Below are 70217 nucleotides of genomic sequence, written 5' to 3' on the forward strand. Positions count from 1 at the left end.
CACTGAGTCTGAGTATAGGAAAAAAACTATTAATAACAAGAGGGAAGTAACTTGGCATTCATTTGGGAAAAGACCACAAACAGAGTTCATGCACACAACCCATGAGCAAAAGACCCACCTCCAAGTGGGTTGTGCCAGTGTCCTTTTCCCTCAGGTGCTTAAGTCCAGCAACCAAAAGTCCCTTTAGCCTGCCCGTCCCTTCTCTGCACCCCACTCACAGTTGCTGTCCTTGGTCGGTGCAGCCCCAGAGTTCAGAGGTGCATCTGCAGAGTTCACCGTCCACTCTGGGGCTGGGATAAAGAGGCATCTTTCTGGCTCAGCTGTCCAGGCACTGACTCATCGCTCCTCTCCACTGCCTGCCCTGCTGGATGCCACATCTTCAGGTCCCACCACTTAATGTGGGGAGTTGTCTCCAGGCTTCATTGAGTCTGTCTGGTAAAGTGCTGGCAGAGACGATCCATGACGCAAGTGGAAAACCCCCAAACCCATAGGCCTACAGGTGTTCAGTGATAAAAACAGCCAAGTGCTGAAAAAACAGCTCCTTGTAAGGTGACAAAGATCATGGCAGGGATAAATATAAACAGGACAGGGGATTTAGTAGGGTAATTAGAGGGCCATTACTGGGGCAAGGCCAAGACCAGGACTGCTCACCTAGGGCGGAGGAGGGCAGAAGATTTCAATAATGGAGAAATGCAATAGAACCATGGGGCACCCTCCCCGGGATGTGGGGGAGTGAATGAGTGTGGTACAGCTGTGCTTCTGCAGGGTGTAGTGGAGCTTCTGCTACAATAAATGCACAACTGTAACCAAAGACTCCAGTCTCCGTGTGTTCCTGTGTGACTCTTGCCCGTGTCGGAAGACATAGGATACCCGAATTGCGTGTCCGTCTGTTGTGTCCGAAGACATACCCCAACACTGGCCGTCACAAACAGGATCCAGAGATAGACCAGTGGCTGGTCGCTGCTGTTCACCATGGACCTTGGTAAGTTCAATGGACCATTTAGTAGTCAGGAGCTGATGGGGTTTCTGGAGAAACAGGTAGGGTAATGTGAGGGAGGGGGAGTCCCGTTTGCACTGTCTCTCCCCAGAGATAACTGTTCTTTTGGATAAAAGGACAGGGAAGAATAAGGGCCCATTCCTGGTACAGGGGTCAACCTCGGATGAGATTTTAGGGGACCTAGAGGGAGAGGGGCTGGCCAAGGAGCCCACCGTCTTTGATAAAAGGGGAGTGGAACAAAGGCCATGCCTGTGGGGACATGATATCTTAGGGAGGCAACAGACACTGCAGGAGCTTTGGGGCTGGCCTGCAGTTCCGCGCTGGGCAGATACGGTCCTGGGATCGAAGGCACCCTTGGATAAAGGAAGGGAGTGGTAGTTCAGGTAGTGGTTATGTAACTATATCCTCTTTCTCTTCCCTTCCACAGACCAATGGGGACTGTTTGGAGGCTCTTCATTCTTATGTTAATGCAGCCCCTACGGTGGACTTCCTCAATGAGCGGCAGCAGTCTGGAATCACCAGCTTCCACAAGGGTATCGCCACGTGCTTCTCCACTGACAGAGCAGCTCTCACTTGGCTGTCCCTGCTCCAGAAGGCTGGGACGAGCTCAGCACACAGTCCCGTGAATGTGGCTTTCCTCATCCAAAAGTTCTGCAGTCCCTGCTCGTCATCCCAGACCCGCGTAACGACGTGATCCCACCACTGAGTGGTTGTTTCATGAGCCCAAAAGTGATGGTCCACCGTGCTCAGTTGTTCCGTGAATGCCAGAAATAATCTGATGTTGTTTCTTTCCATGGCACACAGCAGGTCAGGAAACTCAGATTGAGAGCTGATGATACACTGAACGTTTTCATCCCCATCCCGGCAATATCACATCAGTGGTGCTGTCACACCAAGCCCACACTTGGAAGGGGCCAATCACAACCACAGTACGTTTGTCAGAGGGCCCACAAAAAGTTAATCCGACCCTAGCTCTGTCAGCACACGCAGCGTAGTGTGAACATGCACTACCGATGTTGGTATAATGCTTTTTGGTCGTTGATAATATTTTTATGACAAAACTCTAGTGTAGACAAGATCTGAGTTTGCAAGGTGAAGGCAAAGGAGCATCTTCTTCTTCGAGTGATTGCTCATATCCATTCCAGTTAGGTGTGCGCGCACACCACGTATATATTGTTTGGAATACTTTTTACCCTAGCAACACTCGGTGGGTCGGCTGGGCGCCCCCTGGAGTGGCGCCGCTATGGCATCGGATATATACCCCTGCCGACCCAACAGCCCCTCAGTTCCTTCTTACTGCCCGTGTCGGTGGTTGGAACAGTGGAGAGTGGCTTAGCTGACCTCCATTTCCCTAGCTACTTGTAGTTTCTCGTTCATTATCGTGTATATAGTTATATAGTTATAATTCTTTTATATATATATATATATAGTTATACTTTTTTTTCTTTACTAGCATAGTTAGCTTAGTAATAGTTAGCGGGGTTCAGGGAGTAGCCCCTTCCCCGCACCCGGTGCTGGAGCCCATGCCCGGTTCACCGGGTTTCAAACCATGCTCGGCCTGCCACAAGCCGATGCCGACAGGAGATCCGCACGACTCCTGTTTGAAGTGCCTTGGGGAATCGCACTTGACCGCTAAGTGCCCCATTTGCAAGTCTTTCAAGCCGAGAACAAAAAAGGAGCGGGACATCAGGCTCAAACAGCTCCTCATGGAGGCAGCCCTCACCCCTCTACTTTCGGCACCAAGCGCTGGTCAGCCGGTAAGCAGAAGCACCTCTGCGGCACCAGACCGCACCAGTACACTCAAGGACTCACGGCACCGGACGTCGCCGGCACCGAAGTCGGCTCAACGACGCTCCCTCTCCCCGAGGTCGAGGAAGGCCAAGACTCCTGCTGGGTGGGCACCGACCACACCGCAGCCAGAGAGTATGCCTAAGTCGGCTCGCCCGGCGCCGACACCTGCTGCGGCACCGACAAAATCGACTTATTCGATTCTGGTCCCACAAGCGCCATCAAGTCCGGTGCCTGTTAGCTCCCCAGCACATGCCATGGTAGAGCTCACCATGCTGTCCGCACCAGAGGTGTTCTCAGCTGCAAGAGACCTGATCGCCCTGACAGACTCGGCACTGCCTCTACCCTGGCACCGTGGGTGAGGGTAATCCAATCCGTAGGCAAGCCGACCTTGATTAGACCACCTTCTGTTGGTGCAGTGGACCGGCACCGCTCATGGTCGCGGTCCTGCAGACCCTTCAGGTCCAGACGGCACTCCCGCTCTCAACGCCACTCACAGTCCCGGCATCGTTCTACTACACGGCACTGGTCAGACTCGTGGACTGGTTGGAAGTCCACCGTAGCAGCTGAATTAACCGGCTCATTACCCGCAGCGCCACTCCAGTTCTCGGCACCGCTCCAGGCACCATGCCTCCCAAAGCCATTCATGACGCCGGGATTCGAGATCTCGGTCGACCTCCCGGCACTGATCTGGTCGCAGGTCCCGCTCTCGATCCCGGTACCGATATGCATCCCGGCACCGGTCCCCGATACCGAGGGGAGCTAGGTCCGTTAGAACATCTGCACAAGGCTTCTCCGCTCCTCCATGGCCATCCAGGCATATGTTGGTGTCCTCCCACACGGACAGCTACTATGGCCAAGACCGTGATTCCGATGTGCCCACCGGAGTGTTTCAAGAAGCCCGGGCTCAGGACCCAGGACCTCACCAGTGGTCCTTTTGGACACCTTGGGCGTACCACCAGGCCCAAGGTGCTCCGCTAGTTCCAGCCAGCTCAGCTTCATCAGAGCACTGAGCACCAGAGGCCACAGTTAGTTGTCCTCCTCCACCCGGGACGGAGGAACCACTAGTCCAGCCACCGGGTTCCCTGGTGCCACTGGAGCAGGAACCGGCGCATGAGCAAGAGGCCATACAGGATCCGCTTGTCCCTGGCGTTTGATCTTCTTCCTCTCCAGATGAGGCAGTGGCAGGGACTTCCTCTTCGGGGCTGCCTCCAATAGACCTAAGAGCCCATCAGGACCTCCTCAGGAGAGTAGCGCTCAACATGAACCTCCAGGTGGAGGAGGTCCCGGAGGTCGAGGACCCTGTAGTGAGCATCTTGTCGGCAGATGACCCAATTAGGGTGGCTTTGCCCTTCATCAGGACCATCCAGGCTAATGCAGACACCTTATGGCAGTCCCCAGCCTCCATCCCTCCTACAGCAAAGGGGGTCCAGTGCAAATACATGGTACCCTCTCGGGGGTACGAGTATCTATATGTCCTCCCTCCTCCCTCCTCACTGGTTGTCCAATCAGTCAACGAGAGGGAGCGCCATGGCCAACAGGAGCCAGCCCCAAAGTCAAAGGAGGCTAGGCGAATGGACCTACTCGGCCGCAAGGTGTATTCAGCAGGCGCCCTACAGCTCCGGGTGGCAAATCAGCAGGCTCTGCTGAGCCGTTATAGCTACAACACCTGGGCAGAGGTAGGTAGATATACAGAGCTACTCCTCTCGGACTCCCTAGAGGAGGGGAAAAAAGTGGCCAGAACCTCCCTCCAGTCTTCTCTAGATGCGACCATCTCGGCAGCCAGAACTCTGGCCTCCGGCGTCACCATGAGACGCATCTCTTGGCTACAGGTGTCCAACCTCCCGCCTGAATTACAATATACCATCCAGGACTTACCCTTCGACGGTAAGGGTCTGTTCTCGGAGAAGACTGACCCCAGGCTACAAAGCTTGAAAGACAACAGGGTCATCATGAGCTCTTTGGGCATGCATACACCTGTGACCCAATGCAGACCTTTCCGTCCCCAGACTCACCGCCCGTACTTTGTGCCCAGACACAGGCAAGGCTTTAGCAGACGGCGCGGGCGGGGTGGCTGTAGACGGCTGTCCAGACCCCAAGGGGGCCAAAACCACGGCCAAAACCACGGCTCCTCAAAACCACCACTGGAGCCTAAATCTGCCTTTTGAAGGTACACCCGAGGACAGCGTATCAGTTTCAGGACAGGATCCTTTTCCTCCCTTCTCCAACCGCCTCTCCTACTTCCTCCCGGCGTGGTCCCAATTGACCTCAGACCTATGGGTCCTACGCACGGTGAAACAAGGATACCACCTCCAATTTGTTTCACCCCCACCTTCCCACCCTCCAACCCAGTCTCTCTTCAGGGACCCCTCTCACGAGCTATTCCTCCTCCAAGAGGTGCAGACGCTCCTCGCCATAGGAGCAATAGAGGAGGTACCTCAAAACCAGAAGGGCAAAGGGTTTTATTCCCGGTACTTTCTGATCCCCAGTCTAAAGGAGGCCTCAGGCCCATCCTAGACCTGCGAGGCCTCAACAATTTCATGATAAAGTTGAAGTTCTGCATGGTCTCCCTGGGGACCATTATCCCGTCCTTGGATCCTGGAGACTGGTATGCTGCCCTCGATATGAAGGATGCGTACTTTCACATCGCCATTTTTCCTCCACACAGGAGGTACCTTCGTTTTGTAGCCAACCACCAGCACTTCCAGTTCACGGGTCCTCCCCTTTGGCCTCTTCACGGCCCCAAGGGTGTTTACAAAGTGCATGGCCATAGTCGCCGCACACCTCCGCCGACGGCGGATACACGTATTCCCGTATCTGGACGACTGGCTCATCAGAGGGACCTCCGAGACACAGGTCAGATAGCATATAGACATTGTCAGGGACCTATTCACACCCTTAGGCCTGATGCTCAATGTGGAGAAATCCACACTGGTCCCCACACAAAGGCTAGACTTCATAGGAGCTACCCTGGACTCCAATCTAGCCAAGGCCTACCTACCTCAGCCGTGATTCCAGGCAATGGCATCGATCATTCAAGGTTTGCAGAACTTCCCGATGACCTTGGCTCACACCTGTCTCGGTCTCCTAGGTCGCATGGCTGCCTGTACTTATGTGACCAAATATACCAGGCTTCGCCTCCGACCCCTCCAAACGTGGATCAATTCGGTCTACCATCAGGGCAGGCACCCGATAGACACAATAGTCACCATTCCCTCGAGCACTCTACGCTCCCTCGTCTGGTGGCTAACACCCTCCCCGGTATGTGCAGGGTTACCGTTCCATCCGCCACAGCCCTCACCGTCGGATGGGGGGCTCACTTCGGACACCTTTGCACGCAGGGCCTTTGGTCATCACAGGAGCTGATGCTTCACATAAATGTCCGAGAGCTGAGAGCAGTCCGTCTGGCTTGCCAGACATTCCAGCAGCATCTACACTGCCGTTGTGTCTCGGTGTTTACAGACAACACAACGGCCATGTATTATATCAACAAACAGGGAGGGACTCGATCTTCTCCCCTCTGTCAGGAGACCATCTGACTCTGGGACTTCTGCATAGCCCACTCAATAGACCTAGTAGCATCCTTTCTCCCAGAGGTTCGGAAGACTCTCGCAGATCAGCTAAGCACATCCTTCCTCTGTCACGAATGGTCGATAAGACCAGATGTTATTCTTTCGATCTTCCAGAAATGGGGCTTTCCCCACATAGACCTCTTCGACTCTCGCACGAACAGGAAATGCCAAGTGTTCTGCTCCTTCCAGGGTCTTTCACTGGGATCAATCTCGGACACATTCCTCATGTCGTGGGAGCACCGGCTGCTCTATGCCTTCCCTCCGTTCCCGCTGGTTCACAAGGTCCTGATAAAACTCCGCAGGGACAGAGCGCACCTAATCATGATCATGCCAGCGTGGCCCAGACAGCACTGGTCCACCACACTGCTCAACTTGTCCATAGCCAACCCAATTACCCTGCCTCTCCACCTGGACCTCATAACGCAGGACCACGGCAATCTTTGCCACCTGGACCTGCAGGCCCTCCACCTCACGGCGTGGCTCCTGCATGGGTAAATAGGTCGGAGTTACGCTGCTCTGCTCCAGTACAACATATACTCCTGAATAGCAGAAAGCTTTCCACTCGGTCAACATATCTGGCCAAGTGGAAACGTTTCTCCTGCTGGTGTGTACTGCAGAATACTACTCCCTCTCAGGTCTCGATCCCCACTATATTGGACTACCTCTGGTCCCTTAAGCAGCAGGGCCTGGCGACATCATCTCTGAGGGTGCACTTGGCAGCCATCTCCACATTCCATCCAGGGGAGAGTGGCCACTCTGTGTTTTCCCACCCTTTAGTTACTAGATTTCTCAAAGGCCTGGAGCACCTCTACCCCCAAGTACGCCGCCCTGCCCCTACCTGGCACCTCAATCTAGTCCTAAGCAGGCTTATGTTTCCACCATTAGAGCTGTTGGCAACTTGTTCGCTGCTATACCTGTCCTGGAAGACAGTTTTCCTAGTAGCCATTACATCGGCCAGACGTGTCTCCAAGCTTTGAGCGCTAATGGTGGACCCACCTTATATTGTCTTTCACAAGGACAAGGTACAGTTGCGACCGCATCCGGCGTTCCTCCCTAAGGTGGTGTCGACCTTCCATACCAATCAGGACATCTTCCTTCTGGTCTTCTTCCCGAAGCCTCATTCATCTCAACAGGAACAGCAGTTACATTCCTTAGATGTCCGTAGGGTGCTCACTTTTTATATGGATAGGATGAAGCCCTCCCGGAAATCGCCCCAACTCTTTGTTGCAGTGGCTGACCAAATGAAAGGCCTACCTGTCTCCTCCCAGAGGATCTCCTCTTGGGTGACGGCGTGCATCCGCACGTGCTATGACCTGGCTCATGTTCCCTTGGGCCATCTCACTGCACATTCTACCAGAGCTCAGGCATCATCAGCCACCTTCCTGGCCCATGTACCAATCCAGGAGATATGTCACGCAGCTACCTGGTCCTTAGTCCACACTTTGCTTCGCAGTATGCTCTAGTCCAATAGTCTAGAGATGATGCAGCCTTTGGCTCAACTGTTTTGCATTCTGCCATATCTCTCTCCGACCCCTCCGCCTATGTAAGGCTTGGGAATCACATAACTGGAATGGATATGAGCAAGCACTCGAAGAAGAAAAGACAGTTACTCACCTTTGTAACTGTTGTTCTTTGAGATGTGTTGCTCATATCCATTCCACACCCGCCCTCCTTCCCCATTGTCGGAGTAGCCGGCAAGAAGGAACTGAAGGGTGGCTGGGTAGGCTGGGGTATATATCCGGTGCCATAGCGGCGCCACTCCAGGTGGAGCGCCAGCCGACCCACCAAGTGTTGCTAGGGTAAAAAGTCTTCCAACGAACGTGCACGCGGTGCGCACACACCTAACTGGAATGGATTTGAGCAACACATCTCGAAGAACAACAGTTACAAAGGTGAGTAACTGTCTTTGTCATCCCTCAGACAGTCCCGTCTGATTTACAGGGAGCTTGTGACTGTCTCAGGAGCCAGTTTGGAGCCTGCATTTTCATCTGACTCTGATGGAAACCAAAAGCAACAGGCGGAGCTGCCCCTTTCCCAGAAATGGGAGATAGTCAGGAAGCAGGGCTGGCTCTCAGTCACCAAACAAACTCTGGCCGCCCTTAATTTGTGCATGGCAGCACAGCCATGGGACCAGCATTTGGAGTTGTTTAGCCTAGAGTGCATCCAACAGCCAAGCGAAAGCTTCTCTCCCTCCGCAACAGAAGATGGTTCCATACAAAGTGCAGCTATGCCGCGGGTCGCTGCTCTGCTGCCTTCCCTGTACACAGCCCAAGACAGAGCTCTTGGCGTCACCCCTTCCCCCCCCCTGCAACGTTCCTCTGTGGGGAGGAAGCAGGACCAACTGCAAGGGAGAAATCTAGGTGCCTCCCCACACCTCGCCTCTGGGTCGTATCCAGTTTGGGGGGCTGGGGCCGCCATGCTCTCCCCCAATCTCCACCCATGTTAATGGTGCATCCAGATCGATCCTTCCCCGCCTCGTCCTTCTCCCAACGCTCTCTAGCATTAAACCCCCTCCCAGCTGGGGAGCAGGGTTTCTGGGCCACAGAAAGTGTCCTTCCTTCCCCAGCCTAACTACCTGCTATTGGCGGGTTGTCCTCATTTCACCCGGCACCATTCCTGTCGTGTGGGGGTCACGTCAGGTACAGGAGCGAGGCTTAGACGTGTTGCTTGGCGGATCCCCAATGGTTGGTGCCAAATCAACTCCTCTTGGCACCCACGATTGATGAAAGGAGCATCAGAGAGCAATGCTGTCTCCCCCAACGGCCAAGCACTCTGAGAGGTGGCGTCTCCCAATGGTTGTGCATTCTATGGGGTGGCATATCCCACTGGCCATAGCACTGCCCATGAATGTAAATTGCTAACATCCTTAATTCGCTACAGACTCTTTTATGATGGCCAGCCTCGTGTTTAGAGATCCAGGAGATCTGGTTTCGAATCTGCCACCAACTCCAAATGTGACCTGGGACAAATCATTAGATTTTGAAGGAGAATCAACCCACCATAAGCCCCCAGTGCATTGGCTAAGAGAGGGACACAACTGTTGTGGGTAGGATTTACACGATTGGGGCTGTATCCTGGAAAGCAACGATTCGGGAAGGACCCAGAGATCCTGGTGGAACCCACTGGGCTGGAGCTTCCTGGACGAGAGGAGGAGTGCGGCACTGGGATGGAGATGCAGGGGATTAGAGAATAGGAGCTGGGGTCCCCTCTGGATACAGCATGGGGGAGACCATGACTGGAGACTGCACCCAGCTCTTGGGAGGAGCCAGGCATCAAACAGGACATTGGACAATTGGGGAGGGTTCTGAGAAGAGCTACAGAAATGATTTACCCCCAAGTGAGGGAGAAGGGAATCGACCCCCATGACATTACTCCAGATTTACCCCAGGGTGATTCCAGCCAGTATATGGAGCACCTGGGGCCAGGCTGCGGAATCCCAAAACTTCAAGCTGCGGGTCCAGCGCAGGGGAATGGTAGCGAATGTGGGTGAGGGGCTGGGCCGTGGCCCAGAGCCAACAAGCCGGGATGGACACATGGGCTTGGGTCCTGCTTGTGGCTCTCAGATCTCCTCCTCTCTCCTCCCCCCAACCATCAGGTGCTTGATGCCTCTTCACTGCCACCCAGTAGGGCAAGTGGGCCGGGCAGGGACTAGAAGATGGGCCCACAAATATGTAATGACCCTGGCAGAACTGCCAAAAACCCTCTGGCTGCAGTGAGTCCTGGCACATAGTCTCCTATTCTACCCACTAGACCTCACTCCCTTCCCAGAGCCAGGAAAGAACCCAGGTGTCCTAGCTCCCAGCCCCTTGCTCTAACCATTAGACACCACTTCACCCAGCAGGCTGGGGCACATACCCCAGTCACATGAGGGGAAGCTCTGGGGGTGGGAGCACTTATCTGATGCACATAGGAACCCCTTGGACATAGAGATGCTCTCTGTGTGTGTCCCTGCTGCCCCCTGCTGGAGAGGACGAGCCCCACTCTGTTTGTGTGTGTCGCCCCACACCCAAGATACATGGGGGCGATGGATTTATTCAGGCTCGTGGCTGTGTCCATGCCAGCTGGCAGTCATGAGAGTTCAGCTCACGCATGTTTCCTGTGAGTCTCAGGTTGCACCTGCATGAGTAGCGCAGTGGGAAGTGTCTGCACTGGTTTGTGTGAAGACCGTGTGTGCCTCAGTTTCCCCTATGTACCACGCTGACCCCTAGGGGCTGGAAAAGATCAGTTTTCTCTGGGGCAGGCTACCACCCAGGGCAGCAGATCCTGGCTTTCTCGACTTGGGGCCAATCGCTGGCAACTCCACAAAGACAATGGCAAAGCCAACCTGCTGGGACATTTCCAACCTAGTAACTAATGCCCAGGGTGATGCCCCCCCTGCATTGCAGGAAGCCAGCTGGAAGAGCGGGGGCCGAGGGTGGACATGTTTGGCTGGGGCTCGGATCTGCTCACACCCTAGGCTGCAGCTTCCGGCTCTCTGGACTGACCGAGGACTGGGTATCACCCTCAGGTATCCCTTAGGTGCCGTCTCAGGCGGAGTCGCTGGAGGGAGCGAGGGGGCTGGAGGTGCCCAGGTTGGGTCCCAGGATGTGGTGAAGCCAAGTGGCTTCCCCTAGTGACACAGCGAGACCCTAAGGGGGGCTGGCCGGCTGTAGGACCCCCAGAGACTGTCCCAGAGCACCAGCCCTGTGACTCCCTGACCCCGGCATCTGCTCCCTGGTGCTGGTTCCGCTGCAGCGCAACTCCAGACCCCCTGCTCCAACCTCGGGCCCTGTGGGCAGGTGGGTTCTGGCCCGGCCAAGCCCAAAGTGCCACAGGCCGGGTCAAAGCCCAGACCTGACCCCCACAGGGGCTGGGAGACCCTGCTGTGGAATGAGCTCTGACTCACACCCACCCTTGGCCACCCCCCATCATGCCTGGTCTGAGGGGGGGGCGTCTCAGACAAAGCCCCTGATATCAGGGGATCTGGGCTCCCTGTTTGCACATGAAACGAGGCAGTTTGCAAAAACCGGGAAAAACCCTGGAACCAAAGCTGGGAGCAACCTGTCAATTTTGAAGTAACAAAGAAAAATCAGGTTAAGGTTTTCAACGCCTTTATGTTAAAAAAAAAGGAAGTTTTATAAAACCCAAACCACAAACTTTCAGCCCAAACCACCACCTGGGTTTTTATTTTTACCAGAAAGGGGTTTTGAAAATGATTTTTTTTATTCTTTTGTTTTTTCGTCAAACGCCCCCGCCCCCCCGACCCCCTACACACACACACAAAATTGAAGGAAAAATAACTGTAACCAGAACATTTGTGGTTCAGGTCTTTGACCCCCCCACTCCTGACTTTCTCCTGATTTACACCAGAGTGAAGGGGAATTGGCGCCATTGTCCCCCCACCCCCCAAGTTACTCCTGATTTACACCAGAGGCCAGGAGGGGAGTCTGGTTCTAAGGCCGTTGGGCCAGCACGCCAGCCAGGACAAACCAGTAAGACTCAGGCCCGCAGTTTTGCTCAGTTCCCTTTATTTGCTGTGGTTCCTGGCTACCAGCCCCACATGCTGGGCTCTGCCAGGCTCATTAACCGCAGCAGAGCCCGGGGCAAAGCCTGCCCATGTATGTGCCGCGGCGAGGGGGCGCTGTCATGGCTCTGCCTGTGCAGCTCAATGGGCGACGCCGGCAGGATTCTGGCCCGGCCCCTCTCCCGTTCCCGGCTGCTGCTCCGAGATCAGGGCCATGTAGACCTCAGCCGCGGCAGCTATCAATTGGAAAGACTTGCAGGCCGGTGCCAGCGCCTGGAGCGTCTGCTCCAGATGCCGGGCGGCTGCAGCCAGGGCGTTCCTAGCACGACGCCCCGTGAGGACATCGGGCAGGTAGCCCCTCAGATTTTGCACCGTGCCGGTCCCAGAGACGGGGCCATTCTCGGGGGGCTCTGCAGCCGTTTTCCCTGTTGGGCCCCCAGGGGTGGCACAAGCAGAAACAGCCCTGGCGATCTCCTCGCTGCTCCTGAGCAGGGTGTCCATCGGCAGGCACAGCACCGGGGAGGCCTCCGCCTCCCGCAGAGCCGCCTCCAGCCTCTCGGGGAGGCCGGCGTTCTGCAGTAGCACGGCCACCACGGGGCCACCCACGCTGCCGAAGATCCCCATGGTGGCCTGGTGGAAGTCCCGGACGATGGCCCCCTTCTCCTGCAGCGGGGTGTGGGGGGAGGCCATGCGGGCATACAGGTCCCGGCTGGCGTTCTTCCGCACATGTCTGTCCGTCTGCTCTGCCGTGGCGTGCATCTCCCATGCTGCCCGCAGCAGGCGCTCCAAGTTCTCCCCCACGCTGACGCTGCCCCCCACCGGTTCCAGGGACACACTGGTGTCAAGGTGCTGGTTGAGGATGTGGAGCAGAGCGTGAGTGGCCAAGATGCATCCTTCCAGGGAGTCGAGCAGGGACTGGCTGGCGCGCACGAGCCTCTCTCTTTCGCTCTCTGTGCCGGAGAACAGGGAGAGCATCGCGAGGCTGGGAAACAAAGCAGAGAGCACAAGTGAGGGGCTGAAAGAGTTTCCCCTCCAGGATCCCCAGTGCAAGGCCAGGGGGATGTGTGATGGAATGGAGTAGAGGGAACGTTGTTTCACAACAACCCTGAGATTTGCCTGTGGAACTCCCTGCCTCATGATCTTGCTGATGCCGAGAGCCTAGCAAGACCCAGAAAGGGATCTGACATTTATATGGCTAATGAGGAGAGCCAGAATGACATTAGAAAAGATTTTTTTTTAAGTTTAATAAGATTAAACACTCTCATGCTCCAGGGCATGACTCTCTCTAACTAACGGCTGTCAGGCAGGAACTGTCCCTGCCTGCCAGTGGTGCTGAGGTACAGGGGCACTGCTGTGCTAGACGGGGCATGCAAAGCACGTCAGTCCATTACCCACTTTGCATTTGCTGTGGGCCCCAAGAGAGCCATGCTGCGAACCGGAGGCAGTGCACCATTGGGGGGGAGCCAGGGGATAGGGTGTGTTGAAGTGATGGGGGAGTCTCTGGTACATTGACACTGTATTAAAAGCCCCTTGGAACGGTGGCGTCTGGTCTGACTCAGGCTGCGGGGTTAAAAATTGGCATGTAGACATCTGGGTTCAGGCTGGAGGCCAGGCTCTGGGAGCGTCCCACCACGCACAGTCCCACCACCTGGGCTCCAGTCCAAGCCTGCAGGTCTACACTGCCAGTCTGCAGCCCGGCAGGCCAGCCATGGGTGTTTAATTGCAGTGCAGATATACCCTGAAGGGCTGCATTGCACCCAGGGGGTGCGGCTGGTTCCAGCTCTCAGCCGGGCCGAGGCAGGCCAGCCACGGGTGTTTAATTGCAATGCAGACATACCCTGAAGGGCTGCATTGCACCCAGGGGCCCGCGGCTGGTTCCAGCTCTCAGCAGGGCCTAGGCAGGCCAGCCATGGGTGTTTAATTGCAATGCAGACATACCCTGAAGGGCTGCATTGCACCCAGGGGCCGGCGGCTGGCTGCGGGTTCCAGCTCTGGGCAGGGCTGCACCCGGAAAGGTTCCCCGGGGTACCCAAGCAGCTAGATGCGTTGCTGTGGACCAGTGGTGCTGCAGGGTGGAAGTGATCTGCATCCCCTGAAGAAGATCATTTCGGAAACGTCCACGTTTCTGAAACTGGGGGTCCTGCCCCAGAAGGGGGTGCGTGCGAGGCTACTATGGAGGGGGGTCGTGAGATCTAGGAGTACCATACTTCGAGGAGGAGCCCTCCGCAGCCAGCTCAGACTGGGGAAGGGGCGGGGGACCCAGCTCTCCGCAGCCAGCTCGGCCTGGGAGCGGGCGCGGGGTGTGGGGGGCGGCGGCCCGGCTCTCCGCAGCCAGCTCGGATTCGGAGGGGGGGCGGCCTGGCTCCCCGCAGCCAACTCGGATTTGGGGGGGGGGTCCCAGCTCGGATTCGGAGGGGGGGCGGCCTGGCTCCCCGCAGCCAACTCGGATTTGGGGGGGTGTCCAGGCTCTCCGCAGCCAGCTCGGATTTGGGGGGGGTCCCAGCCCTCCGCAGCCAGCTCGGATTCGGGGGGGGGGGCGGCCTGGCTCCCCGCAGCCAACTCGGATTTGGGGGGGAGGGGTGTCCAGGCTCTCCGCAGCCAGCTCGGATTGGGCGAGGGGGGGGGGGTCCCGGCTGCTGCTCCCGCTGGCTGCGACCCAGGCGGGCTGGGGACCGGAGCTCTCACCTGTCGCCGCTCGGCGCGGCTGCGGGTCCGGCGGGAGAAGGGGCGGACGGCGCCGCCTCTCCGCGTCTCCTTATAAAGCTCCCGGGCGGGGGCGGACAGTGAAAGTTGGCACCGGGCAGACGGCGCGGGAGCAATTCCCCGGACCGGGCTCGGCGGCTCCTGGATTGAGCAGATCGCGGATCTTTCCAGCCCCTCGTGACCGGGAGAAAACCGAGACCTGGAAACCAGCCAGACTCGAGTTCCTGGAAACCAGGCGGGGAACTGGAAGCCGAAGTCACGAAGCGGCAGCTGAGTCCCAGTAACACCCACCTGAAGGACCGTGTGACACCCGCTGGCACCGCGCCCCGGCCCGTGGGATCGCGGAGGCTGAGCGGGGAGGTGAACGCGCGGAGCAGCCTCCTATAAAGGCGAGTCCCGGCTCCGGGCGCACAGAGCGTCCCCGCCAAGGGATCCTCTCCGGAGAGCCCAGGCTGCTGCCCGCGGCGCTGAGCCGAGCTCTGCCCCGGCGAACGGCCCCTCAGCTTCCCACAGGCCCAGCGAGCAGGTAACTCGCCCCGTCGGACGGGGCAGAGGGGCACAAATGGGAGCAGGGGTCATGCGGTGAGAGCCCCCCGGATCGCCGGGCGAACTGGGCTCCTCCAGGAACGGGGGATTCCTGCAGCCCCCGGCAAGATGCCAGTCTAGGGACAAAGAATATCAGTCACCCACAGGCTGGGGGGAGGGGGCGCTAGTTTGCAGCCAGCCAGAAACTGCAGCGTCTGACCCACAGCTGGGTCCCCGGGCAGCAGGGGGGAGGGAGCAGGTCATGCAGCTGCCGAGAACTGGGAAGCGCCGCGGCTGGGGCAGGAGGTGGCCGGGTGGATGGGGGATGCTGCCGCGCCTCTGGGATGGATGGATTGGGGGGACTGGGAGGAGTTGGAGGTGCAGGGGGTTGGGTGCTGGGACAGAGATCGGGAGAATGTGGGGAGGTAACGTGTGGGAGGAGAAGTGGGGGTGTCTGGGGCAGGAGCTGGGACACTGCTGGGGCGAGGGGGATCTCTGGCAATTTAGGGTCTGTTGGGGAGTGGGCCTGAGTCCTGAGCTTGCTTGGGTGGATTCTCCCCCTCCCAGCTGGAGCCAGCCAGTCCTCCTGAGGCCACGTGGTTGGGCTGGGGCCGGGGGGAAAAGACAGGGCCCGAGTCTTTCAACCCTAGAACCTCCAAGGTGTTTAGACTCCCCCGGATTGACGGAGAATTAGGCTCCAGGGCCCTGATCCTTTAGGTGCCTTTTTTGTTTTAATAGCAGCTGAGTCTCTGCACTGGGTAAGTCTGTGATTTGTGGGGGCAGGGCGCAGTGGGGGGCTCTGGCTAATGCCTCTGTCATCTTCCTCTCCTGGCAGCTTTCCCGAGAATGTCCTGGATCAATATCCTGTACCCAGACAACCCGGCGAGGCGGAAGACGGTGGTGCAGTTACACCAGGAGCTGATCGACTGCATAGAGCTCAATTTTGATACCACCAATGAGCTGATTGAAGCCTTGAACACGCATTGTCAGTGCAAGTTGCACAGCGTTAAGATGAACACGAAGGGCACCGTCCAGGAGAACTGCGAGATCCTCCTCACAGCCATAAAGTCCGTCCAAGACATTCTGCAGGCCATCGATGCAAAGCTGAAGAGCAACCTGGAGCCAGATCTCTACCGAAAGCTTCACGATTTCCAGGAGCCTGACGCCACAAAGATGCTGATTCTTCGCAATGTTTCCACAGTGGTGAGCGGCTTCGCTGGGATCGTGGCCATGGGGTTCTTCATCAAGCTGGCCTTCTCACAGGTGGTGGGTAGAGTCCTGAGCCAAACGGCCATGGTCTTGGCCAAGATCGGTGCCTCCGTGATTGGCGCCATGGCTGGCATGTTACTGGGTGTGGGTGTCGACTTGATTCTCAGCGCGATCCTGGGCGCCATAGAGAGAGACCAACTGGAGGCGAAGATTGAGGAGCTCAGTGAGCTGGTGGGTGAGTTCAAGCCAGCCTCCAAGGAGTATAACAAAGCCATCATGAAGATCACCTGCCAGCTGCCATAGCCGGAGGAGAATCCCCTGCTCAGAGCACTGCAGACCAAGCTGCAAGTTACTATTACTTGTGAAAATAAGGCCTTGGAGATCAGATCCCATCTACCATGACTTAGCCCAGCACCATTAAAGCCAGCACAATAAATGATATCTAGCTCTTACACAGCGCTTTTCATCAGCAGAGCTCAAAGGGCTTCAGGCCTCATTAATGTCTTTATCCTCCCACCATATCTGGGGATAGGGCAGGGCTATTGCCCCCATTCTACAAATGGGGAAACTGAAGCCCGGAAATTCACAGGCATTTAAGCACTTAACTTCCACTGATTTCAGAGCAATTGGCTCAGGCTCTCTGCAGACTCAGGCAATGTCACAGATTTCAAGGGAAGCTCGCTGCCTAAAGTGAGTTGTCCCAGCCCATACAGGAAGTCTGTAGAGAATTAGCTGAGTTTCCCATGTCACAGACTAGTGCCCAACAACCACTGGGCCCGTCCTTCCCCTCTAGCTGGTGTTTTTCAACTGTAGATCTCAAAATGCCTCAGAAAGATCAGTATCTATAAGCTGACTATACACGGGGGGAAACAGAATCATAGAATATCAGGGTTGGAAGAAACCTCAGGAGGTATCTAGTCCAACCCCCTGCTCAAAGCAGGACCAATTCCCAACTAAATCATCCCAGCCAGGGCTTTGTCAAGCCAGGCCTTAAAAACCTCTAAGGAAGGAGATTCCACTACCTCCCTAAGGAACCCATTGGTCTGACCCAGTGTGGACATGATTAACTTCTTATGAGTCTGTCTGAGTTTGGAGACACAGGGTCTGGCTACACTTGCAGCTGTAAAGTGCTTTGGGTTAAACCAGCCTTCGTACAGCTGAGCAAGGAAAGCGCTGCCGTCTGTCTACATTGATTCCAGTATGAGAGGAAACATTTCCCCAAGGAAAAATTCTCTCAGCAGGACCTAAAATTGGTCAGTTACTGAACTAATCTAATCTCATCCCACAGCCGTCTCCACCTGGGCCAAGAACACCTGATCATCTCTCAACTACTTCTGCCCTTTGTCAGCTGCGTTTTTGCACCACACCACAGCTTTTCTGGTTGCTTGTCCCCCTCTCTGGGACCCCACCCCCTATCCAGTCGCCCTGCTCCCTGACTGCCCCAACCCCTGTCCATACCCCCTGACAGGCCCCCCAAGACTCCCATACAACCCCCCATCCCCTGACCACCCCCGTCGAACCTCCGCCCCATCCAACTGCCCCCTGGGATCCCCCCCCTTACCATGCCGCTCAGAGCAGCATGTCTGGTAGCTGCGCCGCCTGGCCAGACCTAGATACACTGTCGTGCTGCCCTGCAGGAGTGTGCAACCCTGCTGCCCAGAGCGCTGCCCGCACGGCGGTGTAGCTGCAGGGGAGGGGCCGGGGGCGAGCCTCCCCGGTCGGGAACTCAGCATCCGGACAGGACGGTCCCACGGGCCGTAGTTTGCCCACCTCTGCTAGAGTGGGTTGTAAGGTTACACAGGTGGCACTTGGATGTGGAGAACAGCAGCAGAAGAGCCTGACCAGTGGCTCCGAGCAGCCAGAGCCACAGGGCTAGAGCTAAAGGAATCAATGTAAATTCTGCGTGACAGAAATAACATCCCTGGGAGAGACGTTCACCCAGGAAAGGGGACAGGTAGCTGACAGCACGGCTGTGCCTGCGCCCATCACCAGCACGCCTGGCTCAGCAGCCGGGGCAGGGTACAAGGACCCTTGGCGTGGCGCTGAGCTAGCACGTGTCTGGATAAGGCAGGGAGGGGGAGGTGAGGAAAGGGGCAGGAGATTTGACCCACTGGAGGGAGAAGGGGGCAGCTTGGCTGTTTACCAGGGCTGAGAGGGTGGCAGGGTTGTTCCAGGGGTGGACGTGGTTGGCCCCGGAGAGACGGGGAGGGGAGGATGCCCAGCTGAGGCTGGGTCTGGGAACCCCTGATGTGTCACCCCAGTGGGCTCTTGCCAGGAAGAGAGAGGAGCTGGCTTTGTTTTCGACTGCCCCTGCAGCCCATCAGGGCCTCCGCAGCCCAGTCACCATGTCTGCTCGGCCCAGGGGTCAGTCAGCACCGGGTGGCTTTGCACAAACCCCAGCTCAGCCCAGGCTGCCCCATGAGCTGTCTGAGGGAGGGAGAGAGTCTGTGCAGGGAGCCAGGGCAGGTCTGTAAGTGCACAGCCGGTGCAGGAATGCCTGGCAGACTCTGCCCTTCTCAGCCTCAGGGTGTGGGATACACCCCCTGCCCCTTGATCACTAATTATCACTAGTGAGGTAACATTCCCTGGCCCCGGGCTGGGATCAGCACCCTATTGTGCTGGCACCTGGTGGCCAGTCAGGGTGATGCACAGAGTTTGTTTCCCTCCTGGAACACCTAAGAAAGAAAGGTATCAAAGAAAACCTTGGTTAAGTTAATTGCTCAGCTGATTACCCAAATCACCTGTCTTAGGGGTCTTTGGATACTGACCTCTTAATGAAAGGAAAAGACTCAGATTTGATTTTTCAGTTTTATTGGCTACTCTTATCAACAGCAGCCAAGAGTATATAACATAAAAGAATGCACAGTAGCACTGGTTTATGATTGGGCTGAGAGAAACACGAAAAACGGAACCATCCAGATTTTAAGAATCACATAACACATCCATAGCAGAAAGCAGTGAAATTCCTGTTCGACAATTATCCTTTCACTTTGTTTGGAATTTTGACCAAGCCCCTTAAAGCAGAAGGAACCGCACTCAAGCCCTTTAGTAAAACTCTCCAGTGGTACTTGACTCAACATCTGAAAACAATTCTAGGCTAATGCATAAGACAACGTGAGCAATTCCTCACATGCCAACCCACCATGGTCTCCTTCCCAATGGGTCTGTTGTAGTTACCCCTTTTAACCAATCCTCGCACCACTTACATTCAGGATCTGGTAACCACCTAACAGGAACATCTATATTTTTATGACAGGCTGCATGCAGTTGAAGAAGCTTTCACATGTAGTTTAAGGGTTTGGCTACACTTGCAGCAGTACAGCGCTGGGAGTTAAACCTGTCTTCGTACAGCTGAGTAGGGAAAGCGCTGCAGCCTGTCCACACTGACAGCTACCAGCGCACTGCCATGGCCACGTTTGCAGCATCTGCAGCGGCACTGGGAGCGGTGCATTATGGGCAGCTATCCCAGCATTCAAGTGGCTGCAAGGAGCTTTTCAAATGGGATGGGTGGGTGGAGTATGACAGGGAGCTTGGGGGAGAGAGAGAGTGGATTTCTGGAGCAGACACAGTGTCAGCAGCTGCCTTGCAAGTTCTGACCCCCTCCCCAACCCTTCTCTCACTCACTGAAAGCAAACAGCAGCTGTTTGGTTTTTTTCTCACAGACTAGATAAGCAGAGCTCCCCGAAACGGATCCTCCCCTCCCTGCCATGCGCTGCCTCTCTCTTCAAGCAAATATTGGCTGTGGGCGTTCCAAAGGGAGCCCCCCTGCCTGCCTTTACTCATTCTCAGCAAACAGTAGCTGTGTTTGTTTTTCCCGGAGTTCACCACAAAACAAAGAGAGGCATCACAACAAAACAAGGAGAGGAACCTTCACTTAAAAGGATTATGGGGAGTTTCCGGAGGTCAATCACTGCGTAATAAGGTTACTCCCCGTTTACACTGGAGCACCAGCGTCTCAGCCACTCTGCAGCAGCTGTTATTCCTCTCGGGGAGGTGGAGTACCTGCAGCGCTGTAGCCATGGAGACACAGTGCTGTATGTGCCTTGCCAGTGTGGACGGGGAATGAGTTACAGCGCCGTGGGCGGCTTTATTGCGCTGTAACTCTCAAGTGTAGCCAAGGCCTTATGTTATGTCTCTGTATACCTGGAACTGGACAGGCAGTGTGCAGCCATTAACTACGGGGGATGTGCAGTGTTTAGGAATTGTAACTTGTTCTATTTAAAAGCTGTTTTACAACAAACTTTATCAAAACAAGGGCACAAGCTATAACTCTGGGACAATCTATAAACCACGTACACAAGCATGTACATGTCTTTAGTAATTAGGTACCCAGCTGAGGAAGGAGTCAAGTGACTGATTTGGGTCCTCGCCAAAGAGAGAGAGGCTGTATGTTACTTATCACCAAATCTTTGCTCAACTGTCAGCTTTCAGCTCCGTTACTGATCACAGTAGGGCTGACACTGCAAACACAGGTGGAGTGAAGGACGGACATTGTGTTTTCCTCCTGTGCTAACAGGCAACCCAAGCTGCTGGAAGAGAGAGAGAGAGTTAAAGGTGCCTAACTGAGGGGTACTTAATGTCACCAGGAGTGAGGATTCCCAAGTGGCCAACTCAGAATTCCAGTCTTCTCCTTTTCTTGGCTTTCAGGAAGTGAGGTGCTGAAGGAGACAGGCCATTTTATCCCCTTTCTGCTGTGAGTTCAACTTGGTTCCTCTTCTTGGAGAAGCTGGTATGGACCAATCAAACGGTGACCCATGCTTGTGATGAAGGCTGGAAATGTCCAACCAAAATGAGACTTGTGTCCTTCTCACCACCCAGCCACAGGTATATCTTGTGAGTTCTTACATGGGGGTCTTGAAAATTCCAGTCTCTTTTGTGCAAAACTCCTGGTGTCACATCAGGTTGTGTAGGACAAATTAGGCCACAGCCAGGAGTACGACCGTCTTGGGACAGCCAGTGAACACCTGCTGCTCAGCTCCGTTAAGCAACCTCCTGCAGGCCATACAGACGAGAGAATGGAACCCTCTGTGGTGTCAGCGTGGGGGAGGTTCCCAGGTGCCTAGACTGATGTGGCTGTGCCCCTGCTCACTGGCAGAAATGTAGGAGCCTTGAGGTTTTATGGTGGAAAAGTAGCCATCAAGGGACTTTAGGCACCTACAGGGTCAGGTGGCAGCTGAGCGATGGTTTTCTGAATGCTCGGGTGCCCCATGCTGGACTTGGGGGGTTAAAATGACAGTTAGGCACCTAACGCCTTTTCACAGATCCAGCCCTGAAGACGCAGTTGTACCAGACTTGATAGGAAAAACAACGAGGAGTCCCTGTGGCACCTTAGAGACTAACACATTTATTTGGGCATAAGGTTTCGTGGGCTAGAACCCACTTCATCAGATGCATGGAGTGAAAAATACAGGAGCAGGTATAAATACATGAAAAGATGTTGTCAATAACCTAGTCCCAGATTTGGACCTTAGCGTCCAAAATATGGGGGTTAGCATGAAAACCTCCAAGCTTAGTTACCAGCTTGGACCTGGTAAAGCTACCACCACCCAAAAAATTAGAGTGTTTTGGGGCACTCTGGTCCCCACAAAAACCTTCCCTGGGGACCCCAAGACCCAAACCCTTGAGTCTCACAACAAAGGGAAATAAATCTTTTCCCTTCCCCCCGCTCCTGGAGAGATACACAGAAGCAACCTCCGTGAATCTAAGCAGAGGGAGTCCACCCTCTCTAATTCCAGTCCTGGAAACAAAAGCACTTCCCTCTTCACCCAGAGTGAATGCAAAGTCAGGCTAGTAAATCTAACACACACAGATCTCCCCCCCTTGACTTCTTCCTCCCACCAATTCCCTGGTGAGCTGCAGACTCAATTCCCTGAAGTTCCCCACTAAAGAAAAACTCCAACAGGTCTTAAAAGAAAGCTTTATATAAAAAGAAAGAAAAGGACATAAAAATGGTCTCTCTGTATTAAGGTGACAAATACAGGGTCAATTGCTTAAAAGAAATATGAATAAACAGCCTTATTCAAAAAGAATACAATTCAAAGCACTCCAGCAACTACACACATGTAAATACAAAAAAACATATAAATCCTATCTGATCTTTTTGTACTTAAAACTGGGAAACAGAAGATTAGAAAGCAGGAAATAGAAATCACTCCTCATCCGAGAGAGCATACAGGAAGAAGACAAAGAACTTACACCCAAACTTCCCTCCCCCTAGATCTGAAAAAAGTTTGGTTTCCTGATTGGTCCTCTGGTCAGGTGTTTCAGTAACTTCTTTCCAGGTATAAGAACATTAACCCTTAGCTATCTGTTTATGACAGATGTGAATTGCCTTACCAAGTATGAGGTCAGTCTAATGAGACAATTCAATTAACAGCAGGATACCAAGGGAGGAAAAATCATTTTTGTAGTGGTAATGAGAGTGGCCCACTTCAAATAGTTGACAAGAAGGTATGAGTAACAGTAGGGGGAAATTAGTATTGGGGAAAATTAGTTTTAGGTTTTGAAATGACCCATCCACTCCCAGTCTTTATTCAGGCCTAATTTGATGGTGTCCAGTTCGCAAATTAATTCCAGTTCTGCAGTTTCATATTGGAGTCTGTTCTTGAAGGTTTTTTGTTGAAGAATTGCCACTTTTAAGTCTGTTATTGAGTGACCAGAGAGATGGAAGTGTTCTCCAAATGGTTTTTGAATGTTGTGATTCTTGATGTCCGATTTGTGTCCATTTATTATTTGCATAGAAACTGTTCGGTTTACAGATTCTGTTTCACATGAGGACAGGGTGAGGGTGCCAAGCAGAGATACTGGAGCATCATCTTTTTCTCAGAACATTTCTCCTGCATTCATAGACGGGTTTAGAGACCAGCTCCATCCCAGTTAGTTTTGCCTGAAAAGAAATTATATAACCTGACATATAGTATTAGCGGAAGGGACAAGCTTTTGATTTACCAGAATCCTGTCTGATCTGATTTGGTCGGTCTCTCTGCTGTTTGTCAGTTTAGGGTGTTGTTTTGTTTTTGTTGGGCTCACTCACATCTAGAGATTCTGACAGGGTTGGGACAAGTGTGTCTGGTTTTCTATGGGCATGTATAGGCGGTCTTGGTGCTGTTTTATGGATTCTTCAGCTCTGGGTTCAAGAGCCTTGGTCAGAATATTCTGAGCATCTTCTGCAGTGTCATCCAGAAAGCTCTGCAGCATGTAGTATGTGGTCGCAAAAGAAATCCCTCCCCCTGCTAGGGAGCCAAGGCCTGGTACAAAATTCAAAATAAGTTCCACCACCATCAGTGCTCCACATAGAGATCTGGAAAGCAGAGACAGTATAAACTCTTTTGTTATGGCTGAGGCCAGTGGAGAGTTTCTGATAGCAGATTTCAGCTCCGCAACAGGCTTGTCAATCTGCTTAGCCAGTCTAGTGAGAGACTCTTCATCCAAGCCAAAGGCCAGGCAGTAACGCTTCATGTGAAAAACCAAGATGGCTACATCACAGATGAGAGAGAGGCCTGGAACAGGAAGAACACCAATAGCACATGACAACAGGGCCACTTCCCAAATATGCTCCTGCAGTTCAGCCTTTTTCTTCTCCAGGATCTTTGCCGAGATGTTGGGCATGACCAGGATGAAAATGTGTCTCTTCTGATCATCCAGCTCATTCTCCAGGGTCTCCTGCAGGAGCTGGAAATCATACTCAGTCAGTTCCCAGCTGCAGAGCAGGAAAACCCACAGGGAGGTCTCACCTGCTTTTCTCAGGTTCTCTTTGCAGTCTTCCCTGATCTCCTGCAGGGTTCTCTCCTTGTTGAAATTCCTTTTCCTTTGTTCAGCTCTCAAGTCAATATCCACTTTGGAGCGCACGTAGTAAAACCTCTTCCCCAGCCTGTGAATGGCACGGGCCAGGGTGGTGTGGTAGGAAGTGAAGCACGTAGCAGTGACGATGATGAAGAAGTCGTAGTTGTTGAATTTTACCCGATTAAGGTATTTGTCTGCTTCAAAGCTCGGTGTCCCAATTCCTGGCAGGTCCCATATTGTCACATTTTGGAGTCTGGGGTATGGATAAGCCTTTCGCTTCATTGTTGTTTGTTTCACCCCAGTCTTAGCAGCTCCTTCATCATCATCATGCAGGCCCCGGATGGCATTGACAAAGGAGGATTTCCCTGCACCTGACTCTCCCATGATGGCGATGTCCAGTGGGGTGTTTTCTATTGATTCCAACTTCTTCTGAAGTTCAGCAGCTGCTGCCATGAGGTTTCCTCTCTCAACAATGGCCTATAGTTCTTCAATTTCTGCTCTGGAGAGTCTACCAACCATGGCAGCCTTTGGTGGTGGCTCAGATGCTCTTACCACTGATCTTAGAAAAAGGAAAAGAAAAATTCCAGTGATTTATTTTTATCAGGATAAATCAGATTCCCTTTCCTTCAGGACCTGCTTCTGGTTGGGGGAAAGGTTCATTTTGACATTAATTTTAACCATATGAGGTCGTAATAAAGTTTAACACAGGCTGATTTTCCTAGAAGCAAACACCCAACCTTTAGCAATAGCAGATGCTCTGGGATGTTTGATTAAATTAAAGAGGCAAAAATCAACAGCCAAAGTTCAGTTCCAAACCACCTGCTCAGTACACTGTATTTTCAAAACATTCCCATACACACATTGCAGCTTGTCCCTAGCATGTTGAGCTGATGAACTGCAGTGAACCTGCTGACTCATGCCTGGATCTTTTCCCTCCACCTAGCTGAGCTCCAAGGAAATGATCTATCAAAGATCTCCGGTGGAATGGTGCTTCACAGCAATTACAATATCACCCTACAGCAATGGCTTTGAAAGACTCCACAGAGACATGTACAGAAGGTAGAGTTGTTGCTTTTATTTGGTAATCATGTACTATTCTTAATTTCCTGAGGGGGTGAAAAACCAGATGTAGTGGAAAAGATCAGCCTCTGAACATTTAAATACATCATAGGGATCTCAAAAATGTATAGTAAAGGCCTAAAAGGCTTTTCATTGCACATTATCATGATATTAATCCAGCCAGAAACTTTGCTGGAAGTTCGGGTGGCCCCCAGACAGAGCACAAAACCCCCAAACACAGGAAACAACACAGATAATAGTCCATGATCTGTGTGGAACAGAGCACATGCTATTAAACTCACATCCCATTATGTATAATGATAGATCAATACTATCTCTGAACAAAGACCACAATGCACAAAACACAGCCTGAACTGTGACTTAAGAAAAGAAAAGAAAAATGAAACCCATTTTTTGGTAAAACAAACAAACAAACAAAACCTACCAGCTTTAGCTGCTATTCATCGATAAGTTATTTTATTAAAAAATTAAGTAAAAGGGAGACCTAGCTCTAATCATTCTTGGCCTCATTATCTAATGCAGAGCATGTATGAGCCAAAAATCAGACCCCAGAAGTTTATTTTTCAGTAAAGGAATCCCCCCAATCAGTTGACATTCTAAAAAGTTATTTTCTGTTCATATGAAGTTGCTCTGCACCCAACCTCCACAAAAAGTTCCAACACTTTGTAAGTTTAATGTCTTTGTTTCTTATCACTTTTACAACATTTCTTTAAAATCAAAGTTTAATCCTCCTTTCAAAAGAAACAAAACTTGCTACAACCATAATGGTGGCATTGTCATCACTCCCCCAGAGTAAATGTCAGAACGCCAGTTACTCTGCCTGAAGGAGATGTTGTTTGTAACTCCACAGTTAATGGTGATTGCCAGTATGCACTCCCTTCCCCCTTTTGCCCAAGTAGTTTTGCCAATATTTGGGATCTCGCCGGTTGATTCCATTAGCAGGAGAACTTGATGTAGGAATCATGTATTTCTTTGTTGCAATGCTGATTATTTGCAAAGAATGTGCACAAATGGCAGGATTCTCAAGGGGGAAGTTAAGCATTGCAAGGCTCAGCATTGCAGCACCTAACTTTGATGTGACCTGCCACTCTGTGAATTCACAGCCCCAGTCAGCTGCCCAGGCTCATGCAATGCCTGGCGAGAGTCAGGAGCCTAAAAAGGGATTCATAGAAGACCCTACTACACAGACCTCCCAGATCCCAGAACCCCTCCCTGAGTTGTGAGGATGGGGGAGTATTAAGTAATACATTTGATAGTATTCATCACCCTGCAATTTTGACAGGTTTCCACGCCCCTTTTAGGGCTTATGTCCCTGTCATAACCTTAGTCCCAGATCTGGACCTTAGCGTCCAAAATATGGGGGTTAGCATGAAAACCTCCAAGCTTAGCTACCAGCTTGGACCTGGTACTTGCAGCCACCACCCAAAAAATTAGAGTGTTTTGGGGCACTCTGGTCCCCCTGAAAAACCTTCCCTGGGGACCCCAAGACCCAAATCCCTTGAGTCTCACAACAAAGGGAAATAATCCTTTCTCCCTTCCCCCCTCCAGGTACTCCTGGAGAGATACACAGACACAAGCTCTGTGAAACTACACAGAGTGACTCCCCCTCTCTGTTCCCAATCCTGGAAACAAAAAGAACTTTCCTATTCCCCCAGAGGGAATGCAAAATCAGGCTAGCAAATCCAACACACACACAGATCTTCCCGATCTCTTCCTCCCACCAATTCCCTGGTGAGTACAGATTCAATTTCCCTGAAGTAAAGAAAAACTTCAACAAGTCTTAAAAGAAAGCTTTATATAAAAAGAAAGAAAAATACATACAAATGGTCTCTCTGTATTAAGGTGATACAACACAGGGTCGATTGCTTAAAAGAATATTGAATAAACAGCCTTATTCAAAAGAATACAAATCAAAGCACTCCAGCACTTATATTCATGCAAATACCAAAGAAAAGAAACCATATAACTTACTATCTGATCTCTTTGTCCTTACACTTAGGAACAGAAGATTAGAAAACAGAACTACTTCTCCAAAGCTCAGAGAAAGCAGGCAGCCAGAAAACAAAGACCTCAGACACCAAATTCCCTCCACCCAAAGTTGAAAAAATCCGGTTTCCTGATTGGTCCTCTGGTCAGGTGTTTCAGGTGAAAGAGACATTAACCCTTAGCTATCTGTTTATGACAGTCCCGCCTTCCCACCCCATTTCCGTTGGCGCCAAAGTATGGCACCATTGGCCATTTTGAAAAAATGTGTGTGTGTACGTGTTTGACTAGGGGAAGTGTTGTGTATGTTTGTGCTTGGGAAAATGGAGAGAAAATGGTTGAAAGAAGACTGTGAAAGAGTGTAAAGACGAGAAAAGAGAGTTTGAGTAAGGTGTAGAGAAAAAAAGGAAATTTGAAGGCAGAGAGGTAAGTTATTGAAGAATAGAGGCTGGTAAAAGCAGGTTATGAAAGAATAGATTTTTTTTTTTGTTGTTTTTAAAGGGTTAGTTAGTTTGAAAGAAGAGAGATTTTTAGTGAGTTTGAGTAAGGACAGATGATGGTAAAGGCTTAGTTTGGTAGGCTCTTAAAGAACAGAAAATTTATACCCAGCAACCCTCATGCCTAGTGGCCCCTCACCCAGAGATCTCCACCACAGATCCCTTTGCTCAGCAATCTCCCACCCACAGACACCCCCCCACTGCCCAGTGCCCCTCTCACAGCCCCCCAACTTCCCAGCACCCCATATTCCTGAGGGAATTCAGCACCAAAACATTAATTTCTGTGCACAATTTTTTTAAATTCTGCAAAAATTTGCAAATTTGGTCAGTAAATAAATGTAGAGGCTCCAGCATGGCAGTGGAAGCCGAGGTGGGAGCTCACCCTGCAACCTTCCCCCTCCCTGGATAGGGACTTGGCAGTGAGATACCTCGGTGTGCAGGTCAAAAGGCCACAGGGAAGCGTTTTACATGAGGGTTGAGATGTCAGCCATGACCCAAAATCTCTTGCCTGCCACCACTCTGGGCCATCAACTCCCTAAAGGCCTTTCGTTCCCCTAAAATAGAGCATTTCCCTCTCATCCTGACAAGTGAAGAGGTGCTTGGAATGTGTAGTTCAATAAGAAAAAGAATTAGATTCAGGCACCAGGCTTTTTTTCTGCCCTGATTTACACACCTGAGTAGTAATACACTCAATAGTATGCATCACCATGCAATTTTGACAGGTTTCCAGGCCCCTTTTCGGGCTTATGTTCCGCCTTCCCACCCCATTTCCGTTGGCGCTGAAGTGTGGCGCCATCGGCCATTTTGAAAAAAATTATTTTCATAATGATTAGCGGTCTGGTTCTGCCATCCTGTCACACGCCAGAATGGGCTCCTCTTGTCTAGTAGAAATGATTTAATATTTCAATTATAATAAACTTGCATTTAATCTGGACTAAGAGCCCGTGTCTCTGAATTTCACCATTGCTAAAGGCCCAGGACCACGCTGGAGCTGAAAAACTGGGGTCGAAGCAACCTTTGGCGTAGCCACATTAGTAAGTATCCGGATCAAATGTTTAAAAATATTTTGTTACTGTTTGGATGTAGTAAGTTGCTTGTTATTTAGGATCTGGGGGTCCTAGTGGATCACAAACACTGTTGCAGAAATAGGGAACATCATTCTGGGGTGTATTAGCAAAAGTGTTGGATGCAAGACACAAGATGTAATTCTTCCATTCTATTCAGCACTGAAAAATCCTCAGCTGGGATTATTGGGTCCAGTTCTGGGCACCTCACTTCAGGAAAAATGTGGACTAATTGGAGAAAGTCCAGAGGAGAGCAACCAAAATGATTAAAGGTCTAGAAAACACGAGCTTGAAAAAGATTGAAAAAAATGACTTGTTTAGTCTGGAGAAGAGAAGACTGATGGGGGACATAACAGTCTCCACCTACAGAAAAGGTTGTTATAAAGAGGAGGGTGATAAATTGTTCTCCTGAGCCACAGAACCCACGACAAGAAATAATGGCCTTAAATTTCAGCAAGGGAGATTTAGACTAGGCATTGGGAAATGCTTCCTAACTGCAAGGCTAGTTCAGTACCAGAATAAAATATCCAGGCAGCTTGTGGAATCTCTGTCTGGAGAAGAACCAAGTTGAACTCACAGCAGAAATGGCCTGTCTCCTTCAGCACCTCATTTCCTGAAAGCCAAGAAAAAGAATTCTGAGTCGGCCACTTGGGAATCCTCACTCCTGGTGACATTCAGGACCCCTCAGTTAGCCACCTTTAACTCTCTGTCTCGCTCTCTCTTTTCCAGAGTTATAGTTTGTGCCCTTGTTTTGATAAAGTTTGTTGTAAAATAGCTGTTAAATAGAACAAGTTACAATTCCTAAACACTGTACATGCCCCGTAGTTAATGGCTGCACACTGCCTGTCCAGTTCTAGGTATATACAGACATAACATAAGACTACATGTGAAAGCCTCTAGAACTGCATGCAGCCTGTCATAAAAATACAGGCGTTCTTGTTAGGTGGTTAGGAGTGTTTACCAGTTTACCAGATTCTAGCATACCAGCTAATATTTACCAGTTTACCAGCTAATATAACTGGTATGAGTATTGGTTAAAAGGGGTAACTGCAACAGATCCACTGGGAAGGGGACCTTGGGGGATTGGCATGTGAGTAAATTTTCTTATGCAATGGTGCACCACCTTGTTACACAGGAGGGCCACGTAAACCGAAGCACAACCTTGCATGAGCCAAACAGATTCTACATACTTTAATAAGATTTAAAGTCACCTGTATTGATTGATATTTTTAGGTCAGCTTATTTCTTATATATTTAGCTAGAAACAGCCTATGTAGAACATTGTCTATTTACACACTTGCGTAAAGTAAAATGATGGAAACATGATGCTAAAAGGCCATTGAATTGGCCCTTAGTATATTGTGCTGAAGCAGGCTCTGGGCCCTATGAAATGCTCTGGTGGGCCCTGTACAGCTCAGGAGCCATAGGTTGGGCACCCTTCTGCATGAGCCTGGAATTGTTTTGCATTGTTGAGTCAAGTACAACTGGAGAATTTTACTAATGGGCTTGAGTGCGGTTCCTTCTGCTTTAAGGGGTTTGGTCAAAATTCCAAACAAAGTGAAAGGATAATTGTTGAATAGGAATTTTGCTGCTTTCTGCTATGGATGTGTTATATGATTCTTAAAACCTGGATGGTTCCGTTTTTCCAGTTTCTCTCAGTCCAATCATAAACCAGTGCTTCTGTGCATTCTTTTATGTTATATACTCTTGGCCGCTGTTGATAAGGGTAGCCAATAAAAGTGTAAAATCAAATCTGAGTCCTTTCCTTTCATTAACAGGTCAATATCCAAAGACCCCTAAGGCAGGTGATTTGGGTAATCAGCTGAGCAATTAACTTAACCAATGTTTTATTTGATACCTTTTGACCGGCACACTGAGAGCTTGACCCTCGCCTATAAAGGACTCATCATTAAGGGGTATGGGTTCCAAACACTAAAAGCATGTGGGAAGTAAGATTGCTTGCCTGCTTGTGCTTGGTTTTTTGTCTGGTGTCTAAAGACAGAGGTATTTTTTAATATCTTAGGACTGTTGTTAGTACTGAAGTCTCTCATCTTAAACTTATGCCATTAGATTTCACCTACAGTATACTTTGGTGCTGAAAGGTAAAAGGTTGCTCTGTGTGTGCTGTTATGGAGTGAGGTAACAAAGGCTGGTTATAGAGAGGGTGCATGTGCCACAAAAGTTGTGCCCCTTCCATCCCAGCTCTGGTCCCAGAGTCCAGAATTTGCATAAACTCACCCCCTGATCTGTGACTAACAAGCTTGCCCTACTAACTCTTCCAGCAAAACAGGCCAAAGAAAGTGTATGCCAGTGCTGTACTGCAGCCCCAGTGCTATTTTTGGTTCCTTCCCACAGATCTTTCACTCCACACCAGTCCAGTTCCTTGCTGTTACTTGTCCAACCACTGCATGCATGTGCTAGACCGGACCCTGAGCTGATTCCTGACTTTTGTGCTTTTTTTAATGATTGATTTGCCCTTAGAGCTTGGGATGCATTCGCGGGCAGTAAAGTTACTGGAACAGTTTGTTAACATGTCTGGGGATGGAGTGGAAATCCTCCAGGGACATCTCCATGAAGCGCACCTGGAGGTACTCCAAAAGCCTTTGCAGAAGATTTCTGTTGCTTACAAGAAATCCCTCCTTACACGTAGCAAGCGGGGGGAGGGAAGGAATGATAGCGCTGAGCTTTCTCACGTTTGGCTAGCAGGAATCTTCCCAGCTACTAGCCATGCGGTGAGGGGGAAGGGTGGTGATTAGCAGTGATCTTCCATGTTACCAGTCATGCGGTGGGGGGAGGAGGGTAAAGCGATCATCCTAGAGAATTGGATGGGGGTGGGGGTGGCTTCTGCGAAAAGAAGTGAAGGCTGCAGAAGCCAAAAGACAATGGCTTACCATGGCCATTCTGCATTCTGATGCCCGGATCTGCGTCTGTGAGATCTGTAACACCAGAGCCCAGGCACTCAAAGTTAAGATGCAAAATGCGACCTTGTAGTGAAATCACATGTGCTGTGTAAGGTGAATAGTGTTGTTCACTGTGAAAGAGTATAACCATTGTTCTGTAAAATGTATCTTTTTAAATCTCCCTATTTTCCCCCACTCACGCAGCTGCACATTTTTCAAGCCTCCCTTCTCCATCCCGAAGGCTAGCTCAGATAAGGCGGAGGAAGAAGACATGAGACGAAATGTTCTAGGAAATCATGGAAGTAACCCGCAATGAAAGAGCTCATCTGAATGAGTGGAAGGGCGTGGTGTCAAATTACAGGAAAGATGCCAGTGAACGTGAGGACAGGAGGAACGAATGTGAGGACAGGAGGGACAAACGTGAGCAGAGGTGGCGCCAGGAAGATCAGAGGTGTAGGCAAGAAGATCAGCGGTGGCGGGATGAAACACTGGGGCTGCTGTGTGATCAAACTGATATCCTCTGACGTCTGGTGGAGCTTCAGGAAGAGCAGCGGGGTCACAGAGTGCCGTTGCAGCCCCTGTGTAATCACCCTTACCACTCACCATGTTCCATATCTTCCTCACCCAGACGTGTAAGAACGCGTGGGGGAAGGCTTCGTGCACCCGCCCACTCCACCCCCGTGGACAGCCCAACCAAAAGGCTGTCATTACATTGAAATGTTTTTAGTGGCCTTTTCCTTCCCTCCTTTCCTCGTCCCAAACCACACCCGAGACACCTTGTCAGTTCTCTCCCTCTATTTATAATGACTTTTTAATAAAGAATACATGATTTTTAAACGATAGTGACTTTATTTCCTTAAGCAAGCTGTAATCGAAAGGGGAGGGTGGGTTGCTTACAGGGAATGAGTCAATCAAGGGAGTGGGGTTCATGAAGGGGAAACAAACACAGCAGTCACACTGTACCCTGGCCCATGATGAAACTTGTTTTCAAGGCTTCTCTGATGCGCACCGCTTCCCGGTGAGCTCTTCTAATCGCCCTGGTGTCTGGCTGCGCGTAATCAGCGGCCAGGTGATTTGCCTCATCCTCCCATCCTGCCAGAAAGATCTCCCACTTACTCTCACAGATATTGTGGAGCACACAGCAAGCAGCATAACAAAGGGGACATTGGTTTGGCTGAGGTCTGAGCGAGTCAGTAATGTGCACCAGCGCGCCTTTAAACGGCCAAATGCACATTCTACCACCATTCTGCACTTGCTCAGCCTGTAGTTGAACAGCTCCTGACCACTGTCCAGGCTGCCTGTGTATGGCTTCATGAGCCATGGCATCAAGGGGTAGGCTGGGTCCCCCAGGGTAACTACAGGCATTTCAACATCCCCAACTGTTATTTTCTGGTCCGGGAAGTAAGTCCCTTGCTGCAGCCGTTTAAACAGAGTAGTGCTTCTGAAGACGCGAGCGTCATGAACCCTTCCTGGCCATCCCACGAGGATGTTGGTGAAACATCCCTTGTGATCCACCAGAGCTTGCAGCACCATTGTAAAATACCTCTTGCGGTTTATGTACTGGGTGCCCTGGTGCTCCGGTGCCAAGATAGGGATATGGGTTCCATCTATCACCCACCCACAGTTAGGGAATCCCATTGCAGCAAAGCCATCCACTATGACCTGCACGTTTCCCAGAGTCACAACCTTTTGTAGCAGCAGCTTAGTGATTTCTTTGGCTACTTGCATCACAGCAGCCCCACAGTAGATTTTCCCACTCCAAATTGATTCCTGACTGACCGGTAGCTGTCTGGTATTGCAAGCTTCCAGAGGGCTATTGCCACTCGCTTCTCCACTGTGAGGGCTGCTCTCATCTTGGTATTATGGCGTTTCAGGGCAGGGGAAAGCAAGTCACAAAGTTCCATGCGAAAGTGCCCTTACGCATGCAAAAGTTTCGCAGCCACTGCGAATCGTCCCACACCTGCAAAACTATGCGGTCCCAACAGTCTGTGCTTGTTTCCCGGGCCCAAAATCGGCTTTCAATGGCTAGAACCTGCCCCATTACCAGCAGGATTTCCAAAGCGCAGGGGCCCGTGGTGTGAGAGAATTCTGTGTCCATGTCCTCATCACTCTCGTCGCCGCGCTGCCGTAGCCGCCGCCTCCTCCTCGCCTGGCTTTGCAGTTCATGGTTCACTATAGACTGCATGAGAATGCGCGAGGTGTTTACAACGTTCACGATCACGGTGTTGATCTGAGTGGGGTCCATGCTTGCTGTGCTATGGCGTCTGCACAGTTCACCCAGGAAAAAAAGGCGTGAAACAGTTGTCTGCTGCTTTCACTTAGGGAGGGGTGAAGCTGTACCCAGAACCACCCGCGACAATGATTTTTGCCCCATCAGGCACTGGGCTCTCAACCCAGAATTCCAAGGGGCGGGGGAGACTGCGGGAACTATGGGATAGCTACGGGATAGCTACCCACAGTGCAACGCTCCAGAAATCGATGTTAGCCTCGGACCATGGACGCACACCGCTAAATTAATGTGGTTAGTGTGGCAGCGTGCACTCGACTTTATACAATCTGTTTTATAAAACCGATTGATGTTAAATCGGAATAATCCCGTAGTGTAGACATACCCTCAGAGACCCCTTCAGCCAGTTCCTTGAGTATTCTAGGATGTATTTCATCAGGCCCTGCTGATTGAAGACATCAAACTTGTCTAAGTCATTCTTAACTTGTTCTTTTCCTATTTGAGCCTCAGCCCCTGCCCCATTTACACTGGGGTTCTTTCTGGGGGGCGAGGGGGCTGGAACAATTTGTATAGTGCAGGTGCTGACAGCCATTAAACCAAACTGCAAACCCTGGATATAATGGAATCCACTTCAAGCCAGGGGGTGCAGCAGCAGCCCCAGCACCCGTAGTTCCAGCCCCTCTGGTTCTCTCTGTTAGTCATTTGATCACTGCTAACTTTTCTGGTGAAAACTGAAACAAAAAAGACATTTAACATTTCGGCCGTGGCTGTTTCCTGTGATTGTCTTTCCCTCCTCGTTGAGTAATGGGCCTAGCCTGTCCCTGGCCTTCCTCTTCCTTTTCATGTATTTGTAAAAGGTTTTCTTGTTCCCTTTTCTGTCCCTAGCTAGTTTAATCCATTTCTACATCTTGGCCTTTCTCATTTTGTCCCTACATGTTTGTGTTGGTTTTTTATATTCATTCTTTGTAGTTTGACCACTTTTCATAGGACTTTTGCATTTCAGGTCTTTTGGAATGATTCGTGATATTTGAATTTATTAATGTGGGGAACTATCAAACACTCATTGAACCATAAATTCCAAAGGCCAAATGGCATTTACACAATTGTTCAAAATATGCCTAAAAAGCCTAAATAATAAGCAACTTACTACATCCAAACAGTGACAAAACATTTATAAACATTTGATCCGGATACTTACTAATGGCTAAGCCAAAGGTTGCTTCGACCCCAGTTTTTCAGCTCCAGTGTGGTCAGGTAGATATTAGTAATGACCCTGTTGAGAGTTTACTTTTTATACCCTTTAACAAACAAGGGATGTCATTGCCAATTACTGACTCCAGCTAACGATCAGTCTGAGATCATTCGCCCTTATTTCCAGTCTTAATCCAGAGAAGATTTACAACTTCCTTTCTTCCCAGTCCCTTTCCTCCTGATCTCGTCCTCTCCTCCCCACTGACCAGCACCTTTTTCCTTGCATCTGGGTTCACATAAGACAGGGGTCGCCAACCTGTGGTTCCGGAGCCACACGTGGCTCTTTAGAAGTTCATATGTGGCGCCTTGTATAGGCACCAACACCAGGGCTGGAGCTACAGATGCCAACTTTCCAATGTGCCAGGGGGGCCTCACTGCTCAACCCCTGGCTCTGTCACAGGCTCTGCCCCCACTCCACCCCTTCCTACCCCCTCCCCTGAGTGTGCCATGCCCTCACTCCTCCCCTCCACCGCAGAGCCTCCTGCAGGTCATGAACCAGCTGATCCGGAGGTGCGGGGAGGGCGGGGGAGCCACTGATCGGTGGGGCTGCTGGTGGGCTGGAGGTGCTGGGTGCGGTCAGGGAAACTGATGGGAGGCCGCTGACATACAACTGTGGCTCTTTGGCAATGTACATTGGTAAATTCTGGCTCCTTCTCTGGCTCAGGCTGGCCACCCCTGATATAGGAGATAATGATATGTGGGGTGGGGAGTGGAGGGGTTCCATATTGGCTTCTTTTCAGAGAGATTCTTTTTTTTTCTAATTGAAAAACATCTGCAGTCACTTACTCTTTGACCCAGACTTCATTCCTTTAGGCCTCAGAACTCATGATTTTCAAGCCCTTCCTCCCACTAGCTAGTCAGGGCCTTTCATCACAACACCCACATATTGTGTTCTTAACCAAACTTGAGCTAACGCTCATTCTCTAATTAAATGTTTTTTGTGTTGCTCCTACGAGGTCATTGTAAATCTGGTTAAGCGGGGGGGGAGGAGGGCGGATCTCTTACCCGACTTCCCATCTCTCCTACACATTTTTATAGTTTGCTCTTCTGCCCTTAATAACGACTCTTGAAAAGCCTGCCACCTCTTTTCCCCCTCAGACTTGTTCCTCACAGGATCCTACCCACCAACGCTCTGAGTTTGCTGAAATTTGCCTTCTTGCTGTCCGTTGTATATTCTGCTGTTTTCTCTCCTACTCGTCCTTAGAATTTGTTAATTAGCTTCCTCAGCTCTTATCCTCTAGTGCCCCTCCTCTACTTGCACTACATTGATGACATCTTCATCATATGGACCCATGGAAAGGAGGCCCTTGAGGAATTCCACCAGGATTTCAACAATTTCCACCCCACCATCAATCTCAGCCTGGACCAGTCCACACAGGAGATCCACTTCCTGGATACTACAGTGCAAATAAGTGATGGTCACATAAACACCACCCTATACCGGCAACCTACTGACTGCTATACTTACCTACATGCCTCCAGCTTCCATGCAGAACACATCACACGATCCATTGTCTACAGCCAAGCCCTAAGATACAACCGCATTTGCTCCAACCCTTCAGACAGAGACAAACACCTACAAGATCTTTATCAAGCATTCTTACAACTATAAAACCCACCTGGGGAAGCGAGGAAACAGATTGACAGAGCAAGACAGGTACCCAGAAGTCACCTACTACAGGACAGACCCAACAGGGAAAATAACAGAACATCACTGGCCATCATGTACAGCCCCCAGCTAAAACCTCTCCAGCGCCTCATCAATGATCTACAACCTATCCTGGAAAACGATCCCTCACTCTCACAGAGTGGGAGCAGAGCCGTAACTATGTATTTTTGTGCCCGAGGCAAGAATATAAATTGCGCCCTCCCCCAGGGCTGGTTCTTCAGCAGCAATTTGGCGGTGGGTCCCTCAGTCCCTCTCAGAGGGAAGGGCCTACCACCGGAATTGCCACCAAAGAATGAAGTGGTGGCGGCAGAGCCTGTGATTTTGGGGGGTCAACTCATGATTTTTGACTGCTTGGGCTGGTAATGTTGCTTACAAGATGATCTTTGGTTCCAGTCCAATTCCAATCCAGAGAGGGACTCAGAGGTTAAGAGAGAAGGGAGGTGCTGGATATCAGCAGTGGTCACTAAGGATTAGCAAGTGTCCTGAGAATGCTGGGAGTTCAGGTCTGCAGGGCAGGATCAGGGGTGGCAGGTTTGTAGAAATTTTGGTGGTGCCCAGAACCCGCCTCCACCCAAACTCCACCCCCTCCCCACCTGCCCAAGGCTCTGGGAGGGAGTTTGGGTGAGGGAGGAGGTCTGGGGTGCAGGCCCTAGGCTGGGGCAGGGGATTGGGGTGCAGCCTCTGGGAGGGAGTTTGGGGATGGGAGGGGTGTGGAGGGATGGGGTGCAGGGGTGAGGGCTGTGGGCTGTGGCTGCAGATGAGCAGTTTGGTGTGTGGGAAGGGCTCAGGGAGAGAGTAGGGGTGAGGGCTCTGTCTGGGGCTGGAGATGAGGGGTTTGGGGTGCTGGAGGGATTCAGGGCTGGGGCAGAGGGTCAGGGTGTGGGGGGATGAGTGCTCTGGCTGGGACTGGGGATGAGGTGTTTGGGGTGTTGGAGGGGATCAGGGCTCGGGCAGAGGCTCAGAGTGTGGGGGGATGAGGGTTCTGTCTGGGGCTGGAGATGAGGGGTTTGGAGTGTGGGAGGGGCTCAGGGTGATAGTAGGAGTGTTGGGGTGAGGGGTCTGGCTGGGATTGGGGATGAGGTGTTTGGGGTGTTGGAGGGGCTCAGGGATTGGACAGAGGGTCAGGGTGTGGGGGGATGAGGGCTCTGTCTGGGGCTGGAGATGAGGGGTTTGGGGTGTGGGAGGGGCTCAGGGCTGGGGCAGAGAGTTGGGGTGTGGGGATGAGGGCTCTGGCTGGGACTGGGGATAAGGTGTTTCGGGTGGTGGAGGGGCTCAGGGCTCAGGCAGTGGGTTGAGGATGCAGAGGGCTGAAAGCTCTGCCTGGGGCTGTGGGCTCTGGGGAGGGGCAGGGCTGGGGATGAGTTTGGGGTGCGGGCAGGATTCTCCGGGACAGGGAACAGAGAGGAGGACTCCCCACAGCCCTTTCCCTGCCAACAGCAGCGAGCTCTGGAGGAGCAGCCCCCCTTTTCCCGCTCTCCCAGCAGCACAGACCCCCACCACTGTCACTGCATGTGCTCCTAGGGCCCCACTCAGGTCCAGGAATCTCCCTCCCCTCTCCCGTGCTGGTTGCTGGGGGGTGCTGCATGCGCCTCCTCCCCTGCTGTTGCCCTGACTGTAGCCTCACTGGGGATGGGGGATGGGGCTGCCTCCTTGCCCAGCATGGGGCAGGAGCGGTGACTGCGACGAGGGGGAAGGGCCTGTGCTGCTGGAGGGTCCCATTGGAAAAAGAAAGGGTTTGAGGGGGAAGAGCAGGTTCAGAGTCAGTCTGCCCTGGCAATCGAGAAAGGGGGCACTAGGATCCTGTGGCAGTGGTTGCTGCAGGGAGGCAGCATGGAGCTGCTCTGCTCCGGGGCTCGAGAACGGTGAGGCGAGCACGGGGGGGGGGGAGGTGGGTCCAAGGGGGAGTTCACCTGGGTTATAAATATTTCCGTGTCAGCAGCTTTTTTTTTTCCTCTCCACCACTTTCTGCACCCCCACCCCAGCCTTTGTGTGCCCGAGGAAGTGCCTCACTCGCCACACCCTTGTTACGACACTGAACCACATCAGCCAAACCATCAAGGACTCATTCCCCTGCACATCTACCAATGTGATATGTGTCATCATGTGCCAGCAATGCCCCTCTGCCTGCACATTGGTCAAACCAGACAGTCTCTACACAAAAGGATAAATGGACACAAATCGGACATCAGGAACAGTAACACACAAAAGCCAGTAGGAGAACACTTCAATCTCCCCGGACACTCAATAACAGATTTAAAAGTAGCCATCCTTCAACAAAAGATCTTCGAAAACAGACTTCAAAGAGAAACTGCAGAACTTCAATTCATTTGCAAACTTACCACCATTCATTTTGGCTTGAACAGGGCCTGGGAGTGGGTGGCTCATTACAGAAGCAACTTTGCCTCTCCTGGAATTGACACATCTACTGTTGGGAGTGGACCACACCCATCCTGATCGAAGTGGCCCTGTCAACACTGGTTCTCCACTTGTGAGGTAACTTCCTTCTCTTCATGTGTCAGTATATAATGCCTGCAGCTGTAACTTTCACTCCATGCATCTGAAGAAGTGGGTTTTTATGCAGGAAAGCTAGCGCCCAAATAAATCTGTTAGTCTTTAAGGTGCCACCAGACTCCGATAGAGACGAACAGGGCTACTCCCTGATACTTGATGGAGCAACAGTGACACCTGGTGGACAGTCTGGGTAATGTTTCCTTCATTAGCACAGCAGTGACACCCGCTGGCTAATTAGGGTAATGCACAGAGTGTGGTTTGTAAGTGGAGCAGCAGGGACTGTGCATTGCGTGTGGCTGCGGCTTCATTAAGTAATAAAATCTGAATTTAGAGCTAGGCACTGGCAGCCAGGACTCCTGGTTTCTATTATGAGCTTCATGTCTATAGTTGTGCAATCTTGAGCGAGTCGTTTATTTTCTCTGTGCTGCACATTTCCCTCTGTGAAATGGAGATCCTCTCCTTTGATATCTGTGTCACAAATCCCACCAGCTCCGATGGGAGCAGCGCTGTGCCCAGAGAGGGATCACGGGGTTAATTCATATGTAGAAAGCTCTGTAGTGAAAGGCTCAGGAGTGACTAGTTCATTATTAGGCAGTAATTATGGGGCTGTGAGAGCAAAACAAACAGTTCATAAGACAGTGAGAAATCGTGTGTGAGCAGAGACGGAACCTTGATTTAACAAGAAACCTGAGTACGTGACTGGGAGATTTTTCCCCTGAGACTCAGGCAGGTTTCTGTGATTCCCAGACCAGCCTGGATTTGCTTCAAGGTCTGACCCTGACCTCATCCCCAGGGGATCCGAGCACTTTCCGGTCAGGTGTTAAATGAGGTGACTGACGTCTCACATGTGTGATTCGGTGCCTCTCACCCTCTCTTTGCACTGTGTGTGCAGTGGAGTGGTTCATTGTGGGAGGTGTCACAGGCTGGCCGGCCCTTTAAGACAAGCCAAGCTCAGCCTAACCTGTGAGGTAGCAGCAAGCCCCCTCCATTCCCCCCACACTGGGGGTGATAGGGCAACTTACTGATAATTGGTGACCGCAGCTGGGTCGGGGCCAGGAAAAGACGATACAAGGGAGGGGGAACCCAGGTAGGGGCAGAGCCAGAAGAGAGGGTGAGATTCTGTGGCCTGCCTTGTGCAGGAGGTCAGACTAGATGATCATAATGGTCCATTCTGACCTGAAAGTCTATGAGCCCTGGGCCCTGAAGTCCATCAGAGAAGGCAGGTACCGGAGGGAGCTCTCTGCTGGCATCTGCTAGAGGGTGGTTTGGGGACATGGGAGTTAAATGCAGCTACGTTCTGTAGTTGGGCTGATACTCTGGAGAGTTCCCTGGTGGGAACCAGCTGGGCAAAGCCTGAGCAGTGACTGGGCTCCGGGTCTACGTTCACCTAAAGACTCTGGTGCAGGCTCCCTGTCCCAGCTGCTGAAATAATTGTAACAGCCCCAGAATGGCTGAGTGGTGGCAGCGTTAGGTTTAAGATCCAATGGACGTGTCCACGCACAGTTTTAAACCCACTTCTGACATCGTCGTGACAGGATGGGGGTCGAGCCCCAGGGACCCTGATTCTCCTGCAGCCACAAACTGTGAGCGAGGGGCTGGGAGGCAGAACAAACTGCATCAGCCACTCTGGGGCCAACTGGTCTGGGCTGTGACAGATGCGCCCTGAGATGGTAGATGGGGGAAGGTGTTGAACTGTAAATGTTTGTCCCAGCTCACACCATCCTTCCTCTTCCCTCCGCCAACAAAATTCTTCTGTTTAACCCACTGTTGACTGTGCTGGCGAGTGGGTGCAGATTTGCCCAGCAAAGGTGCCCAGAGCAGATACAGGTTCCCAGGTTACTGGGTGGGGGCTCGAGTCACAGATAAGGAACTGCAGAGAATCCCCTAAGGTAAAGACCTGACCCTTCTTGCTGGCGACGCTGCTGCTTCAGGGTTTCGCTGCTTCTCCTCACAAACACCCTACGGATGCATTCCTCCCCCCCTCGTTAAACCCTCAATTAGTAACACTCGTAGGAAGAGCACTTGTCTGCTCAGAGCAATGCCCTCAAATGATGGGCCTTCAGCAAAGGTGAAATTCAGAGACTCGGGCTCTTAGTCCAGATTAAATGCAAGTTTATTTTAATTGAAATATTAAATCATTTCTACAAGACAAGAGGGACCTGTTCTGGGGTGTGACAGAACCAGACCGCTAATCATTATGAAAACAAAAGCAACAAATCAATGGGTTATTGAGGGAAGGCAGAGGCTGAGGCACTGGCTATACATATGGTCAGACCAGCTGCAATGTATCCGAGTCTTCAATGGCTCAAATGAATTGTTCAATCATCGGCTCTTATAATAAACTACAGAATAGGCTCCCACTGAGAACAGCAAATCGGGGAGCAAATGATGTACATAAACTCAGCATCAAACACTAGTGCCTCTCTCCGCACAAACTCACCAGCCGTGAATGGGGACACAGCCCAGAGTACAAGTGACAGCCACACTCAGCCAGGTAATTGTCAAGCATCCAATTTGGGTTTATCAGCCAGACACATCTTGAGCCTTCTCCATTTAAATCTAGGGCCATTCACAGGATTAATAGCACAGCCAGACACAGGTGCTTCCCTGGACAAATCTACCTTTGCCTAAGGGGCTGGTTAAACCTATGAGCATAGAGACTGAATTACAATGATCAGTTTAAGCATTTTGAACCTATTCTTGTCTCACAGGAGAACCTAGGACCCCTGTCAGGAGATGGCCCTGTTGTGCTAGGTACTGTACAGACACGGAACAAAAGGATGGACCCTAGCCCTGGGAGCGACAATCGAAGACTAGACCCAGCAGGCGGGTGCTCCAGACAGACAGGGAAGCACAACGGAGCAGGGAGATGGTTGGGATAACGCAATGAACAGTGCTCCCAGAGCTCCAGCTGCGGGCCATTGTCGAGGGATTCGGAGGGTCCGTGGCCTGGGTGAGGCTGAAGGAGGCGTTTGCAGGAGGTCAGTCCGAGGGCTCTGTGGGAGGTTACAGGCAGCTCCTCCCTGGACAGGGGCAGCCTGGGGGAAAGTGCGAAAGCGTCTGTGCTCAAAAGCCTGTTTCATTTGCCTTGGGCCCTGCACTGATAAGGGAGGAGTTGGCACCAGGGGTTGTCACCCAAGTCATGTCAGGATTTTGGGGTTTTACGATTGTGTTTGAGTGAATTTACTCACATGCCCAATATGGTGCCTGCCCAGGCTGCAATTTCAGGGAAATGGGAACAAGAAATGGAAAATCTGTGGCTAGAACGAGTCATTGTTGGTGTCGCTCCCTGTCATTTCCCAGTGAAGAGTTCGATGGGCTCTGCCATGGCCCTGCTCTCGGCTGGGGCCTGAAATAACCATTCCCTGAGCTCCCTGCAGAGAGCGTGAGGCACTGGGGACCCTGTGGAGCTTTATCACAACTTGGCCTCTTTTGCTGGGGAAATGAAGACAAAGCAAAGAACAGGGTCAGTCAGGATTCCCCCCCCCTTTTATGGCTGAATTAAATTCAATATATCATGGTGGGTGGGAGACCTCAGTGGAAATGGGGCTCAGAGCTCAGTTCTGGTGAAGTTTCCCACCTGATGCAGAAAGGCAGCAATTTTATGAGACTTTGAGCTCCGAGCTCCAGCCAGGACAGGGTCTTTACTTTGATCCTTTCAGTCACGAGCTGATGTTTCTTCCTTTCAGGGGGTGCAGATGTTTTTGTGCTTTCTCTCTAAGTTTGACACTTCTCCCTCCATAACCACCTCCAGAACTCGTGCAACGTCAGCAGCAACATCATCCAGGAAATTCTGCAGCATGATCTTTGTGGTAGGGAGAGCAACTGCTGCAGCTGCCACAGAACCTACCACAGCACCTGCCACGGGTATAAATTTTAAAAAAAGTGTAGTATATTGCACTGCCCCAGTTGCGAACTTGGTCAGTATCTCAATTACAAGATCTTTTGTTATTTCCTCACGCAGTGGGGACTTTATAACGGCCTTCAGCTCTGCAATGGGCTTGTTAGCCTGTCTAGCTAGTGCAGCGAGAGAGTTTTCATCAAGGCCGAAATTTCTGCAGTACTCTTTCAGGGACGTCATCAGCATGGCAACATCACAAACAATGGAGAGACCTGGGATAGGAATAGCAGCGACTCCACATGACGCCAGACTTTTCAACCATATCTGCGTTTGCAGTTGTTCTTTTTTCTTCTTCAAAGTTTCTTTAACAATGTTGGACAGGGATTGTAGACAAGCATGTCTCTTGTGACTGGGGAGCTCATCCACTAGCACTTTCTGCAATTTGGGAAAATCGTACTTGCCCAAGTCCCATTTAGATATAAGAAAAACCTGTGTGGAGGCCACCCCTGCTTCTTTCAGGTCTTTGATGCACTTCTCTCTGATGGCCTTGAGGATCGCACTCTCGCTGTAGTGATGTGGCCTGTTTGCGGGAGCATTTCTCCACTTCAGGGTTCCCTCCTTGTCACCATTTTGTTTTTCATTTGTCAAATCCAGATCCACCTTGGAGTGCACAAAGTAAAACTTCTTCCCTAGTCTCTGGATCTCCTGGGCGAGGCTAATGTCGTGGCATGTCAAGCGGGGGCTGGAGATGATGATGAAAAAGTCGTAGTGGCTGAACGTCACCTGCTCGAGGTACGTGTCTGATTTAAACGCTGGGGTCCCGATCCCTGGCAGATCACAGAATATTACATCTGGGTATCTAGGATGTGGGTAAGCAGTGGACTCCATTGTCGTTTCAGTGATCCCTATTGCAGCAGAACTATAATCTGTATCCCCTAAGCCCCGGATGGCATTGACAAAGGACGATTTTCCAGAGCCCGCCACCCCCGTGACAGCAATGTTGAGAGGGATTTTATCAGCCCTCACCAGAGCCTCTTTCGCTTTAGCAGCTGCTTCGGTGAGGTTTCCTTTCCAAACAGCAGCCTTCAGTGCTTCCATATCCTCTTCAGGTATCTTGGGAAGCTCTTCAGCGTCTGCTAGTGCTGTTGCAACTGCAGTGCACTGCTCAGCCTGCCTGGGAAGAAAACAATGAGATATTCCTTGGACGGTTAGTTTAGACAGTAGATAGACGTCAGCTCACATGCGATGGTGCAGTGGGAGTTTGGGCAAGAATAGGGGGAGGCAGAATTAAGGTGACACTTTCCCCTCACCACAAGGACATAACCTTAACTCTGCCCCCATAGGAATGCCAGAAGAGATAGCTCTCTGCTTTCCTGGGGACAGAAGGGCCCAGACAATGTGTGACACATGAGATCCCAGGAAAGGATTAGTATTTTCTCAACAAGACATCAAAGAATTCCCTTAGAGAAAGAAGTTTCCCATGAAGTGCTTGGAATGGGTAATGGCTCCCAATCGGTCTGCTGGGGCTTCTCTCACCTTGCAGATATCAGCAAGTCGACAGGGAAGGGAGCAATAACCCCAGACCCCTCAAGCCTGCTGCTCTCCACACCACCTCTGATATAGAGCAGGAGTCTCTTCCTAGAGCTTCCAGAAGAGAGACACAGGGTGTCTGTGTGAGGAGACTGGGCCACAATAAGGGTCTTGAAAGAAAGAAGGGGCATTTTCCTCCCTTCCTGTGACCCTTGGAATACCCCCTGCCCTCGCCTCAGGCTCATTAGCTCTTCTGTCGACCTGGCTGTGTCCACACTGGGACTTTGGTCGGCTTGATTACATCGCACAGGATGTAATTAGGTCGACCTAACTCTAGTGTAGACCAGCCCTTAGAGGAAGCAGAGAGACAGAGCTTCATGGGCACAGAGCGCACTGGAGGAGCAGCTGTGGAGATTTCAGATCAAGGAAATTGCCTGCGGCTGTTTGTTTCTGCTGTGTTCAGCAAATCAGGACAGTATGTGCGCTCTGTGTAACTAGACAAGATCACACCTAGCCCAGACCTGTCTTGTACCTTTGATTTCTCCTCCCAGTGCAAACAGCCCTGCAAGTCCTGGTGAACCACTTGGCCTAAAGGGGCAAAAGCATGAATGGGGCTTTCATTTTAACGATCTCCCTTATTCCATCAATGGCTATTAGCCAGGATGGGCAGGGATGGTGTCCTTAGCCTCTGTTTGCCAGAAGCTGGGAATGGGCGACAGGGGATGGATCACTTGATGATTATCTATTCTGTTCACTCCCTCTCGGGCACCTGGCACTGGCCACTGTCGGCAGACAGGACACTGGGCTAGATGGACCTTTGGTCTGACCCAGTCTGGCCATTTTTATATTCTTATGTTCTTATGTGGCTGCAGGGAAACCTGCGCTTGCCGGTCTGTAGGATGGCGTCAGAGATGCTATGAATTGTCCTGTGGGGGGAAAGAGGGAAAGTTAGTTTAGACGAGCTGGAGCGGCTGCTGCTGTTGATGTTGTCACAGTCTGACCCCGCCTGGTTTCAGGCAAATCCAGACAAACACACACAAAAGGGGAGAAGAAAGAGCAGCAAAGGGAGAAAATGCAGCTTTTGTCTCTGGGGCTGATTCTCACTTGCAGCCTCATGACTGGAGAAACACAGGCCCAGCCCGTGGTTTGACCAGCCTCTCCCACAGCTGGCAAACTCATGCTGTCATCTGGCTGTTTTAGGTCTTGCTTTTAGCTGCCTTATTGGTCACAGGCTCACAGCCCACGTGCAAAGGGTAGAATTGTCTTGGCCAGTGAAGCTGAATTCTTAGCAGACAGAGGCAAATGGACAGCGGAAGTGTAACCCTTCTGCCCCTCTGAGTTGGCAGCAACAAGGGTCGAATTCAGTATCCAGGGTTCTGTTTCAATAACACAATGCAAAACCGGCTCAAGCCCCCACCCAGTGACCTGGGACACTTACATACCACACCCTTCTGCGCGCCTCTAGGAGGCAATACTTCCCCTCTGGCAAGCACGGAGTCTGAGTGTAGCAAAATCCTTTTAATAAAGGAAGGAAACAATGCGGCATCCCACTGGAGAAACACCACAAACAGGATTATAAGACAAACCATAAACAAAACCCACCTCCAAGTACTTTTGGCAATGTCCTTTCCCCCTTAGGGTCTTAAGCCCAATCACCCCAAAGACCAACAACCCAAAAGTCTCTGGTCAGTGCCACCCCAGAGTTCAAAAGTTTATCTGCAGAGTTTTACCCCCCCCTCCCCAAGACTGGTTGGAAATGGGGGGAGGGAGTCCACACCGGATGTTAAGGGGCACCCTACGTGGGCCACAGCCAGCTGCTCCACCTCTCCGTGGAGTTCTGCTGCAGCCTTCACCACGACCAGCTTCACTCCACCAGCTGTGCCGCTCCTCCAACCGACCCGTGAGCCACTCCAGCCGTCCCCGCAAACCGCTCCACTCCACTCACTGTTCCATGGGCTGCTCCAACATGCTGCAAACTGCTCCGCTCTGCCAGCCGCTTAGCGATAGATCTTGAGGCTCCCTCACTAGTTAACACAGCCCTCAGTGATCTCAGCTCAGCTCTTTGTGGGAGCCCTGGTGCTGGTGCACCATTGGCCCAACATGAATTCAGCTCAGCAGTCTCTAGATAGACTCCTAATGGAATCAAAATTAGCTCTACTCTTCAACAGTGAAGAGAGAAGGGTGTGCAATTTGTGTTCCAGACCCTCAAACAGAATCCATCTCATCAGATGCACACACTGCTTCCCCAACCTCTCTCCATTCACTGGGAATTGGAACCCATGTCCCTTGTCTAGCAAGTGTCACTTAATTTATATTGAGACATCTCTGTCATAAAGCAGTCTGGTAGTTCCTCATTCACATAATCAGATGGCAACACTTATCCTGCCCCAATAACAGAAATTGGGGATCCCAGAGCTGTCAAAATAACCATCCCAGGCTGCCTTGGGCTATGCTGGGCGTGCCCATGCAAATATCTGAGATTTCACACTTCCTGAAATTCTTCCCACACTCCCCACAATTCACCACCAGATGTCAGGGTAGAGCTCATCCTGACTTTGCTTACAGAAGCATGAAAACGAGAGGCAGGGGTGCCAGAACAAGGGGTACCAGCAGGCCATGGCCCCATTAGTTTTAAAAATGGAAGAGTTTTGCCCTCTCACTTTTTAACAGCTGTTAAGGTTCAGCGACGGTGGGAGGAGGCAAAGAGGAGCGAGTGGGGGCGTGGTATTGGGGGGAAAGAAGCAGCGCAGGAGTGGGACCTCCGGGGAAGAGGCAGAGCGAGGGCAGGGGCTCAGGGAGAAGGGGTGAGGATGGGATGTTGGGGGAAAGGGCAGTGTATGGGGAGGGGTTTTGGGGGTAGGGACAGCATGGGGGTGAAGGGCCATGGTTTGGGCGTTGGTGCCCTCCCCCCCACTTTTAGGGACCTTTGGTCACCCCTGGCAAAAGGAGAAGTTACATGGAGAAGGAGAATAGTCAGGAGATCAGCAGGAATCCATCTCTCATCCCAGGTGGTGTTTAGCAGATTCAGCTGGAGCTGGTGGTGTCACGTGGCTCCCTGTCTGACCTGCTCTAGTCAGCACGTCTCTGAGGATGAGGAGAACAAGGCCCAGTGGTGTCATGATGGACCCTGGGGTCCAGGAGACAGTGGGGGTGGCAGCCTTGCTGTTGAGGCTTGTTTCTCTCAGTCCCCCCATCCCAATGCTCCTATTTAGTGACCCCCAGATACACAATATCGGGGTGGGGGGATGAGTCTAGTCCCATTGACATTAATCACTCAAAGGCGCTCTGGGGATTAGAACTGTGGAAGGTTCCTCCCATTTCTGGATTCTCTCAGCTCATTGTCATGCCAGCCTGTGACTTCACCGGAGCCCGGCCGAGCCCATAGCCTGAGCCCAGCTCTTTTCCCTCCCTCAGTCCCATCTGCCCATCTGTTGGTCTCCTGCTTTGCTCACTTTGCAAACCGTTTGTGAGACAGGCTAAGCTGGACTTTTGCAACCTTGGACGCACCACACTGTGCCATGGGGGCCAGCACTGATGGCCAGGAACAGTGCCCCCTACTGAGCACGGTGACCCCTAGCGCCATACTGGGACATTGGGGCCAGCACAGACTGTGAGGGGAAAGCACCTTCAGTATAAATCCCACCCCACCCCTTGCAGCACTGCACTGCCCGTCGAGCTCCCTGCCCCGCTACTGGTAGCACAGCGCCCCGTGCTGAGCCTCCCACTCCTATATTTTGCAGCAAGGTTTATTACCCACTACCGAAATGCCACTGAAGACCGTCACCGACTGAAGGCTGAAGTGTCGCTGGGTGAGTGTAACAACTGAAAAGGCGATCCCGATATTTTGGAGTTATCATCTGGTCACCCTAAGCACGGTGCTTTCTGCTGAATCTCACTAATGCTCTCTCTGCAGAACAACCCATAACGAGCCCGTGTCCCATACCTGCAGCAGGGCAGCCTTTAATCATAGTTGTAGCTACCACAGCTGAGATTTCTCTCCCTGGCCCTGTTAACAGCTACACACTGGGAACGTTTCACAGCAGGACCATTAACCCTGAAGGATAAAATGATGTCACAGAGATCATGGATTCCAGGACTTTCAGAGACCTCTGGGGCATTTTACGCTTCAGCCCTGGGATGTGGAGGGGCTGGAACTGTCAGATGGCAGGGGCCCCAGAGCTCTGAGCTGCTGCAGGTGGTTTGTGTGGGGACGGCCTGGAGGCAACTGGCCAGTGACTTAGGGCCCTGAGGCACCACAGGCCCTGGAGCTGTCAGCTGCCATGTGCAGGTACTGGACCCTCACCTCCCCTACAGGGAGCTCGGGCTCCCTTTCTCCCCAACCCTGTGGCTCAATCTTCAGTCAGCCCCCCATCAACCCCTCCCCTATTATTTTTGGTTATTGCCCGTGACCTGTCCGTGACTTTTACTAAAATTAACCGTGACAAAAACTTAACCATATCCCCACCACACTGTAACACAATGTACAGGAGAGGGGAGGGGCCCTGAGGAATCACATGGGCACTGTACGGCCTAATGGAGAGACCCCTGTACTGGGATTATTCCTAGATCTGCCACTGGTCTTTGGGTGACCTTGGGCGAGTCAGTTCCCCTCCCTATGCCTCAGTTTCCCACCTGTATAATGGGGATAATGATGTAAAGCTGTTTGAAATGTCCTGATGTAAAGCACCATGGAACACTCTGGTGTTCTGATTATTACCTAGACACAGTAGCATGGCACCTGCAAACCTAGGCGGGGACGACAGCTGTGTAAATGGCCACAAACTCTCACCGACAACCATCTCTCTTTCAGTTTAAAACACTAGGAAGTTAAATAGCAAAAACTGCACTGAAGCAGAGTTCAGGTTGCCCAGTGAGAGCTCCTGCCCTTCCAGAGCCGTGAGTTCAGCAGAACTCCAACTTCTGAAAAGCAGGAAATAGAGTTAGGGCAAAGGCCCACATCACCTTAGCTCTGCCCCCTTCGAGCGATGCCCCCTGTGCTCAGAACATGCCCACGCCCACTCTGCCTGGTCAGTGTTATTCACTGGCGCTCCCTGCACTTGTCCTAGGCTCAGACACTGAGCCTGCTCCCCGACAGAACACCACCTGTAACATTCAAACCACGTCATCCCCTTTTCCAGCCCCGTCACCCTAGCACCCAGGGTAGCACCTAGACGTGTCCTTTCCCCTGATCATCTCCCACCTTGCTGCTGACAGTCCCTGTGCCCTGCTACTGACCCAACCTGCTCAATTCTATATAGAAACGGTGCAGACTGGAAGCTCCAGGGGCCATGGGCAGCTCATTCCTTTGATCACACAGCTGGGGAATCAGACCCAGATCTCCTCAGATCATAATCACAGTTCTCCTAATCGGCTCCAGCTTATTCTTCCTCCATTCAGGACACCTACACCTCACATAGTGACTGCAGCTGGAGTTCACACAGACAAGTCCCAGTGGCTATTGGTAGCACCGGGGAGTGGGGGAGGTGGGGTGAGGCAAAGCTAAGATAAAGCATTTACCTTAACGCTGCATTTCATGGTCTTCAGACATTTGAGTTTTGCTGAACTTGACATTCTGGAAGGACCCAAGGTGTCACTGGGCACCTTTTCTCTGTGTTAAGGAAGGTTTTTGCTGCTTAATCTATCCCTGCCCACCTCCCTGCAGCAGAGCGCCCCCTCCTGACCTTCGTCTGAGCCCTGCCTCCCTGCAGCACAGCACCTGTACTGAGCCCCCTGCCCCACAGCAGGCCCCCCAGACTGAGCCTCCTGCCCAGTTCCTTGCAGAACAGCACTCCCTCCTGAGCCCTCACCCCACTCTATGCAGCACGATGCCCATAACTGATGCCCATCATCCTACTCCCTGCAGCACAGCTCCCCTAATTAACATGCCAGTGGCTACCTGCAGTCCAGTGCTCCCAGCTGAGCATCCTGCCATGTTCCCTGGGGCATTGCACCCCTTGTGAGACCAACGACCTCTCCTTGGGGCACAGTGCCCCCTACTGAGATTGTACCCCCCCCGACTCCCAGAAACACAACACTGCCTAATTAGCCCCTGACTTGCTCCTTGCAGCACAGTGCCCCGACTAACCTATGGAAGGCATGTCCCCACCCCATTACAGCCTCATCCCCTCCTGGTTGCACCTATGAATTATTGAGCCACAATCCAGAAAAAAAATCTCTCACCGTTAGTCCTGAAACACTTCAGTTCCTCTCAGCTTTACTGATGTAGAACAGATGGGCCAGTCTCCTGCTGTGATCTCTTGACACACAGACACAGACACGTCTCCTCCTTATATACTGTACTGAGCTGAGACACTGATCTGATTAATATCAAAAGTGAAGGTAACAAGTCTCAGATCAGCTGCAAAGCTCCCCCTACCTCTAGAAGACAGACTGCCTAAGCTGGGCTGTTTGCTTCCTCTTCAGAGACGTTAGCAGTGTAATTGCCACAGTTATGTTACCATTTATTTATTTGTAAGCTAAGTGCAATACAGATAAACCATATTAAAAACAACAACGACACCTACAGACATGATAATAAGCTCATCAGAGATCCCCCAACTCCAACAAGAGCTGAGCTCTGGTGGGGAGCAGCCCTTCAACTCCGACCCATGGGTTTCTCTGGGGACACAAATTCCTAACAGCTTTTGCTCGGAATAAGCCCTGAGTCTTATGAGCCTCAGCAGGCCCAGTCCTTGCAGCCCTTCCCTAAGCATTGGGGAACTCTTGGACCAGAGGTTCTGTCCATTTGCTGGATCAGAAAGAAGGCCCAGAGTCAATGAAAACTCAGGTTATTTATCCCAAAATTCTTTTTTTGTCTTTTGGTCCCTGGAGAATCCAGTTTCAGCCAATGAATCCCAACTTCTGCAGGTGGTGGTGCGGCTCTGGAGATGTTACAACCTGACTGACTTTGCCAAAACACCCTCACTGTTCTCAGGAACTGTAGTTACCCCAGGGCTGGCATTTCCATATAAGCGACCTAGGCGGTCGCGTAGGGCACCAGGATTTGGGAGGGCGGCCGCCCTCGGCGACAATTCAGCGGCGAGGGATCCTTCTGAGCATCGGGTCTTTGGCAGCAATTCTGTGGCGGGTCTTCCACTCGCTCCAGGACCTTCCGCCGAAGTGCCCCAAAGACCGGGAGTGCGGAAGGACCCTCTGCCTAAGGCGCCAAAAACAGGTCGAGGGAGGAGCTGGGGGAAAGATGATGGAGATGGAGATATGTCAGCAGGTCACAGAACAGGCCACCCAAATACCCTGAGAGAACCTGCTTCAGTACAGAAATAAAACACCCCTAGTGGTCATCTACCACCTTGCACTGGAACCCATATGTGGTATCATCAAACAATTATGACCCACACTCCATGGGCACCTAATCCTGAAAGATATCTTTCCTGAACCCCCACTTCCAGCCTTCAAACAAACCCCCAGCCTCTCCAAGTTCAAAATCAGGTGTAAGCTTCCCACAGACCACTAGCTAGGCCACTTGGTTCCATGGGTGCAGGATCACCCAGTGTTTGACAGTTTTGCCATCTGTACATTGGTGATATAGACCAGACTGACGTGGGCACTGTGAGGCTAGATTGATTTTTCTGTGTGAAGCACAGTGGTGTACAGTGGAGAGGCTAAAAGAGGGAGTTTGCCTGGGAAGAGCCCATTGAGGCTTTTGTCTTACTGGCTTTTCTGAGTCATTACTGCAACAGCTGAGGAAGCTCTTAGAAGGAAGATGATATGGATGGTGAGCATTACCCGAAATTGGGTCAGCTAGGAAGCTTAGGGAGGACTAATGACTCACTAGAGTTTGACAAAAAGCAGCACGTTTGTTATACTGATAGCTAAGCTCCAAAGAAAAAGTAGAGGGGGTCACATTCACACTCGCATACTCACTCTCCCAGGATCGGCACTGCACTGGAGATGTCAGGATACTTCAAGGGAAGTGTCCCACAGCGCTGCAGCGGACGACGCGATGAAGGTAAGTCTTCCCGAGGCACCATGGACTGCAACACGGCGAACCACTGACTGGGTGGTCCAGGTGAAGGGCCTTCACGGGAGGTACAAGCTTGTGAGTGACTCCTGAGCACATGGCCCCTTCCCCTTTTAAGGACCCACTCCTCATGGCCTGCGACTAGAGATGACTTTGCTGCATCTGGTTGGTCACACTCCACCTCAGGCAGTGTCCATGCAGTGTCCATTCATTGGGTGTGTGGGTGCTGCCTAATCAGAGTCCCAGATACCTCATCTACCTGGAAGCTCTTCTGATCTTCCAGCTGTTCAACCAGCCCATTCATCACACAAGCATTCCAGGAGGGAAGGGTGGGCACAAGGAGGGATGGATGGGCACAAGTCATGTTCTTGTCCATCCTCCCTGTGGAAGGAAAAGGCTTGGGTAGAGACCGTCGAATAGTGGAAGTCAACGGATGGCTAGGCAAGTGGTGTCAGAGAGAAGGCTTTGGATTCTTCGACCATGGGAGGGTGTTCCAAGATGGAGAACTGGAAGTCCTGGCACAGTCAAGGAATTATGATGTGATTGGAATAACAGAGACTTGGTGGGATAACTCCCATGGCTGGAATACTGTCATGGATGGATATAAACTGTTCAGAAAGGACAGGCAGGGCAGAAAAGGTGGGGGAGTTCTGGATTAAGTTTAGAAGGTGATGTCATGGTGCGAGTCTGCTATAGACCACCAGACCAGGGGGATAAGGTGGATGAGGCTTTCTTCAGGCAACTAACAGAAGTTATTAGGTCACAGGTTCTGGTTCTCATGGCAGACTTCAGTAACCCCAATATCTGCAGGGAGAGCAATACAGCAGTGCACAGACAATCCAGGAAGTTTTTGGACTGTGTTAGGGACAATTTCCTGGTGCAAGTGCTGGATGAACCAACTAGGGGCAGAGCTCTTCTTGACCTGCTGCTCACAAACAGAAAAGAGTTAGTAGGAGAAGCAAAAGTGGATGGGAACCTGAGAGGAAGTGACCATGAGATGGTCAAGTTCAGGATCCTGACACAAGGAAGAAAGGAGAGCAGCAGAATACGGACCCTGGACTTCAGAAAAGCAGACTTTGACTCACCCAGGAAACTGATGGGTAGGATCCCCTGGGATGCTAATATGAAGGGGAAAGGAGTCCAGGAGAGCTGGCTGTATTTTAAAGAATCCTTATTGAAGGCACAGGAACAAACCATCCCAATGTGCAGAAAGAATAGTAAATACGGCAGGAGACCAGCTTGGCTTAACAGTGAAATCCTTGCTGATCTTAAATGCAAAAAAGAAGCTTACAAGAAGTGGAAACTTGGACAAATGACCAGGGAGGAGTATAAAAATATTGCTCAGGCTGCAGGAGTGAAATCAGGAAGGACAAATCACAATTAGAGTTGCAACTAACAAGGGATGTTACGAGTAACAAGAAGAGTTTCTACAGGTATGTTAGCAATAAGAAGGTCAGGGAAAATGTGGGCCCCTTACTGAATGAGGGAGGCAACCTATTGACTGAGGATGTGGAAAAAGCTAATGTACTCAATGATTTTTTTGCCTCTGTCTTCACAAACAAGGTCAGCTCCCAGACTACTACACTGGGCAGCACAGTGTGGGGAGGACGTGAAAGAAGTATGGAGAAAGAAGTGGTTCGGGACTATTTAGAAAAGCTGGATGAGCACAAGTTCATGGGGCCAGATGAACTGCATCCAAGGGAGCTAAAGGAGTTGGTGGATGTGATTGCAGAGCCATCGGCCATTATCTCTGAAAACTCATGGTGATTGGGAGTGGTCCCAGATGACTGGAAAATGGCTAATGTAGTGCCCATTTTTTAAAAAGAGAAGAAGGAGGATCCGGGGAACTACAGCCAGTCAGCTTCACCTCGGTCCCTGGAAAAATCATGGAGCAGGTCCTCAAGAAATCAATTCTGAAGCACTTAGAGGAGAACAAAGTGATCAGGAACAGTCAGCATGGATTCACCAAGGGCAAGTCATGCCTGACTAGCCTAATTGCCTTCTATGAGGAGATAACTGGCTCTGTGGATGAGTGGAAAGCGGTGAACGTTTTATTCCTTGACTTTAGCAAAGCTTTTGATACGGTCTCCCACAGTATTCTTGCCAGCAAGTTAAAGACGTATTGGCTGGATGAACGGACTATAAGGTGGATAGAAGCTGGCTAGATTGTTGAGCTCAATGGGTAATGATCAATGTCTCCATGTCTAGTTAGCAATTGGTATCAAGCGGAGTGCCCCAAGGGATACAGAGGGACCTAGAAAAATTAAAGGATTGGGCCAAAAGAAATCTGATGAGGTTCAACAAAGACAAATGCAGTGTTCTGCACTTAGGATGGAAGAATCCCATGCACTGCTACAGACTAGGGACCTAGTGGTTAGGTAGCAGTTCTGCAGAAAAGGACCTAGGGGTTACAGTGGATGAGAAGCTGGATATGAATCAACAGTGTGCCCTTGTTGCCAAGAAGGCTAACGGCATTTTGGGTTGTATAAGTAGGGGCATTGCCAGCAGATCAAGAGACGTGATCATTTCCCTCTATGCGGCATTGGTGAGGCCTTATCTGGAGTACTGTGTCCAGTTTTGGGCTCCACACTACAAGAAGGATGTGGAAAAATTGGAAAGAGTCCAGTGGCGGGCAACAGAACTGATTAAGGGGATGGAGCACATGACTTATGAGACGAGCCTGAGGGAACTGGGATTGTTTAATCTGCAGAAGAGAAAAATAAGGGGGGATTTGATAGCTGCTTTTAACTACCTGAAAGGGGGGTTCCAAAGAGGAAGGAGCTCGGCTGCTCTCAGTGGTGGCAGATGACAGAACAAGGAGTAATTGTCTCAAGGTGCAGAGTGGGAAGTTTTGGTTGGATATTACGAAACACTGTTTCCCTAGGAGGGTGGTGAAGCACTGGAATGGCTTACCTAGAGAGGTGGTGGAATCTCCTTCCTTAGAGGATTTTAAGGCCCGGCTTGACAAAGCCCTGGCTGGAATGTCTTAGCTGGTGTTGGTCCTGCTTTGAACAAAGGGTTGGACTAGATGACCTCCTGAGGCCCTTCCATCCCAGATATTCTATCATTCTATGATATAAGAGGCCCTTGTAAGAAACATTTCACTTGTGCATCTGTGACAATGGAAAACTCATTGGAGGGGTTTGCAATGGAGCAAGGTTCCAAGCCCTCCTCCTGGGGTTGAACTGCCTCTGATGCTCTATCTGTGGTTTTGGGCAGCTCCACACTGGACATTAATTCTTCTGCGTCAATTGCTTCATCTGTGAACATGTGGTCAATAATAAATGCCTACTTCCCAGAAGGCTGCAAGACTCAAACAGCTAACGTTAATGATCTGCTTTGATAATCAAAGTGCTACATACGTACTAACCATGATTGTTTTTATGGGAGAGGTGAATATGTTTTAGTGCAGTAACATCTGCATTTCAGGTTTCACTTCTCCATTCTCCAGACCTTTGTGCCTTGTGTTAGATGTTTATAACACTAAAGATACATTCATTTTCGGGCAATCTACAGATAGAGAATTGTCTGTTCTGCCTATCTGAAGATTCAATGTTAAGCACTGCTATTTATCAGGGCATAATGTCCTCTGACTGGCAGGATACACAGGGACATTAGTGACTTGTAGTGCAGGTTCAAAATGTAGACAAAAAATGAAAGTGAACATTTCTGAAAGCCTCCCTCACCAACAACCTTTCCAGACAAATTATACTTGCATTTACCAAACCTTATAGCATAGATCAGGCCACAGTGTCACAGATAAATGCAAGGTAGAACACATTGTTAATCATAAGTAGTTGGTACATATTCTAAGACCTGGTCTACAGTATGCGATTATATCGGAATTAGCCGTGTTATATCAAATTAAAACTAAATCCATCCACATAACCAACCACGTTTTGTCAACTTAAAGGGCTCTTAAAACCGATTTCTGTACTCCACCTCTGCAAGTGGAGTAGTGCTAAAATCAACATCACTGTTCCGAAATTGAGGTACTGTGGACGCAATTCGATGGTATTGGCCTCCGGGAGCTATCCCAGAATGCTCCATTGTGACCACTCTGGACAACACTTTCAACTCAGGTGCACTAGCCAGGTAATCAGGAAAAGCCCTGGGAACTTTTAAATTTCATTTCATTTCCTGTTTGGCCAGCGTAGCAAGCTCATCAGCACAGGTGAGTGCGCAGAGCCCACCATCATACGTGACCATGCAGAGTCCACCAGCACAGGTGACCATGCAGCCCCGGATTTGCAAACAAGCTCCTGCATGGACTGAATGGCTGTATGGGGAATCTCATTGCTGTATGGGGAGAAGAATCTGTTCGGGCAGAATTCTGTTAAAAAAAATGGAACGTAAACATATATGCGAAAATCTTCAGGGGCATGACGGAAAGATGCTACCCCAGGGACACACAGCAGTACCATGTGAAAATCAAGAAGCTCAGGCAAACCTACCAAAAAACTAAGGAGGCAAACAATCGCTCTGGGTCACAACCCCATATGTGCCTCTTCTACGATGAGCTGCATGCAATTCCGGGGGTGGGGGAATGCCACCACTACCTTACCAGTGTCTGTGGAACCTGCAAGGGGGGACTCTCACAGAGAAGGGAGGATGATATTTTGGAGGAGAAGGAGGAGGACAGTGCACAGGCACCAAGGGGTGAATCGGTTCTCCCCGGCAGCCAGGAACTGTTCATCACCCTGGAGCCAATTTCCTCCATACCCTCCCAAGGCGTGCTCCCGGACTGTGACACCAGAGAAGGCACTTCTGGTGAATGTACCTTTGTAAATATGATACAGGGTTTAAAACAAAGTATGTTTAATGATTCATTTGCCCTGAAGACTTGGGATGCATTCATGTCCAGTACAGTTACCAGAAAAGTCTGTTAACATGTCTGGGAATGGAACAGGAATCCTCCAGGGACATCTCCATGAAGCTCTCCTGGAGGTACTCTGAAAGCCTTTGCAGAAGGTTTCTGGGTAGGGCTGCCTTATTCCATCCTTCATAGTAGGACACTTTACCCTGCCAGACCAGTAGCACGTAGTGTGGAATCATTGCAGAACAGAGCATAGCAGCAAAAGCTCCTGGGTTTTGGGCACATTCAAGCTACATTCATTCTTTATCTCTCTGTGTTAGCATCACGAGAGTGATATCACTGATATCATTCATAGACACCTGGTTGAAATAGGAGAATTTGTTTAAGGGGACAATCAGAGGTGTCCATTTACGTTGGACTGTTCACGTTTGGCTGAGCCCTGATCAGAGCCACATGGTGGGAGTGGGGGAAAACTCATCCACACTGGCTGTTCACATTTGGTTTAAAGGGCTCATCCAAGATCAGAGACTGATCAGAGCCACGCAGTAGGGGATGGGGGGAACCTCTTCATGCTGAACTGTTGGTGTTTGGCCTAAAGGGAGCGAGGTGTGTGTGTGTGAAGCAATCATCCCAGAGAGACTGCAGACCGTCCTTTTAAATGGCCAGCTCACCAGGCATACCTTGGTATGGGAAAGAAGGGCACCGCAGTTCAAAAGCATTGTAATGAATAAGGAAGAAGCAAAACCCTGTGAAGGCACCAAGCACCTGATGGTTGAGGGGAGGAGAGGGAAGGAGATTTGAGGCCCAGGATCAGGACCCAAGCCCATGTGTCCACCCCTGGCTTGTTGGCTCTGGGCCACAGCCCAGCCCCTCACCCACATTCCCTGCCATTCCCCTGCGCTGGACCCACAGCTTGAAGTCTTGGGATTCCCCAGCCTGGCCCCAGTTGCTCTATATGCTGGCTGGCGTCACCCTGGGGTAAATCAGGAGTAATGCATGGGGGCTGATTCCCTTCTCCCTCACCTGGGGATAAATCATTTCTGTAGCTCTTCTCAGAACCCTCCCCAATTGTCCAATGTCCTGTTTGATGTGTGACCAGTCATGGTCTCCCCCATGCTGTATCCAGAGGGGACCCTATCTCCCAGTTCCTACTCTCTAATCCCCTGCTTCTCCATCCCAGTGCCGCGCTCCTCCACTCGTCCAGGGAGCTCCAGCCCAGTGGGTTCCACCAGGATCTCTGGGTCCTTCCCAAATCGTTGCTTTCCAGGATACAGCCCCCACCATGTAAATCCTACCCACATCAGTTGTGTCTCTCTCTTAGCCAATGCACTGGGGGCTCATGGTGGGTTGATTTTCCTTCAAAATCTAGTGATTTGTCCCAGGTCACAAGAGGAGTTGGTGGCAGATTCGAAACCAGATCTCCTGGATCTCTGAACACGAGGCTGGCCATCATCAAAGAGTCTGTAGCAAATTAAGGATGTTAGCAATTTACATGCATGGGCAGTGCTATGGCCAGTGGGATATGCCACCCCATAGAATGCACAACCATTGGGAGATGCCACCTCTCAGAGTGCTTGGCCGTTGGGGGAGACACCATTGCTCTCTGATGCTCCTTTCATCAACCATGGGTGCCAAGAGGTGTTGATTTGGCACCAACCATTGGGGATCCGCCAAGCAACACGTCTAAGCCTCGCTCCTGTACCTGACGTGACCCCCACACGACAGGAATGGTGCCAGGTGAAATGAGGACAACCCGCCAATAGCAGGTAGTTAGGCTGGGGAAGGAAGGACACTTTCTGTGGCCCAGAAACCCTGCTCCCCAGCTGGGAGGGGGTTTAATGCTAGAGAGCGTTGGGAGAAGGACGAGGCGGGGAAGGATCGGTCTGGATGCACCATTAACATGGGTGGAGATTGGGGGAGAGCATGGCGGCCCCAGCCCCCCAAACTGGATACGACCCAGAGGCGAGGTGTGGGGAGGCACCTAGATTTCTCCCTTGCAGTTGGTCCTGCTTCCTCCCCACGGAGGAACGTTGCGGGGGGGGGGGAAGGGGTGACGCCAAGAGCTCTGTCTTGGGCTGTGTACAGGGAGGGCAGCAGAGCAGTGACCCGCGGCAGAGCTGCACTTTGTATGGAACCATCTTCTGTTGTGGAGGGAGAGAAGCTTTCACGTGACTGTTGGATGGACTCTAGGCTAAACAACTCCAAATGCTGGTCCCTCACCTGTGCTGCCATGCACAAATTAAGGGCTGCCAGAGTTTTGTTTGGTGACTGAGAGCCAGCCCCACTTCCTGACTATCTCCCATTTCTGGGAAAGGGGAAGCTCAGCCTGTTGCTTTCGGTTTCCATCAGAGTTAGATGAAAATGCAGGCTCCAGACTGGCTCCTGAGACAGCCACAAGCTCCCTGTAAATCAGACGGGACTGTCTGAGAGATGAAAGATGCTCCTTTGCCTGCACCTTGTAAACTCAGGTCTTGTCTACAATAGAGTTTTGTCAACAAAAATATTATCGACGACCAAAAAGCATTATACCAACATCGGTAGCGCATGTTCACACTACGCTGCGTGTGCTGACAGAGCTAGGGTCGGATTAACTTTTTGTGGGCCCTCTGACAAACGTACTGTGGTTGTGATTGGCCCCTTCCAAGTGTGGGCTTGGTGTGACAGCACCACTGACGTGATACTGCTGGGATGGGGATGAAAACGTTCAGTGTATCATCAGCTCCCAATCTGAGTTTCCTGACCTGCTGTATGCCATGGAAAGAAACAACACCAGATTAATTCTGGCATTCACGGAACAACTGAGCATGGTGGACCATCACTTTCAGGCTCATGAAACAACCACTCAGTGGTGGGATCACGTCGTTACGCGGGTCTGGGATGACGAGCAGTGACTGCAGAACTTTTGGATGAGGAAAGCCACATTCACGGGACTGTGAGCTGAGCTCGCCCCAGCCTTCTGGAGCAGGGACAGCCAAGTAAGAGCTGCTCTGTCAGTGGAGAAGCACGTGGCGATACCCTTGTGGAAGCTGGTGATTCCAGACTGCTGCCGCTCATTGAGGAAGTCCACCGCAGGGGCTGCATTAACACAAGTATGAAGAGCCCCCATACAGTCCCCACTGGTCTGTGGAAGGGAAGAAAAAGAGGACATAGTTACATAACCACAACCTGAACTACCACCCCCTTCCTTTATCCAAGGGTGCCTTCGATCCCAGGACCGTATCTGCCCAGAGCAGAATTGCAGGCCAGCCCCGAAGTTCCTCCAGTGTCTGTTGCCTTCCTAAGGTATCCTGTCCCTATGGGCATGGCCTTTGTTCCACTCCCCTTTTATCAAAGAGGGTGGGCTCCTCAGCCAGCCCCTATCCCTCTAGGTCCCCTAAAATCTCATCCGAGGTTGACCCTTGTACCAGGAATGGGCCCTTATTCTTCCCTGTCCTTTTATCCAAAAGAACAGTTATCTCTGGGGGAGATAGTGCAAACGGGACTCCTCCACCCACATTACCCTATGTTTCTCCAGAAACCCCATCAGCTCCTGACTACTAAATGGTCCATTGAACTTACCAAGGTCCATGGCGAACAGCAGCGACCAGCCACTGGTCTATCTCTGGATCCTGTTTGTGATGGCCAATGTTGGGGTATGTCTTCAGACACAACAGACGGACATGCAATTCGGGTATCCTATGTCTTCCAACATGGGCAAGAGACACATAGGAACACACGGAGACTGCAGTCTTTGGTTACAGTTGTGCATTTATTGTAGCAGAAGCTCCACTACACCCTGCAGAAGCACAGCTGTACCACACTCATTCCCTCCCCCACATCCCGGGTAGGGTGCCCCGCTGTTCTATTGTGTTTCCCCTTTATTGTAATCTTCTGCTCTCCCCCACCCTAGGTGGGCAGTCCTGGTCTTGGCCTTACCCCAGTAATGGCCCTCTAATTACCCTACTAAATCCCCTGTCCTGTTTATATTTATCCCTGCCATGATCTTTGTCACCTTACAAGGAGCTGTTTTTTGAGCACTTGGCTGTTTTTATCACTGAACACCTGTAGGCCTATGGGTTTGGGGGTTTTTCCACCTGCGTCATGGATCGTGTCTGCCAGCACTTTACCAGACAGACTCGATGAAGCCTGGAGACAACTCCCCACATTAAGTGGTGGGACCTGAAGATGTGGCATCCAGCAGGGCAGGCAGTGGGGAGGAGCGGTGAGTGAGTGCCTGGACAGCTGAGCGAGAAAGATGCCTCTTTACGCCAGCCCCAGAGTGGACGGTGAACTCTGCAGATGCCCCTCTGAACTTTGGGGCTGCACTGACCAAGGACAGCAACTGTGAGTGGGGTACAGAGAAGGGACGGGCAGGTTAAAGGGACTTTTGGTTGCTGGACTTAAGCACCTGAGGGAAAAGGACACTGGCCCAACCCACTTGGGGGTGGGTCTTTTGCTCATGGGTTGTGTGCATGAACTCTGTTTGTGGTGTTTTTCCAAATGAATGCCAAGTTACTTCCCTCTTTTTATTAACAGTTTTTTTTTCCTATACTCAGACTCAGTGTTTGCGAGAGGGGAAGTGTTGCCTCTTAGAAGTGCCTGGTGGGCAGGGGGGTGGGGTATGTAATTGTCCCAGGTCACTGGGTGGGGGCTCGAGCCGGTTTTGCATTGTGTTATTGAAACAGATTCCCTAGATACTGAACCCGCCCCTGTCGCTGCCAACTGTGACTGGGTTACATCTATCCACAGCTGCAGATTGAATCATTCTGTCCTCAGCGATTGCAGGTCCACTTATCTTCTCCCCAGGGCAGCCTGGTAACCCCTTCCTCAGCCCTCTGCCAAGTAGAGCATAGACCTAAAATCCCGAACTCTCTGCCCCCACCCCCTGCCTGGTGCACAAAGAGAAACATGGGAAATTGGTCCCTTTCCAATCTGTCTCGGCTTTGGAAGACCTGAGGAGATCAGGCTTTGGGCAGATTCTCAGCCATAGAATCGTAGGACTGGAGGGACCTCGAGAGATCATCTAGTCCAGTCCCCTGCACTCATGGCAGGACTAAGAATTATCTAGACCATCCCTGGCAAGAATTTGTTTAACCTTGAAAACCTCCAGTGATGGCAATTCCACAGCCTCCCTGGGCAATTTATTCCAGTGATTAACCACCCCGACAGGAAGGTTTTCCTAAGGTTCAGTCGAAACCACCCTTGCTGCAATTTAAGCCCATTGCTTCTTGTCCTGTCCTCAGAGGCTAAGAACAATTTTTCTCCCTCCTCCTTGTAACAACCTTTTATGCACTTGAGAACTGTTACCCTGTCCCCTCTCAGCCTTCTCTTCTGCAGACTGAACAATCCCAGTGTTTTCAATCTTCCCTCATACGGCATGTTTTCTAGAACTTGAATCATTTTTCTTGCTCTTCTCTGGACTTGCTCCAATTTCTCCACATCTTTCCTGAAATGTGGGGCCCAGAACTGGTCAAAATATCCAGCTGAGGCCAAATCAGTGTGGAGTAGAGGGGAAGAATTACTTCTCATGTCTTGCCGACAACACTCCTGCTAACACATCCAGAATGAGGTTTGCTTGTTTTGCAACACTGTGGACTCCTCTTTAGCTTGTGATCCACTAGGACCCTAGATCCCTTTCGCAGTACTTCTTCCTAGGCAGTCATTTCCCATTTCGCCTGTGTGCAACTGATTGTTCCTTCCTAAGTGCAGTACTTTGCATTGGTCTACACTGAATTTCATCCTATTTAACGTGGACCATTTCTCCAGTTTGTCCAGATCATTTTGAATTTTAATTCTATCTTCCAAAGCGCTTGCAACCCTCCCAGCTGGGTATCACACAGAGAGTACACAAGCTTTATAGGTGTATTCTCTGTGCAATTATCTAAACCATTGTTGAAGCTATTGAACACAGGGTACAGAACCACGCTGTGTTGTCATTGGCACCAATGCAGAAAGGGTCTAGAATGCTGATGTGCTGTCTCAGCAGAGTTGTCCACCCGTTTTGCACTGGTGTGAATGAGTTTGCAAGGTGCTGGCAATGGAGAATCTTTCATCCCTCAGACGGTCCCGTCTAATTTACAAGGAGCTTGTGATGATCTTAGGGGCCAGTTTGGAGCCTGCATTTCCACGTGATGGAAAGTGAAAGCAACAGACTGAGCTGCCCCTTTCCTAGAAATGAGAGAAAGGCAGGAAGCCACCCTGGCTCTCAGTCAGCAAACAAAACTCTGGCAGAACTTAATTCTTGCACGGAAACACAGGGGAGGGTGTGGCATTTGGAGCGGTTTAGCCTGGCATCCATCCAACAGCTGCACAAAAGCTTCTCTTCCTCCTCAACAGAAGATGGATCCATACAAGATATTACTGTGATGAGGTTGTCTCGGAGTGTGGGGGAGTGAGGGCCCTGCACCCGCGGCTCCCTGCTGTTCACCATGACTCTCAGCCAGCCAGTAAAGCAGAAGGTTTATTTATACGACAGGAACACAGTCCAAAACAGGCCTTGCAGGCACAGACAACTGGATCCTCCCCAATTAGGTCCATCTTGGGGTCCTAGGAGCCCCACAGCCCCCTTGGGGAGTCAGAGCCCTGTCTGTCCTTCCCTCCATTCCCCAGCCAGCTCCCATCCTCCAATGCAGATCGTCTTCTCAAGCCAACACCCGCCACTCAGCACTCACAGACCACAGTAAGAACAGTCCCAGTTCATCACAGAGGTCCCTGGGGTGCAACATGAAGTGTGGGGCTGCCAAGCCTCTTTTTCCCACCAGCCTAGGCTGCCGCTCACATTGTGCTGCTGATGTCAAGCCACACCCCTCTGACAGGCCCTGCACTCACACAGCTATCCACAGGCAGGGAAACACCCCATTGAGTTCCATGGACGCTTCTCCCAGCCGCTCATGAACCAACAATAGAGACGTTCCAGCAACTCCCCCTTCCCACCCACCCCTCTGCAGCTTCCCAGCCTTGCACCGCACACTGTACCGTCTTGTCCTGGTCAGAAGCCTGGCGGGTGTGAGCTCAGCACCCAGTTCACCACTTCTACAGAGGAAAGCGGACGTGCGCAGCCCTTTTTGACCTGAGCAGATTTTCCAAGCACTTCAACCAAAACACGCTGGTTTAGGTAAAATATAGAAGAGATTTATTATCACACAAAGATAGATTTTAAATGATTATAAGTGGCAAGGGTAGACATCAGAGCTGGTTACTTAAGAAACAGTTTACATTGGACAAACTTAACAGGATTTGAATCGAGCAGTGTCTCACCCTGACAGAGGGTACAAAAAGGTCACAGATCCTCAGTACATAGGCTGGGACTCTCCTCCAGCTTGGGACCACCTCCTCCAGTTCAAAATCTTTGTCCACCAGACGTGTTTCCAGGTGTAGAATAATGTGGGGAGTGAGGCCAAGTGATGATGTCACTTCCCCGCTTTATATTTTCTTGCAGCTCGCTGAAACGATCTATGCTGCAACATGGAGGTCAGTCAGTCCCCATTGGTCAAGCAGTCTCCATTGCTTACCTGATCTCTCTGAGAAGTCTCCATTGCATACAGTCGCTGGGACAGTGGAGTCTTTCCTTGGTGGGTGTTGATGAGCCAGGAACCGCTGTCTGGCTACTCCGTTGTCGTACCTGAAAGGTTGGTTGTGGGTGTTCCCAAGCTCAAAGTGTATTTCAGTAACACACCCAGCAGTACTTCCTAACTTCACATACAATGATAGCACATACCGTCCCACAGGATATTAATATTCAACAGAGCAAGAGTTTTAAAAATGATACCTCACAAGGCAGACTGAGTACAAAACCTATCATAATGATATGTCAGTGGTGAATAAGGAGGTTCCAGGGTACTGCTTTGAGGTACGCCTGTCATTAACAAAAATCCCCTTTGGACTTCACTGTGTGTCTGCGCAAGACCCAGCAAGGACCTTGATCTAAGTCAGGGGTCGGCAACCTTTCAGATATGCGGTGCTGAGTCTTCATTTATTCACTCCGATTTAAGGTTTCGTGTGCCAGTCATACATTTTAATGTTTGTAGAAGGTCTCTTTCTAAAATTCTATAATATATTACCAAACTATTGTTGTATGTAAAGTAAATAAGGTTTGTAAAATGCTTAAGAAGCTTCATTTAAAATGCAGAGCCCCCCAGACCAATGGCCAGGACCCGGGCAGTGTGAGTGCCGCTGAAAATCAGCTTGTGTGCCGCCTTCGGCACTCGTGCCAGAGGTTGCCTACCCCGGATCTAAGTCAAGGTCTGTGCAAAGATTAGCTGTGACAGGTGCTGAGTAGAAAAACTGCTTAGCCAACCCTCTGTCACTCCAGCTCCAATGACGGGAGGTGAATTAGAGCTGGGTAGACCACCTGGCCCTGACTGGGGAAGTTTGAACAGCTGCTGCCTCATCAGGCTGGGGCTGGCTCAGAATCCCAGGGGAAGGGAGCCAGGGGGAACTAGAAAGAGGAAAGCTGCACTAGAGGAAAGCCAGGGAGGGGAAGCAGAGAGAGATAGCTTGGCTCCTCTCTCCTGCTGATGGACTGCAAGAAGGGGACTACTTGTGTGGTGGAAAGGTGGTGGGAGCCCAGCCTGTAAATACAAGCACCAGGTCTCTGTGTGACATTCTCAGCCCGGTGGGGCAGGAGCCAAGGGGGGCCCAGCAGCGACACTGTTACACTAGCATGATGGGCTTGGGTCCCTGATCTCAGTCGGCACAGCCCTGGTGCAAATAATAGTAAAGTTGTACTCTAGGAGGATTTGGAAGCATCTGGCGGTTAAACCCCAACCGGAGACTAAATTCTTAAATTGCTCCTGTCAGATTTCTGTTTTATTCCTGAGCTGCAGCCTGAGCATCTGCTGCTGAGTTTAGACACTGACGTGCTTGTTGAGGCTGAGCTTAGGGTTGACCAGGTGTCTGGGAATCGCTGACACTGCTCAGACTAACCTGGTAGGGGCAGACTGTAGTCGCATTGTTTTGGGCTCTGATAGTGGTTGGTTCATATGATGTTGTGAACCAATTTGTTGCTACAGATTTGCTGTGTATTCTGCAGTCAGGAACCAGCGTGCGTTCTATCTCCCTGCTCCGTGTACTCATTGCCCAGGGTTTTATTATTCTGACTCTTGCAGACACACTTTAATAAACTGATGTGACCTGGCACTTTGTGCATCTGATCTTTATTGCTCTTCGAAAAACACAGATTAAGGGGCATCAGTTGCACCCCGGCAGGTTGAGTATTTCTACTTTGGGAAGGGAGCAGATATTCAACTGGACACCAGGAATATCCAGAGTTGTCATAATTAATCATTGCAAAAATGCGGTAAGGGACATTGAACCTCATGCTGAAGGGCTTAAACTACTCTTAATGATGGTGTGGGGAGCAAGGCATACTATGGAGAGAGGTTCTCCCACATCTGCTACTGTGAGGTTATTACATCTTCCGATGGATCTCCAGTGCTGGCCACTGGCAGAGGCAGGATACTGATGTAGATGGACCTCAGCTCTGACCCCATCTGGCAATGGCTACATTGCAGTGATGAATTTCGGGACCGGATAACTGTATTTGTTAGACCTTCAGGCCATGGCTTGGGATCTAACCTTCCTCCAGACTGCTGGTCCTGCCCAGTGCCCAGCTAACACTTTGGCACACACAGCACTTGGGCACAGATCTGTGTTACCAGAAAGTGTTAACAGCTCACTCCCCTGCCCCCAGCCTATGAGCTGCTCCCTTTTCTCTCATTTCATAAAATGGACAGCTGTGACCCAAGGTAACAACTGCAGAGAATACAAATGCATTCAAAGACTGAAGCAAAATTACTAAATAAAAACCTTATGTGATTTTATGGGTAGAGTTTTCTGGAGACCCCTTTTGTTGAATTGTCTGAGTGACCCAACACATGGGGGAGGCAGGCAGAGGTAAAATATAGTGAGAAAGGGGGTTTCCCTGCTTTTGCATTTGTTTTTTCACCTGGGAAAATGTGACAAAAGAAAATGAGTTTATGAGTGAGCCAAGGTGGGTGAGGTAATGTCTTTAATTGGACCAGCTTCTGTTGGGGAGAGAGAGAAGCCTTTGAGCTGCTGATTGAAGAATGGTGAGCAGCTCCAGGAGGTGTTCCTTTGTCTGTGTTTCCTTGCAAGAGAAGGGCTGCCAGAGTTTTGCTTGCTGACTGAGAGCCAGCCCTGCTTCCTGGCTTTCTCCCATTTCTGGGAAAGGGGCACATCAGCCTGTTGCTTTCGGTTTCCATCAGAGTCAGATGAAAATACATGCCCTAAAATGGCTCTTGGGACTGTCAGAAGCTCCCTGTAAATCAGACGGGGCTGTCTGAGCCATTTAAGATTCTCCATTGCCTGCACCTCGCAAACTCAGGCCTTGTCTACAGTGGATTTTGTTGACAAAAATATTATCGACAACCAAAAAGCATTATAATCACATCGGTAGTGCATGTTCACACTACGCTGCGTGTGCTGACAGAGCATATCCGCACTTGGTGCTTTAACGTCAACAGCGAGAGCAGTGCACTGTGGGTAGCTATCCCCAGGTCTAGGTTGGATAATACGAAACACTATTTCCCTAGGAGGGTGGTGAAGCACTGGAATGGGTTATCTAGGGAGGTGGTGGAATCTCCTTCCTTAGAGGTTTTTAAGGCCCGGCTTGACAAAGCCCTGGCTGGGATGGTTTAATTGGAGTTGGTCCTGCTTTGAGCAGGGGGTTGGACTAGATACCTCCTGAGGTCTCTTCCAACCCTGATATTCTATGATTCTATGATTAAAATGCCAGTAGGCCGGTCCTGACCTCTTTGAGCTGAGAGAGGCCGTCACGGTCACCAGATGATGATCTGAGAACGGGCCCGGCCAAATGCTGGAATTGTCAGCCCGTGACAGATGGAAGCATGGTCAATAAATTTGGTCCAACTGGGAGTGGTGCGACCGATCGTCCTCCACCCAGACACAGCTAAAGGTGCTATCATCATCTGGGTGGTGGTCGTGCCAGATGTCCACCAGGGAGTGATGGTCCATGATCTCCCTGAGGATGCCCGCATTAGCGTAGCAGCTCTTGACTCCTGAGTGGTCCCGGTCTTCAAGGGGGGTGTTGAAGTCCCCACCCAGGACCAGGCACTTGTGCAGATCCAGAGTGCCGAGGAAGGCCAACACCTACTGATAAAACACACTCGTTCTGGATCTGTGTTCAGGGCATAGACATTGACTAGATTCAATGCCAGCCCCTCCGCAAAGGCCAGGACATGCAGCAGATGGCCCAGCATGACCTTGGCAACCCCCAGCACCTCGGGCCGTAGCTCGGGGGAGAACATGGTGGCCACTCCAGCCTAATGGGCGCTGAGGTGGCTGAAAAAAACTCCATCCCCCCACTCCAGCTGCCAACTAGCCTTGACAGCTGGAGCCGTGTGGGTCTCCTGCAGAAGGAGCACAGAGTACCCCCCTGAAGGAAGGAGAGCACCTGGCACCTGCGGAGACCCACCCTACAGCCCCAGGTGTTTAATGTAGCAAAGATTATAACTTTCATAGAGGGCTGGGGTGGATCCTCACAGGCCAGCAGGGAGTCGCAGAATTTGCCGGCCTGCCGGTAGGCCGCGATGTCCTGCCTCCTGGTCCCTCGTCTCTCCTCCAGAAGGGCCTTCATGGCCCAGAGGCTGTGATGAAAGTCCCCCAGAACTGGAAGGCGAGCTGCACCTTGCCCTTTGAGCCATGGGTATCCACCAAGAAGCGGCGCAGCTCGTCCCTCTGCGCAGCGGGAGGTGCGGTAACAAGCCCGCTGCTGTTCTCCAGCTGGGCCCGAGAAGACCTCGCAGCCCATCTGGAGACTGGCAAACACAGGGCTGTCCCCATCCCCAGCACAGGAGAGTTTGGCGTAGGGAATAGTTCAGCCCCCACAGTGTCGAGAAGAAGAGACACGAAAACCGCCCTCTGAGGGTTGTCCATGGGCAGTGGAAATGAGGCAATCTCAGGGGTGGCAGCAGCATGGGAAGTGGAGGGGAGAGGGGCGGTTGATGCAATGGGGGCAGGAGTGGGGCCGAGAATGGGATCAGGGGCAGGAGCAGGGACTGGGGCTCGGGGAGGCGAAGGTGAATGGGCAGGAGTGTGATCGGGGCAGGGATAGTGACGGGAATGGAGACAGAGGAGGATTCATGGTGCGGCACTTCTTGACCGGGGTTTGGGGCTGGGGGACTCTTCGGGGGGGACTCCTCGAGAGGGGCGGTGCTGCCCAATCCACTGCTATGGTCACAATGGCCGGCACCTCCTGTGTGGCAGCATCAACCCCCCTCAGTATTTTTCAGGGGGCCTTCTCTCCCTCCTCGTCGGAGGGGAGGAATCAAGCCTGTGACTTGTTGGCGCTGCGCTTCCCTCGGATGAGCACTCAGCGCTCCGAGGTGGAGCTGGAGGGCCGGTTGGCAGGGGCAGGGCCAGGGCCAGGGGGTGAGGGTGATGGTTCTGGGTGTCGGGGTTATCTTTATCTCAGACTTTTCAGGTTCGTTGTCTGACCGCAAGAGAGACAGGCAAACCAGCAAAATCCAAAACCAAGTTCTTTATTGATGCATGCACACAAGCAACAAAGAACAAGCCTGTTCTCCACACAGAATCAACGCCCCCCTTTACTTCAATGCAGCACAAATTTATATAAGCAAGTTTACTTCACAGTTAAAGCGTTTAATTGCTTGCAGTTAATTAACGGCACCTGGTGAAGCATTTGATTACAAAATTCATGGCCTTGAGCAGTTCCTGGCGCACAAGCAGCTTCCTTATCAGTACTGAGAACTTTTTTATCGGCACTTCCCAAGCTTGAGTGCAAGGGGGGGAAGGGTTATCCACCCAGATCC

The 70217-nt window shown here is 51.2% G+C and overlaps 4 protein-coding genes across 6 annotated transcripts; 1 reads left to right on the forward strand and 3 right to left on the reverse strand.

Annotated features, from left to right (window-relative positions):
- Positions 1 to 11844: 11844 nt before the first annotated feature.
- Positions 11845 to 15086, reverse strand: LOC115640629. Its single transcript, XM_030543530.1, has 2 exons — positions 14546 to 15086; positions 11845 to 12842 (listed from the first exon to the last, which is right to left on the reverse strand). Exon 2 carries the CDS (start codon positions 12833 to 12835, stop codon positions 12002 to 12004), a length of 834 nt encoding a protein of 277 aa, XP_030399390.1. The 5' UTR covers positions 12836 to 12842; positions 14546 to 15086; the 3' UTR covers positions 11845 to 12001.
- LOC115640630 (single-pass membrane and coiled-coil domain-containing protein 3-like) lies at positions 14914 to 16749 on the forward strand. Its single transcript, XM_030543531.1, has 2 exons — positions 14914 to 15089; positions 15924 to 16749. The coding sequence occupies exon 2, from the start codon at positions 15935 to 15937 to the stop codon at positions 16598 to 16600; it is 666 nt and encodes a 221-aa protein (XP_030399391.1). The 5' UTR covers positions 14914 to 15089; positions 15924 to 15934; the 3' UTR covers positions 16601 to 16749.
- Positions 16750 to 23332: 6583 nt separating this feature from the next.
- On the reverse strand, positions 23333 to 24582 carry LOC115640409 (interferon-inducible GTPase 5-like). The gene has a single exon (XM_030543149.1). The coding sequence runs from the start codon at positions 24530 to 24532 to the stop codon at positions 23333 to 23335; it is 1200 nt and encodes a 399-aa protein (XP_030399009.1). The 5' UTR covers positions 24533 to 24582.
- A 16773-nt stretch (positions 24583 to 41355) lies between these two features.
- Positions 41356 to 50960, reverse strand: LOC115640627 (interferon-inducible GTPase 5-like). 3 transcript variants are annotated; one of them, XM_030543525.1, is made up of 2 exons: positions 50813 to 50960; positions 41356 to 44272 (listed from the first exon to the last, which is right to left on the reverse strand). In XM_030543525.1, the coding sequence occupies exon 2, from the start codon at positions 44198 to 44200 to the stop codon at positions 42947 to 42949; it is 1254 nt and encodes a 417-aa protein (XP_030399385.1). In that variant the 5' UTR covers positions 44201 to 44272; positions 50813 to 50960; the 3' UTR covers positions 41356 to 42946. The 3 variants fall into 3 exon arrangements, with proteins under 3 accessions (XP_030399385.1, XP_030399384.1, XP_030399383.1); XM_030543524.1 differs by having other exon boundaries at positions 41356 to 44276; XM_030543523.1 differs by lacking the exon at positions 50813 to 50960 and adding an exon at positions 44639 to 45304 and having other exon boundaries at positions 41356 to 44276.
- Positions 50961 to 70217: the final 19257 nt, after the last annotated feature.

This window comes from Gopherus evgoodei, unplaced genomic scaffold (assembly GCF_007399415.2).
Source record: "Gopherus evgoodei ecotype Sinaloan lineage unplaced genomic scaffold, rGopEvg1_v1.p scaffold_31_arrow_ctg1, whole genome shotgun sequence".
Lineage (NCBI taxonomy): Eukaryota > Metazoa > Chordata > Testudines > Testudinidae > Gopherus > Gopherus evgoodei.

Coding starts and splice junctions, on each gene's coding strand:
- LOC115640629 (XM_030543530.1), bottom strand. CDS start 12,835: ATGCTCTCCCTGTTCTCCGGCACAGAGAGCGAAAGAGAGAGGCTCGTG.
- LOC115640630 (XM_030543531.1), top strand. CDS start 15,935: ATGTCCTGGATCAATATCCTGTACCCAGACAACCCGGCGAGGCGGAAG.
- LOC115640409 (XM_030543149.1), bottom strand. CDS start 24,532: ATGGCAGCAGCTGCTGAACTTCAGAAGAAGTTGGAATCAATAGAAAAC.
- LOC115640627 (XM_030543523.1), bottom strand. CDS start 44,877: ATGAGCCTGAGGCGAGGGCAGGGGGTATTCCAAGGGTCACAGGAAGGG. Junction 44,277..44,638: donor GACTTGCTGATATCTGCAAG/GTGAGAGAAGCC, acceptor TTTTCTTCCCAG/GCAGGCTGAGCAGTGCACTG.